Source organism: Lynx rufus, unplaced genomic scaffold (assembly GCF_022079265.1).
Source record: "Lynx rufus isolate CCGP_SWC_20201006 ecotype Redwood Valley unplaced genomic scaffold, mLynRuf1.p SCAF_4, whole genome shotgun sequence".
Lineage (NCBI taxonomy): Eukaryota > Metazoa > Chordata > Mammalia > Carnivora > Felidae > Lynx > Lynx rufus.
The window spans coordinates 39,933,101-40,005,189 of record NW_025814856.1 but is presented as its reverse complement, the minus strand read 5'-3'; the positions used below and the strand labels follow the sequence as shown (position 1 = coordinate 40,005,189).

General features: G+C 38.3%; 1 protein-coding gene across 1 annotated transcript; it reads right to left on the bottom strand.

Annotated features, from left to right (window-relative positions):
• Positions 1-19,532: 19,532 nt before the first annotated feature.
• Positions 19,533-71,708, bottom strand: PPP4R2 (protein phosphatase 4 regulatory subunit 2). The gene is made up of 9 exons (XM_047094735.1): positions 71,461-71,708; positions 70,376-70,457; positions 34,868-35,038; positions 25,779-25,872; positions 23,929-23,966; positions 22,960-23,034; positions 22,580-22,723; positions 21,580-21,869; positions 19,533-21,325 (listed from the first exon to the last, which is right to left on the bottom strand). Exons 1-9 carry the CDS (start codon positions 71,492-71,494, stop codon positions 21,006-21,008), a joined length of 1,248 nt encoding a protein of 415 aa, XP_046950691.1. The 5' UTR covers positions 71,495-71,708; the 3' UTR covers positions 19,533-21,005.
• Between the last annotated feature and the right edge of the window lie 381 nt (positions 71,709-72,089).

The window sequence follows — 72,089 nt, the reverse complement described above, 5'->3', positions numbered from 1 at the left end:
GCATGTGTGACAAGAGATCATGCTGCTGCAATGTTTGGAAAACATAATCCATCACAGCAACCCCCAGAAGTAGATTTTATTTTTCTCCATTTTAAAATTAGGAGAACTGGGGCACCTGGGTGGCTCAGTCGGTTAAACGTCCAACTTCGGCTCAGGTCATGATCTCACAGTTCGTGAGTGCGAGCCCTACGTAAGGCTCTATGCTGACAGCTCAGAGCCTGGAGCCTACTTCAGATTCTGTGTCTCCCTCTCTCTCTGCCCCACCCCCGCTCTCATTCTGTCTCTCCCTCTCAAAAATAAATAAACATTAAAAAAATGTTTTAATAATAAAATTAAAATAAAATAAAATAAAATAAAATAAAATAAGGAGAACTAAGACACAGGGAAGTGAAATAACCTGTACGGTGTCACTCAGCTCCTCAGTGGCAAGGTGAAGACTTAGTCTAAGGTCTGTCAGACCTTAGTCACATGAAAAATAGATGGATGTTCATTTATACTCAGACTTATTGTTAAAAATAATTTAAGGTAGATAGATACAAAATCACAGGGGCGCCTGGGTGGCTCAGTCGGTTGATCTTGATTTTGGTTCAGGTCATGATCTCATGGTTCATGAGATAGAGCCCCGCATTGGGCTCTGTGCTGACAGCTCGGTGCCTGCTTGGGATTCTCTCTCTCCCTCTCTATCTCTCTCAAAACAAATAAATATACTTAAAAAAAAGAAAATACAAAATCATAACATTTCATATTTAGGAAACAATTCGCATAACTCGTTCATCCGCTACTAGTATTTTAGGAAGCTGAAAAAGAGACACTCTTCAATTTCATTTCCCATGGAGGAAATGACTTCTAATGAAGTCATTAGAAAGAAATGAACTGTTAAACAGGAATCAATCAGCTTTCCAGGGTCCCTTTGGTTCCTCCCATATTGGTTTGGACTGTCGTGGGGGTGGGAGATGGAAGCTCTCCCTTCTGCTGCCGCCTGCTCAGCCCAGATTGCTGCCCTGAGGACTGCAGGCTACAACTCCCACCCAGCCTTTTGGTGTGGAAACTACCCAGAGGTCACGGACTCAGATCCCAGACAACCAGACAAGCCAGGGGCGCCTACCCTTCTGCTCTTCCCCTCCCCCAACCTGAGGAACAGAAATAACCCCCCCCCCATCCGCATGTGGTGAGAACCCCAAGCACAGGAAGTCACATCACCAAGCTCTTTCTGGAGCACAAGCACAGCTCATTTCCAAGAATCCCCTCAATTGCTGGATAGGAAAGGCAGGAGGCACCCCAGAGACACCCTGATCTAGTGGTGCTCTGGCTGTTGTGGGCATCAGAACCCCTGGCTAGGGACTGGGCATGTATATTCAGAGCTCTCTAAGTGGGCCTGAGGCCCAACCCTGGGTAAAAATTTCTGCTTTATCTAACCCCACATCATACAGCTGGGAAACAGAGACCCAGGGGGAGCAAGCGATCTGCACACAGTGACCAAGCAGGGTAGTGGCAGGGTTGGAGCTGAAACTCAAGGATGGAGCCACTCACCCAGCAGCCTCCCTAGGATATTTTGAAAGTGACTTCTGTCTGCTTGTCCTCTGACAAGTCGGTTTCTCAGGCTGAGCTGTTTGAACTAAATGAACAGCAACGACAAACTGCCGGGTTGGAATCATAAAGGCCGCCGGATCTTGGGGCAGGACGAACTGTCCCAAGAACCCATGTTCAATCCTTACAATGAGGCCAAAAAGCAAAATTACCATCGCGCCCATTTCACAGACTGGGAAAAAGAGACTGTGAGAGGACACGTGGTTTGGCTCACACAGAACGAAGGCACCACAGAGCTGCAGCCTCCAGTGAGGGCCCTGATAGCTAAGCCCACCAGCTGCTGAACCACTGGTTATAGCCCTTTACAGGGACAAAAGCATTTAAGCGTCAGATCAACCCTGGGAGGTGGGAGCTGTTGTAACTCCTGTGTAACTGGCGATTTGCTAACAAGCACATGTATTTCGGCCTATTACCCAGCAGGTGGCTTGCCAGGTGCCCAATGCCTGGTGATTTAATTCTTTCAACAGTAAGTCCTGTTTCTCTACCCATTTTAATGATCAGGAAACTGAGGCCTGGAAAACTGAAGAGCCTACTCATGTTTGCAAAGCTGCTTGATGCTCTGCATCTAGAAAATGTTAACTCCCTGAAGCCGTGGTTCTGCCGTCCAGTTTTCCTCAGAACCATGCACAGTGGAAAGCACGCAATAGGTCTTCAATTCATCCGATTCGGTGCCATTAAATCTAATGCAATGGGACAAACACTGAAATGATAAACCTCTCCTGGAAACCAATAGTACCTGCCATCCACACCTCCCTGGGGAGGCACCCAGGGCCTGGCACCTGGTGGGAATCAGGAGGTAGCCAGTGAACATGACGGTGGCTTCCAAGAGAAGATGCTCTCCTCTCCGGTGTGTCCTTAGGATCTGAAGAGACACCTATACGTTAGCTACGCGGTTAGCTACACGGCAAGCCCCAGCAGGCACGGGGCCCTTGGGGAAAGCAGAGCGAGAACAGGCACGTTATTTTGAAATGGGGGAGGTGGTGGCTTGCATCCCCCCAGGGTCACCCTCCCACGCACTACCGGCTCCCTCCCCAGAGCCAGCAACCCTGGGAGCTTCCAACCCTCCCTCCTGCCAAGCCAGAGGCAGGAAGCTGGCTTCTGGCTAGGTATTCTTCAGACTCAAAGCTCTGTACCCTGAAGGGACTTGGTCTCAACCCATGTGGTGCTTTCCACAAGCTTGTTAAGGGGCTGTTGTCTGTCACGGCAGAGTCTCAGGGTCCACAGTAAGGATTTACCTCTGTGAAGGTGCCATTTTTTTTGCCAGGCAGGGAAATCCAACAGGACTTGGTATTTTTCCTTTGCTTCGGGTAAATGCCCAGAAGTGAAATTGCTGGATGGTAGGGTCGTTCTATTTTTATTTTTTTGAGGATCTTCATAAGCTATTTTTGTTTTATGGTGATATCCTATGGTGTGTTCAGTTCACTCAGAGATGGAGTCCCCACACTGCGTGTTGCAAATGCACGGTTTGCCCAAGGGGAGAAGGAGTAGGTGAATAATGGTCCTGATAGAAACATTTGGAAAAAGAGCTTTCAGGATCCCACAGGGCCTTCGACTTAGAATTCAGCATCCTTGACTTGTCTTCTCCAAAAGCAGACAGAAGCCAGCACCCTTTGTATCGTGATTTGACAGAGAACCTAAATCTTAAATGTTCTCCATACTCCTTACACGTGCACCCCCAAATGTTCTAGCACAGGATCCCAGTGCCCACTGGTAGGAAGGAGGAAGGAAGGGAGAAAGAGAGGTAAAGGGAGACACAAGAGAAAGAAAGAGACAGACAAACAAAGGTTAGGGGAGAGGGAAGGGGAGGAGGAGAAGGAAATGGTTATCTCAAAAGCAAATACATACACATTGAGCCAGAATTCCTACTTCTAGGACTTTATCTTACAAATACAGTTACCTACTTGGGAAATGGTACGTATGCAAGGTTATTAATTGAAGGACTCTCTGCATTAGCACAGGACAAAAATATTAGGAGCCTAAAAGCCCATTGAAAGGAGATGAATTATACATATTGTGGATTAAGTTCATAATATTACAGGTAAACTCGCATGATGGAATGACTCAGCAGTTGTAAAAAGAAAAAAGATCTTTAGCACCTATTGTGGGAAAATCAAGATACACTCTTGGGTGTAATTTAAAAAAAATCACAGTCCAGAACAATTCTATCAAATACTTTCATTTGTATGTATAAGTAGAGGGCGCCGGGGTGGCTCAGTCGGTTGAGTGGTGGATTTTGGCTCGCATAGTTTGTGACTGTGACCCCCACATCAGGCTCTCTGTTGTCAGCATGGAGACTGCTTTGGATCCTCTGCCCCGCCCCCACTCTCTCTCTGTCCTTCCCCTACTTACTCTCTCTCTCTCAAAAATAAATATTTTGGGGGGCGCCTGGGTGGCTCAGTCAGTTAAGCATCCAACTTCTGCTCAGGTCATGACCTCACGGCTTGTGGGTTCAAGCCCCACATCGGGCTCTGTGCTGACAACTCAGAGCCTGGAGCCTGCTTCTGATTCTGTGTCTCCCTCTCTCTCTGCCCCTCCCATGCTCATGCCCTGTCTCCCTCTGCCTCAAAAATAAATAAACATTAAAAAATAATAATAAATAAATATTTTTTAAAAACTGTTTTAAGGGGCGCCTGGGTGGCGCAGTCGGTTAAGCGTCCGACTTCAGCCAGGTCACGATCTCGCGCTCCGTGAGTTCGAGCCCCGCGTCGGGCTCTGGGCTGATGGCTCAGAGCCTGGAGCCTGTTTCCGATTCTGTGTCTCCCTCTCTCTCTGCCCCTCCCCCGTTCATGCTCTGTCTCTCTCTGTCCCAAAAATAAATAAACGTTGAAAAAAAATTAAAAAAAAAATAATTTAAAAAAAAAAAAAAACTGTTTTAAAAGAATGAAGCAGAAAGCTCTGGGCTCTGGGTATTGGATTATATCTCCATCCAATTTATCTGGAAGGACATAGAAGCCACTGGTAGTGTTCACAGAGTGGCTCAGGAATAGGGATTGTTTTCGTGTCTTGAAAATCTTAAATCCTGTGATTGTATTAGCCTTCCAATATAAAGATTAAGATAAATTTTTTAAGTTGTCAAGGCAAAAGAAATTCAGGATTACTCTGTGGCAGGAGTTGGAAACATTCTTAAAGAACCAAGGTAGTGAATACTGTGGGTTCTACTGGCCTTGTGGCCTCTGACCCAGTCCCTTCACACTGTCTCCAAAGTGCAAAAACACCACTGGGTGATACAACAGGCATGGCTGTGTTCTAATAAAACTCTATCTGTGGACATTAACTTCATACAATTTTCACACGATATGAAACAATTTCCTCTTGATTTTTTTCAATTATTTAAAAATGCAGGGCTGCCTGGGTGGCTCAGTCAGTTGAGTGGCCAACTCTTGATTTAGGCTCACGCCATGATCCCAGAGTTGTGGGATAGAGCCCCTAGACGGGCTTTGCACTGAGCCTGGAGTCTGCTTAAGGTTTTCTTTCTCTCTCTCTCTCTCTCACTCAAAAAAAAGGGGGGGGGGAGCCTAGAAGCAAAAAAAATAAACATAAATAAAATTTAAAAACAAAACAAAAAAAAAGCCCAAAAATAAAAACACAAGCTGTAACTTGCTGATCCTGCTCCAAAGTCGGGAAGTGGTGTCTGTCTCTTGACTTCTGTGGTGATTTCACTCTGCTGGGCTGTTGCATCCAGCTGCGGGCAGCAGGTTGAGAAATATTAACCAGCTATCGGAGTGCAAGCAGGATGGTAGGCACGTTAAAGAAACGGCAGGAACTGATCCTGAGGAAACAGGTGGAGTGAAGGTGAATGTCACCATCAAATATGTGGTGGGCTGCGGGAGAGGATCCCGGTCTCCTTTGGAGAGTGACAAGGTCCAGGAAGGACAGTGACTGGAGGCTGGGACTGAAAGGAGCTCCCAGGGACAAGCAGCCCTGGAGCAGGATGGCAGCACTGGGGTGTGGCATGCCCTCGGGGCCTCCAGCCTGCCCCACCACTTCAGGGCACCCCCAGTCTCCTCTGTGACACCTGAGCTCCCCTACTCGCTCTGCCGCCCACAGGTGAGCCAGAGGCCCCGTGCCAGCCGCTCTTCACCATAGGCTGGTGGATAAACACCCCCCCTTTGTGAGGATAACTGCCATATGCACTCTGTTCCCCAGGGCCCCCAAAAGGGCTGTGGCTCTGGTGAGGCAAGAGAGGCACTCCCTCTCAGAGCCATACAAACTTGTAAATGTTAAGAATCACACAGGTTGAGGGGCGCCTGGGTGGCTCAGCCGGTTAAGCCTCTGTCTGACTTGGGCTCAGGTCATGATTTCACAGTTCATGGGTTCGAGCCCTGCATCGGGCTCTGTGCTGATGGCTGAGAATCCAGAGTCTGCTTCAGATTCTCTCTCAACCTCTCTGCCCCTCCCCGACTTGTGCACGTACACTCTCTCACTCTCAAAAATAAATAAAAGAATCACACACGTTTATGATCAAGTGTGTAAATTATTTTTCTTTCTTAACTTTTGAATGGAAATCATAACCTGAGCCTTCAACCCCTCCCGCCTGGGAGAAGACAGTTTACCCAGCGCCAGGGTGCAGGGGGTCAGCTCAGGTGGGCGCGGCGGGCGGGAGGCCCCTCGGTCAGGCCCGGGCATCCCGCATCCACTTGCTGGCTGCTCAGAGCTGCCAGCTCCTTGTCTGTAACACCCGACTGACGATGGTGGCCCCCTTGGGAGGCTCCCCATCTCAGAACCCTTGACGTCACCCTCGCTCCTTTTCCGGGCAGGGTCCGTACACGATCTGTCCACAAATCAGGTCCAACTTCAAGGTGAATCCACAGTTCAACCACTTCTTTCATCCAGACATCTCTCCCTCTCCCCCTCCCATGTCTCAGTTTCTGTCCCCGCCCCCTTTTGTGGTTTATTTCCTCCACGGGACTTTCGTGCCTTGTGCATTTCTCTCCTTGTCTGTTCTGTGCCCCCTGCCCAAAATGTCAGGTCCACGAAGACAGAGACACTGTTGTTCGTGCCTGGATGGATGAGTTAACGTGATGGAACTTCCCGCATTCTTAAAACATGGGCAGCAAAAGGAGCTTCCCGCAGCAGAGAATTGAAAATTGAAGCCCTGTTCGGCCTTTTCACGAATGCTCTGCCTCTCTCTCTTCAGCTGGTTTTCTTTTGGGTCCCCGTCCGAACTGCCACACACCTGAGTGTAACTTACCCCACTTCTCTTTCAGATCTTATTGTTTGTCCTTCAAAATGGTTTTGGCACATTTTTCAGCACGGCTCTGTCACGAGGCTCCAAAATGTGTCTACACGTCTTCTGTTGTGGTTACTTTGAAGTTTGTTGAATTGTTATGTTTTGACAGGACTGTCACATCTCAAAACTTGTTGCTGACTAAAAACATATGCAAGACCTTTTTTCCTTCTCTTTTTCTTTATTCATATTTGCAAAGAAGAACGCCACCACCGTCTTGCAACTAAACAGGCAACCACAAGAGGGCACCATGAGGCCACACTTCTGCTCCGTGCAGCGTGGACAGAAATTTAGACTTCCCGGGAGGGAAATAGTGGAAAACGTTGGATATACTTTCTTTCTTTCGAGATCTGCATCTCCTACTGCTAATACACCCGCTGCCCTTCGCCCTTCTGGAACAGGCTTGGAAAACTAAATATTGGTACAATGTTGGTAACAGTAATACTAACAAGCTGCAGAACTTCTAGTTAATAGAAAATTAAAAGTAACATATTTATTCAAATACGTTTCTTTTTCAGTTCCTTTATCAGCGTTGAAAGTGTACAGATCAACACCTATAAGCATAAACAGAAGAGATCTGAGACTTCTGTAAATTATAGCCTTCAGAAAAATTTCCTCTGAAATAGAATCTCCAGACAAGGCAGATAGAGTAGTTGAAAAGAATAAACACTTAGAGACTCTTACCATAGAATCATTCAAACTCTATTGCCATCTTAGAGAGTGGCAACCTCAGGGGAAACTTCTAACGTTGTGTAATCCTGTAAACGGGATAGTTGGATTTGGAAGAGGCAGGGGCCGAGGTGCGGGGGATAGGAAAAGGTTTTAAACACGCAGGTAAATGTTATGAGTAGCCTTTACATAGAAGTGAGACAGAGGGGGCGCCTGGGTGGCGCAGTCGGTTGAGCGTCCGACTTCAGCCAGGTCACGATCTCGCGGTCCGTGAGTTCGAGCCCCGCGTCGGGCTCTGGGCCGATGGCTCAGAGCCTGGAGCCTGTTTCCGATTCTGTGTCTCCCTCTCTCTCTGCCCCTCCCCCGTTCATGCTCTGTCTCTCTCTGTCCCAAAAATAAATAAACGTTGAAAAAAAAATTAAAAAAAAAAAGAAGTGAGACAGAGGAAAACTAAGGTTCTGACATCTCAGAGAATCCCTTTCAAAACTTAACTAGCTGTGTGTCATTGGAGAGATTAATTTACCTTTCCGAGAAACTTTTTTGTTTTTGTTTTTGTTTTTAATCTCTACAAGAAGAAGAATAACGGTACTTACTTCCAGGCTGTGAAGAACAGGAAAAGTACATTGAAATCACCTGATGCGTAACAGATGCCAAAATGACTACACTAATGACCGTTTGTTTCACGTGCCCAGGCTGGACAGGTGGCATGACTGGAGAAATGCCACTTCTGAGTATCAGTTTAAAGAGAAATGTCTCTGTTGCTATTAATAATTGGGTCCCTTTTGAAATCCCTCAAGAAATGCCAGGAAATATTTCAGTAGTTTTTAATTCAAATAAATTCATGACAATTATAACCCCTTGCCATTTGCTTCAGACATTCCTGTCACAGTGGATCAAGACGTGTTTAAGGATCTTCTTTTAGACGGTGTTGCTATCAGCAACAGGCCAATGGCTGAAATATTTTAGAAAACAATTTGAATGACACAGGTGTCACAGATCATGAGGCTGCTTAGTACCATGTCTGGGGACAGGCGGGGAGTGGGGGGTAGGAGGAGTTGCAAAAATCCCACCCTCTGACCTAAAGGAGTCTCTCTAGATAAAACAAGCCAGGATTTTTAGCCAACAGATACTCAAAACTTCACCGGAAGATCACATCTGCAAAATTTCGTTTCAGGTTTCTAGCGATCATGAGATGTTGTGGCCAAGGCTTACAAGATGCTACTTGACAAAAGTAATCATTGATACACCAAGGTGTGGATCCCAAACTTCTGGATTTTATTTCCGGTTTCTGCTCTGCCAAGCCTTACACACTGGTTTTCATTCTCATGTTGGTCTCCTCCTAGGAGGTAGGTGGCTTCAAAACTGGGGTCTGAGTCATGTGTAGACCAGGAGGTCAGGGGACGGATGAGAAAGCAAAAGGGAGAAGACAAAGGGTCCAGAGGCAAAGAACTAAGCACTCTTCTCTAGCAAGGAACACTACCTGTGGATTTCCGCCTCTCTCAGTGGCCTGAGCTGCACGACATGACTGCTTCTTGGTGGCTACGGGCCGGCAGTCACCTTCCAGCCTGTATGGTACAGGCAGGCAAGAGGAAAGTAAACAGTAATAGTTTTGGAATACTGATCCACTGCCTGCCCAGGGGCCCAGACAAGAGTTGTCAATGTTTTATTTTACCAAACACACACACACACACACCACCAAGGCTCCCCTCCGCCAGCGTTTCATAAAAGAAAGGAGATTTTTAACACTGCAAAATGAGGAAGAACGACCTCAGCACAACGATGTGTTCTATTCATTGCATCCATTTAGTTGCATGTAAAATTCTCCGCATTGTCCTTCACAGCCCAGTCCTGGGAACCACGTGAGGAGGGTTTACCCAGCACGTGTGTGGCGATACGTGTACGCCACAGCCTCGCTGTGGCTTTTGAAACCTCAACGCAGACCCTTCTTTTCTGACGGATTCATATACACGACCGTGGAACACATTCTACTGGAATTCAGTCTTGTCGCAAACTTTTACAAGCTGTCATAAATGCAGATGTATATTATTAGGCCAAATAACACATCTGTTTCTGCTCCAGATCGTGATTAACATTCTACTCATAGAAACCAGGCTGGGACCTAGATTCAACTCCTGAATGAGAAGTAGGAGCTGAGGTGGGATGAGGAGAGATGTTTCCCGGAAGGACACAGCCACCCGCCGTCAGTCATCCGAAAGCCTCCATGAGAAAAGAGGAGATTGTGTGGAGTCCTGACAGAAAGAAGACACAAGGCTGGTCCCTAGCGCTGGGGAACCCCTGACTTGAGGCTCTTGGCTAATGGCTCTGCCTCCGCGGGGGGCCACAACTGAAGGGGGGGCACGAAAAAACGAGGTCGGGTGGGGGGGTGGTTGTCATTTCTCTTTTGTGAAGCAGGTCACCTGGTTAGATGGTCTCTTTCCTGACTTTCCCCAAAGATTTTGTACCTTTCTGGGGCGCCTGGGTGGCGCAGTCGGTTAAGCGTCCGACTTCAGCCAGGTCACGATCTCGCGGTCCGTGAGTTCGAGCCCCGCGTCGGGCTCTGGGCTGATGGCTCAGAGCCTGGAGCCTGTTTCCGATTCTGTGTCTCCCTCTCTCTCTGCCCCTCCCCCGTTCATGCTCTGTCTCTCTCTGTCCCAAAAATAAATAAACGTTGAAAAACAAAATTTTTTTTAATAAAAAAAAAAAAAGATTTTGTACCTTTCAAAAGAAATAATCCCATTTGATGGAAAGAAAGCAAACATCGCCTGCAAGAGGAAACAGACTTTAAATCTTTTTTTAAAAAACATTAAAAAAAAATTTTTTTAATGTTTATTTCTTTTTGAGAGAGAGAGAGAGAGACAGCGAACAGGGGAGGGAGACACAGGATCCAAAGCAGGCTCTGGGCTCCGAGCTATCAGCATAGAGCCAGACGTGGGGCTCGAACCCATTAACCATGAGATCACGACCTGAGCCGAAGTCAGACGCTTAACCCACTGAGACACCCAGGCGCCCCCAGACTTTGAATATTTTGTCAACAGTATTATAGGCTATTTCTCCACTGGATATATCCTGGGCATTTCAGTTATTGGTAGCAACCTTTCATGGCAGTCTTCCTGCTAATGTTCCCTCAACCTCAGTCAAGCTCTCAATTGTCTTAAATGGAGGACCAGGTTAGTCATGAGTGATCACAAACCCGGAGGATGCAAGTATGCGTGAAAACAACCACCACTAAGGACAGAAGTCGGCAGACATTCGGCAATGGGTCAAAATGTAAATATTTTAGGCTTTGTGGGCCATACAGTCTTTGTTGTTACTACTGCACTCTGCCCTCATAGTGAGGAAGGAGCCGGAGACAATACATAAAATGAATGGACGTGGCTGTATTCCAATAAAACTTTATTACAGACGCTGAAACTTGCATTTTAAATAATTTTTCACATGATACGAAATATTATGTTTCTTTTTAATTTTTTTCAACCCTTTTAAAAATGTAAAAACTGTTTTTACCTCGTGGGCCGTACAGAAACAGGCAGTGGACCTGAAGTGGACCCACCCTTGAGTTAGAAAAATAAAATAGATAATGCACTCAGGAGCAAACTTACCAAGAAAAACACACAAACCTGTATGAAGAAATTTTAAAAAAAAATTTAAGTCACAAAAGTAAACGTAAACAGAAAGATAAACCATGTTCTTTATTTTATCTTTCATCATAAGTGTACTCTTTGATCCCCATCATGTTTCACTCATCCCCCCCCTACCCACCTCCCACCTCCCCTCCGGCGACCAGGAGTTTGTTCTCTATAGTTAAGAATCTGTTTCTTGTTTACCTCTCTTGCTCTTTTTTCCCCTTTGCTTGTTTTTGTTTTGTTTCTTGAATTCTACATATGAGTGAGATCATATGGTATTTGTCTTTCTCTGACTTATTTTGCTTAGCATAATACATTTTAGCTCTGTCTATGTTGTTGCAAATGGCAAGGTCTCATTCTTTTTTATGGCTGAGTAATTTTTCATTGTGTGTGTGTGTGTGTGTGTGTGTGTATACACATCTTCTTTATCCATTCATCTATCGATGGACACTTGGACTGCTTCCATAGTTTGCTCCTGTAAGGCTGCAATAAACCTAAGAGTGCATGTATCCCTTTGAAATAGTGTTTTTGTACTTATGGGGTAAATAGTGCAATATCTGGATGGCAGGGTAGTCCTATTTTTAACTTTGTGAGGAAACTCCGCACTGTTTTCCATAGTGGCTGCACCAATTGACATTCCCATCAACAGTACAAGAGGGTTCATTTTTCTCCACAGTCTTGCCAACACTTGTCTCTTGTATTTTTTGTTTTCGCCATTCTGACCAGGGTGAGGTGGTATCTCATAGTTTTTATTTGCATTTCCCAGATGAGGAGTGATATTGAGCATCTTTTCATGTGTCTGTTGGCCATCTGGATGTCTTCTTTGGAGAAATGTCTGTTCATGTCTTCTGCCCATTTTTAATTGGATTATTTGGTTTTTGTGTGTTGAGGTGTATCAGTTCTTTATAGACTTTCGATATTAACTCTTCACCTATGCCATTTGCAAGTATCTTCTCCCATTCAACAGTCTGATTTTAGTTTTGTTGTTAATTTCCTTTGCTGTGCAGAAATTTTTTATTTTGATGTAGTCCCAAAAGTTTATTTTTGCTTTTATTTCCATTGCCCCAGGAGACATATCTAGAAAAAATGTGCTCTTTTCAAAGATTTTTATGGTTTCAGGTCTCACATTTAGACCTTTAACCCATTATGAGTTTTTGTGTATGGTGAAAGAAAGTGGTCCAGTTTCATTTTTTGCATGTGGCTGGCTGTCCAGTTTTCTGGGGAAGAGACAGTCTTTTTCCCATTGTGTATTCATTCCTCCTTTGTCAGAGATTAATTGACCATGTAAGTGTGGGTTGAGTTCTGGGTTTTCTGTTCTATTCCATTGATCTATGTGTCTGTTTTTAGTGTCTGTCAGTACCATGCTGTTTTAATTACTACCACTTTGTAATATAACTTGAAATCTGGGATTATGATACCTCCAATTTTGTTTTTCTTTTTCAAGATTGTTTTGGCTATTCGAGGTCTTTTGTGGTTCCATACAAATGTTAGGATTGTTTGTTCTAGCTCTGTGAAAAATGCTGGTGGTATTTTGGTAGGGATTGCACTGAATCTGTAGATTGCTTTGGGTCATATAGACATTTTAATAATATTTGTTCTTCCAATTCATGACCATGGCATGTCTCTCCAGTTCTTTGCATCATCTTGAACTTCTTTCATCGGTGTTTTATAGTTTTCAGAGTACAGGTCTTTCACCTCTTTGGTTAAGTTTATTTCTAGATATTTTATTGCTTACAGTGCAATTGTAAAGGGACTGTTTTCTTAATGTCACTTTCCATTGTTTCATTATTAGTGTATAGGAAACCAACAGATTTCTGTACAGTGATTTTGTATCCTGTGACTTTACTGAATTGATTTATCAGCTCTACACCATGTTCTTAATTGGGAAGATTCAACATCATAAAGATGCCCTTCATTCCACACTTAATTTTAAAACGTAGTATAATCAAATTAAAGTACCGACAGATCATTTTTCTGGAATCACACAAGCTGATTTTAAAGTTCACATGATACAGCTAACAACGCTGTATTATATATGTGAAAGTGGTTAAGGAATAGGTATTAGATGTTCTCAACATAAAAAAAAATGGCACAACTGACATATTTAACACAAATGTCATTGCAGAGACACCTGATTTAAAATAGAACTACCCTCCTTTATTCCCCATACTCCTCAGCTCCACAGCCTTCATCACAGTCTTACATATATTTCCACTTACCTTGTTTCTCTGTCTTGATTGCTGTACTCCCAGGCCCAGGCTCATAAGCAGTCTCTTAATAAACACGTATGGATGACCAAAGAAGCAACAGATCGCCGTCTGGATTGATTGATGGCTGTTTCTGCGATGTTTGATGCTGGCCTGCTCTCGTCCGCTCAGAGCTCTGAGTGCATCCATCTCTCAAGAGCCCTGGGCCAGTGTGGTGGTGGCAGTGGTCACGAGACAGCATATGCAAAGTGGCCGTCACCATTTCATACCGTTGTCACTCCAACTGAGCTCTGTGCATTTCTGGTACACGACATGGGTTGAAATTAATTGCTGCTGAAAATGTCTTTAACTGACACTGTGATTCTGCATTGAGACAAAAAGTTATCATGTCCCTTCAGGGGAAAAAAAATGTGAAAGTCACAAGAAAAGAGCAAGTAATTAGTAAATGACAGCAATTAGTAAAGCGAGTATTTGTCATTGTGGGAGACTAATTCCCTACTTTGTTGCCAAGTGACAACCAAGAGCTTAAAAAATGAAAATATGCACAAAGAGGTGGAGCTATGTTTTGCTTCATTGCAGGATTGCCCATCACAAGCCAAAGCAGTACAAACAATGGAGAAATTACAAAATTCATCAAAAGAGATGAAAATGTCAAGCCAGGAGAGACCGTTGTGACTGACCCACGCCCTGTGCAGGAATATCACGAAGCATGTGTCATATTTCAGTGGGCAGCTAACATCTTACTTCACGTAACAGTGTCTCTTACTATTTTCGATGGCTGGCAATTACAGCATGTGGTTTGCCTAACAGGTAATCCCTCATCCTCTCTTCCACCACATCCCAGGGACGAGGGCATCTATTTCACACATTACTTAATGATTCTTTTAAGGAATACTTCAAGTTCAGTGGCTGGTTGGCTATTTCTTCCCAGGGTGGGGGGTAAGGAGAGAAGCTGTCTTCATACGTCCCCATGTCAAACCGCTCAAACTGGGTGAACAGTGGCCACAAGTCAAAGCTTCGTGAGGTCTCTTAAAGGGAAGCTGGTTAAACCAAGCATGGTTCATCTATATGCTGACATACTAATGCGGCTGTTAAAATGACTGGGGTGGCTTTCTAGGTACTGATGCAGACATATTACAAAACCATATTAAACAGGGCAGGAAAGTGCCCCTCACTGTGGACAGGAAGTCAGGGGAGACCACTGGAGAGTGAGGATCTCTTGTAGTGGTCACGCCCTGAGGTTGGGAACTCATTCTCATCTTAGAGATGAGATGTGCGATCACACAGACAACATATGGCAGAGCTGGGATTCAAATCCAGGCAATCTGGCTCCAGGATCTTTGCTGTCAAGCACTATGGCCCACCTAGTGAGAGCACTTACCACAGGGTTGAGGCGGGAGGATATAACTGAGGGGTATGGGAGCAAGGGTGGTAGGACTAAAACAATTCAGTATATGCTATTTTGTTTGAATTTTTGCCAGGTGTGCATTAACTTTTAAAATAGAGTGTGTACTCAAAACGTCTCATGGAAAATCATGGGTGATAGAAAAAAAATAAAATGAACAGAAAACAGTGAAGTACATGGAGTGTGAAACCAAGTGCTTTGGGTCTGTTGACTGGCAAAGCCCTTTGATGCACCTGAATGTGACAGTCTAGGTGGATCTGAGAATCCTTGGACACCTGGAACAGCTCCCTTCCTGGCCTTCCAAGACTGGAAGGGATCTGAGCATAATGGTAAACAAGCAAACAAACAACAACAACAAAAACCACTGGTTTTTTTTAGCGTCAGAGCCCCTAATTCTCATTCTGACCTTCTACTTTCAAAGGGTCCCTGGGACTCTTTGTCTATAAAATGAGGACATCATTCCACACCTCATAGGGTTGATGGGAATGTTAAAAGAGGTGACATGTGCTGAGGATAAGGAGGGGCATAAAGTGCTCAATTAGTGCTTGCGATTATTATCCTGTTATTGACCAGGATTGAAACCTCAACTTTGATTCTGGTAAAACGGTTATCATCCCCAGGAACAACACAGAGCTTCCCCTCCATGTTTCTCCTTAAAAGAAATGTCAGATCCTGAACCAGATCTAGTTTTATACCTAATTGCACTGAATGCCCAAAGAGTACTGCCAGGCAGATACTATTTCCCCATTTCAACAATGAGGACACTACGGCTCAAAGAAATACTGTTACCTACCCACAGTGCCTCAGCTGGGCTTAACGCTTATCACTGCCAACTCCTATGCCCTTCTATTCTGACCATTACATCTTGCTACCTCCCTGTCCTGTTCATTTTTCGAGGCCAAATCTGAGAAGCCTTCCCACACAGCCACAAGTGCACTCAGGTGTCTCTCCTATACATCTCAATTCTCAGACCACCTTGAATTAAAAACTTCTCCAAAAGTGACTAAATCCCTCAAAGGTCACAAAAGGGCTGAGTCTACTCTGTTGAGCCTCCCCCTTTCCCTGCAAATACACAGCTCATACAAGTTGCCACCCAACTTAATTTTAGGTACCTAGTCAAATTGAAAAGTGGAAGATTGTGTGCATTCCTAAATGCAGATGGCAGTTGTTGGGTCATCACCTAACCTGACCCTTCCATGCTGTAGCACTGCAAGCCAGGCAAAGAAAAACATCCAAAGATAGCCCAATACCACATATTTCACCCTCAAATTCTCAGCAAATATAAGCAGCATTAACACTTGCAAGCCTATCCAACTGCAAACATTTCTTGATAGAACTATTAGTTACATTTAGTATTATTACTAATACCAGTAGTAACCAAATATCAAGTCCCATTATACCACATTAAAGCAGGACTGGGCCTGTTTGACTACTCAACGTCCGGGTCAGAGGAACACTGTCCCCTATTCAGGTGAGGGTGTGTTGTTCCTTACTCTAGGCCAGGTCTTGCAGACACCAGGTCTTGTGTCATCAGCATGCTTATCTCCTGGTGATACAAACTGCTCGTGGAGCTCCAGTCAAGAGCATCCAACTGTGTGGACTGCTCCCAATACCATAAGCCTCACTGCAAAGACAGACTTCAGGGATGAACACAGAACCCTTCAAGTGGGCAGAGTGTGATCGAAAGATTAGTAAAATTGAGGAATCTCACAGTGGACTGTGTAGACAGTATCCACAAGCCCACTTGATTTCAACTGTCCGCCACTCAGCAAGCACAGGGCCGGCTTGTCCAAGTATAAAAGTGAGGAGAAGAGCAGAGTGTGCAGACTGGAAAACACAGGATTGCTGACATTTTTCTTTTTTTTTTTTTGCTAAAAAATCCATTGCCTTTGGAAGAAAAAGGCTGGAAGTTTATAAATCCCAGACCACAAACTCTACTGCTCAATTTTAAACAAGAAAAAAACGTCTGTTGCTCTTAAACTGTGACAACAGAAAATAGTATACTCTTCATTCTAGATTAGGGTAAGGGCCCACCATTGTGCTTCTTCCTAGTTAGGGCAAGAATCAGTCTTCCTTACCCAAACAAAACTCGTACTACCAATTCCGTTTACTAAATAATAAAGTTGCCTGGGGGCAAATTAGGTATCCTATAAAGAAGCTGAAACTCAAAAATTTTTTAAATCAGACACATGCTAGTTAATTAGTACTATCTTCTGAATCCAAAGCCCCAAGTGTTACTATTTACTATCACCTACTGTGCAGTACATATTAAGAAACAAGAACCCAGAAAAGAAAACAGAACCCATCCTCTTCTTTCAGGGCAATTCTACATTTCTCGCCACGGTAGTTGTCTGAAAGAGGCAGTTCTAAAAGAATTCTAACACAAATGTTATAGATCTGTGCATGCAAATTAGTGCCATATTATTCCCAAAGAGAAATTTTTATAAGGTAAATCAGGATTTTATCAGATACCAGGTTTGAACTGTCCGTTCGACACAGTTGCACCCTCCACACCATTATCACTCAAGAAACACTATTATCACTCAAGAAACAGAGCTGCAATAAAGTCACGCATTAGGCTTTTCCTATAGACCAGGAAATAAATGCTTATGGATCCTACAGCATCTGAAGTGACTAGGGGAGGAGGAGTTGGGAGAGAGGAAGTGTGAACTATTATGGCAAATAAAGGAATTCCACACAAAGATACTCTTCTAATTTATATTTTATTGCATTATGAAAATAATACATTTGGCAAAGTAATCTAGGCTCCAAATTGAAATAAAATAAAATTCCGAAGGAAGTGTACTGATTTTTTAAATGTGAACTATTTGATGTATTCTAACCAATACATACTAGCATCCTTATTAGGCCAATAATCCAATAAACCTAATTATAATAATTCCACATAAAATTACAAGGTGTTTTTGCATTCATCCATTTTATTAGCACAAATCTCGAGAGAAGTGAGCTTTGTTTGATCAAAACCAATGTAATTAAACTCCTGTTCAGAAGACAATTTGAAACACTACCCAAAATGTGTATTTCCTTTGGTTCTACAAGTTGCATTTCATTCTTATCACGTTACATTTCTCATAATCAAACATTGTAGCAGCTATAGATTCTGCCCAGTACCTTTATAAGTAATCTAGTATATTACATTTACATTATTTGAAAAATTACTGATTTTACAAATGCAAAAATGCATAAATACATGCCTATCTACACCACCAAGACAAAGTACTCTGAACCTCCATGCTTTCACAGGCTATACCTTCTGGCGCAGGATTTCTAGGACGCCTTCCCAAGCCAAAGGGTGACAGCCCCCTGATGGGGAATCCCACTGCTCTCTGTCCACGCGTGTGAAAGGTGTAGTTACAATAAACCCTAACTGGATTAAACTTATTTAATAATCAACATTTAAAATAGGACATTTTCTACTACTCATCTCTGTTCTGCTACATTTTCAGACCTGAAAAGATGTATTTTCAAAAATGTACTAGGATAATGTTTTCACTTTTTTAAAAGGGGAAAGTGCTAAAAACATCGTACATATACACTCTGTATCCTCATCAGCACTGAAAGTCCTTTTCACATGTTGGGTTCAGAGTCTAGATTCTAACAGGTAAACAATCTGCTCAAGGCCAAAAAAAGAAAATAATTATTTTTAATCACTGAGGTCTTGATGCTTCATTTAGATCTTTTAATGACTTTGCTGATGTGTTAAGAAAATGTGCCTAAAATTAGCCTTTAAAAGATTCACATCTCAATCAGTTACTATTAAAACTCGTATTTTCATTAAGCAAAGTCTGTGTAAGTGCACCTATGCATACTTGCGGAAATCTACTTCCAAATGGGCATCAATATCTTAAACCAGCTGAACAAGGTTTCCCAGTTTAACTACAGAAGTATTCCACCTATCCTAAAGAATATATCCCATGAGCATTCTACAATTATCTGTATAAACAGCAACAAGTTTGATCTATGATCAACATATGAATATCTAATAAATATTAAAACTATTAAACTATAGATTAAAATGCAGATCTCTCATAGAGTTAAATGATGGCATTTTGGTACATTCACCATTATTGTACTTTATTTAATAAAGAAATACATTTGCCCTTGCAAAAATAGCAATTGCAAGTTTACAAATAAAACCACAGACCTTAAAATCATGTTGCTAAATCTTCAACTTATAACCAACAAAAGTAAACTGATTTGTTTACAAATGGTCCATGGCACAATTAAAACAAAAAATATCAAAGGTCACAGGATCTTCAAGAATAGGTTTATTGACAATAATTTCATAAATATTCTAAAGAAAAGTTTAAAATTTCTAAACTTAAAATGTTTATAATCTGTTCTCATTGGCAAAATATCCCTCAACAAAATAATAAGTCACTACAAATGAATGTCACATTTAAAATTTGCTTCATTTTAACATTTTTGCAAAAAATTTTCTAAAAATTTACAATGTGTGATTTTTTTCTCCCCTCCTGGACGCAGTAAATCAATATGTAGTTTTTATGTCAACTATTAGACATATTCATAAATATATCTAGCTGCTGTGAACCTGACAGTCAAGTCAGTCAGTAGTATATTACCCTATAAACATAAACGGAGCCCAATTTGGTAATTATAGCAATTTAAGTAGTCAAAATGCAAAAGTTGTAATTGCCACCCACATCACCCCAAAGATTACGATACAGTGTCAGAAACTGTTTGCATCAGTTTTCTAAGTTCATTTGTGTAATTCAGATATCTGAAACTAAAAAAGGGATTCTTTTGTATTTTGATAAAAATGTACTCGAATATTTCATAACATTAATATTTATTGCTTTATATGAATACTGTATTGAAAGCCCAAGCATTCAGTTTACACACAGAAATTATACAATTATATACCGCTTCACAAAGGCAGTGAACACATTACATTCTACAAAATCTACTTTACAGAAATTTAAAAATTCTAAATATCAAAAGGTACAGCTGAAGAAACAGGTATAAATTTGGCAGCCAGTAATTTTGACAGGGAAGTTGCAGCTTGCATGACTTTAAATATGTGAATTTGAAAATATTGAGTTTAGAGTAATCATTGTGCTTTGTGTTAATCTGAAAAATATAACACTGGCTGTCGAAGAAGCATGTTCAAAAATATTTAATTCACTTCAAAATGTCATACAAATTATGGTGGTTTCTATGCACCCCTAAAGCTTCAGCCATTTAGCTCCAGTACATTACTATAGTAATATATTAATTCTTCCAGTACAGTGGGGTTTCACACCAATGACATTTGCATACTCTAGAATAATTTAGAAAGAAATGTGTAATATTCACAATGTTCAGAAAAGCAAGCAAAAGGTCAAGGAACCTGCCGGGTTCTTCTGAGATGGTCTCATGTCAGCATTCATTCTACAAAATAGTAAGCTAATGTTTGAACACAGTTTCCAAGATAAAGCATATTTTCTCATAAATAGTGAAGTCTTTTTCTCAGGCACCTCAGAAGTATACAAAAGAATTTTAGTTTGAACAGATCTCTTGGAATGTGTTTAACCTGGTATTTCAACAGACTTATTTCCAGGGTTTCACAAGGGCCAGATTTTATTTGAATTACTCAGAAGAGAAACTGAAACTGTCTTCTGAAAGAGGTGAACTCAATCATTACCAATAGAAAAAGTATCCACTGTATTCATCTCTTATAGAAACAGAAAAATATAACATTTCCCCCCTTAGAATAATATATATATATATATGTGTGTATATATATATATGTATATATATATATATATGTATATATGACTTAAAGTTCCATTGTACATAGTCAAACAATAAAATCTGGAAACCAGCATGAAACCCTATAATTCACATGTTAAAATGTTGAAACTATGACCAAAATATGAAAACTGCTAGAGCTGTCAGAAAGAGACAAGACAAAAAGACTTCTTGCATATGTATAAACTAAATGTGATCATCTCCAAAAGTTTTTCAAAATTATAATTATTACCTTCCAGTTTAAAAACTTTAATTCAAAAAAAAAAAAAAAATCTATACACAAACCACTGATTTGACCAGACTGAAAAAAAAAGTCAGCGGTAAGCAGGACCCAGAGGAGCTGATATTCACAGTTCTTACATGTACAACTCTTTCAGGATTTATCCCATAAAGTACTTTATTTTACAACCTGCTTCTCTTGTAAAAACTAGAGGTCCATTTTATTACATAAAAGTTTTATACAGTGTAAAACCAGAACTGTATGTAAAATACTGCATCTACATGTTTCTAAATAGTTAGTCTTGTTCCATTGGTTCATCTGTGACTTCTGTGGCTTCTTCGTCGTTTTCCATAGATGATTCTGAGAGAATCTCTCCAGTTTTACTGGAATTGGATCCTACTAATTCTTCTGTCTCATGGCAATCAGAACCACTACTTACAGGGCCTGTATTTTCACTACCTTCAGAATGTAAATCTTTCTCAGCTTGAGTCAGATCAGATTCCTCCATTTGATTATTTTCCTCAGAAGTCTCTTCATTCACAGTTAAGGCATCATCAGATTCTTTTTCTTGATTTTTTCTTTCTGGAATCATTTCTCTTGATGTCATAAAAGACTCTAAAAATAAGCAAATGTTGTTGTAGTTAAATTTTATTTTCAAAATACCTCCACAGTTAAGTTTCATGAATTCTGATATTCTACAGTTCAAATCCTATCCCCTGAAACTCAGCAGCAACTACATACAGGTGGCAGAAAAGCCCAACATCAGCATTATAAGGAGTTCCATTACGTTAAATTCTTTCACGCAAAAATGAAGTACAAGAATTTGAGGATCTCCTTACTCCACCCTTTTACAGATGGTCTCTAAATACCTTCTTCTTCCTCTTCATCCTCTTCTTCATCCTCTTCTGTACAGTGCTGTCTGGTACAACTACTTTCCTTGTCTTTATCCTGAGATGACGACGATGTTTCTGTTTCTTCTACCATAACCGAAGAAATTTCACTGGAAGATGTTTGGCTGGCTGTCTCTCTGACTTCACTTTCTTTGTCAAACCTGAGTCTTTTTACCTCATGCCCCTCAGCCTCCACAGAATCTTCATCTGGGTGTTTATTTTTTACAGGGCTCACTGAGGAACCTTCGGATTCAGCGGTCACAGAGTCACTGTAAATGTTTTTTTTTAAAATGCCATTAGTAAGATTTTCTTCATCTTCCACATTCTCATCTCATTTTTAAGGTCTAGTAATTTTTAAAACTGTATTTCACTGTCAAAGTTAAACTGTACCATCTGGGCAAAGAGAAACACAACACAGTAATTTCGAGGGAACCTCAACTGTTTAATGAGTATTTCCCACTAGAACCAGTCAACAAGCTGCATGACATTTCTGTTCAATTCTGCAGTAAATGGCTTCCCGTAACATAACTACAAGTCCTCCAGACAGATATACTCACTAAGATTGCTCACTTGTTTTGTCTGCTTTCCCTTAATGTGTTGCAGAAAATGTGAAATGGGATATAAACCAAAGGTTTCCTTTAATAATCTATAATGAGAAATAACTCACTAAATTTCAACATTTCAGGTTACTTGCAAAAACAGAAATAAAAAATATCATGACCACTTTACTTTCTTAAGACCCTACTATAAATAGGATCTCCCCAAATTAGCAGTTTTCAGCCTTTTCTATGATCATCTTCATCATGTACTAATACTGGAAACTTCCAGAAGCCACAGACTGCTCCTGTAAAACACACTAAAACCTTTCTGTGTTCCTCAAAACAACAGTAAATAGTAAATAATGAGTGCTGAAAACAATCAATAAACATCAACCTTTTTTGAAAACATGTTTGTTTTAAAATATAAATCACATACAAACCTGTGATTTTTGTCCTCATTTTGCTGTAAGTTTGACTCTTTGCTGTCTGCGCTCTCAGGCAAGCCATTTGTTGTCATGGGGACTGACAAAGAAACCTTTGGTCGATTAAGCGGCCTGGGTGTTCCAGGCCCATTTATATTAGACCTATGGTAAGATAAATGAACATCATTTTCTCATTTTTGTAAGAGGTCACCCTCCCAAAGTTTGCTTATATATACACATCACAGAAGTATTTAACTTTGACTTTTAGATTTTGGGTCACCAAATTAATTTATCCTGTATCTTCCACAAAATGCCCAATTTGTAACAAAGTATACTGAACCTGTTGCTCAAAATTAGGAAAATGCAATCTCTCTGGATATTAAAATCAATAACCTCACCGTTCAGTGTAACTTGGTGAATTTCCAGGAAACATAACACCATTCATTCGATTTAAACTATTGGAATTGTTTTTCCTAGGAGAAAATTAAAAAAACACCGTTACAGATCATTTAGTTCTTTAATTTTGTTAAGAGCCATGGACCTAAAACATCTTTTAAGTAAGATCTCACGGTCACGAACCAAACAAAAAGACTTCTGTGAGAAACAACCTAATTATGGGATTACCTTAATATCTCATTTCCCACAGGTTTATTCTTGTGAGAGTTCTAAAAACAAACTCACTGTTACTGCCTATGGAATCACAGACGTTTTATAAACCCAGTGTTTCTCAACAGGAGGCAACATCATTCTCGCAGCTCTCCTTCCTCCAGCCCACAGCCCCAGGAGACTTCCGACAATGTCTGAAGACATTCTTTGAGGAAGGAGAAGGACCCTACAGGCATCCAGTGGGTAGAAGCCAAGGACAGGGCTTAACTGCTGTAATTCCCAGGACATCCACTCAAAACAAAGGATCAATAGTGCCAAAGACTATGTCTTAAACTGATACATTAATCTGTTATATAAATCTTGACAACTGGAAATACTTTTCCATTATGAAGAGGAAACTCATCAAGTAGCTATCCCAAACCTAGGAGTTTTGCCCTACAAACACCATGGTAAGGTATCTAGAATGGGATCTCAGGGTTCTGAGCACCCTGACAGTAGACAAATCCACAAATGTAAAGATTACAGTAAATTATCAAATCACTTTAATCCACATCTCTTTATCAGAAAAACATAGAGGTAATGTCATTGGTAATATTCTACTTGGGTAGTAGGTAATATTCTACTGGGTAGTAGGTTCACAAATATTTATAAATGTTATCAAGCTTCATTCCATCTAAAGTAAATATAACCTATTTTAAAGACTAATAGAAATGATACAATTATTAGAATATACAGAAATGCAAAAATCTATATATACTTACTCTGAAGAAGGGTATACACAGCTAACAACCATCACATTCTGTAATAACAAAAGTTCTTGCTTTAATGTGAGGGAAAGCACTACAACATAAAGTTTAATCATTTGTTTTTAATTTCTCAGAATCCCCCTGACAGATTAAGTTCCTATCTATTCCAATTTTACTAATACAAGGAAATAAATGGTTAGAAAGGATTAATCAAACAAGAGAAACTGAAACAATAACAGACTATTTTTTTTAATATTTATTTATTGTGAGAGAGCACGTATGTGCATGTGAGCGGGAGAGGGGCAGAGAGAGATGGAGAAAATCTCAAGTAGCCTCCATGCTGCCAGCACAGAGCCTGATGCAAAGCTGGATCCCATGAATCCACAAACCATGAGATCATAACCTGAGCCAAAATCAAGAGCTGGACGCTTAATCAACTGACCCACCCAGGCATCCCCAGACTAAACCTAATATAACCTACTAAACCATTTGCTTTTTCTGCCAGTATTATTTTAACTCTACTCTAGCTACTTTGGAGTCCTGACAGTATATCTATCAATCATACAGTGGAGCCACACTCTTACATTATATTGAAATCACTCCAAGATATTTAGAGATTCAAATACTTAGGCCAAGTATAATGAATTTCCTTATAGAGCAGTACCCAATCAGAAGCCTGATGTGTAGTAGCATCATATACCAAAAAAAGAGCCTAAGAACTTTTTAAGAGTATAATCTTCCTGGTAATACGAACCTTATTAATAGTCAATATTCATTAAATGTGTATTGAGCCAGAGTAAGCACTTTACATTTGATCCCCTCCAGAACCCTGTTATTATCCATACTTCACAGATGAGAAACTGAGACTTGGGTTATATAACTAGTCTATGGTCACCCAAATCAAACACTGTAGCCCTGATTTGGTGAGAGGGCCACCCCTGGTACAACTGCTACAACTGCCTCTCCACCCAAAGATAGCCAAAATCTAACTGCTAAAAGTCCATAGGCTGAAAATAAGTACTGACGAATCATCTCAGTTTCCTGCCCTTCAGGAATCTTATTAAATTGAGGGCATGGAAGCTGCAACAAAATACATTAATCCAGTAAGGCCTTAAGATCTATTGTAAATCACTAAGAAATGTTTTGGATTCCTGCTCCAAGGGTAAAATAAATTGAATCTGAATTAACTATGAACACTGAACTATGTTTTAGGATCAATCACAGGGAATTATAAACCCACTGGTCCAATCTTGGTTCTCATAGGGTTTCTTCACTGGTTCTTTACTCCAGACAAGTCAATTTCCTACTTTTCATTTCCTCAAACACCTTGATGTCTTTGTTTATCACACTGTTTCCTTTGTCCAAAATACCCTTCTCTTATAACTAACATCCCCTACCAACAAAAAAACCCAATGCTTTCTTCATTCGTAAGTCTGATCTACATCTTTCTCAATATCTAACTTAAATTTTTGCATCAGATTTTCCAAAGTTGTGCACCTCTGAAAGCCAGAAATAAAGAAATGAATTCCATGGGTAAACAAGTGTGCAAAACACAACTGAAGTTAAAATATCAATGCTAGAATTTTGCAGAGCCTTTAATGTGAATGCATACCATGAACTCTGAAAAGACAGTAAGGTGCTTTCCCCAAACTTAAGTGATCACAAGCCCTCCCTCTATGCCCCTCCTATTAAATCTCTCTCCAAAACTTAGTTTTTCCCAAATTAGGAAAACAACTTGGAAAAACTTTAGGTAGATTTCAGGAAGCCTATCCGAAGAAAAGATGCCTATAACAGCACTTACTCAATACTCTCTTCTGAAATACATTAGGCTAAGTTTAATATAATTCCAAAAATAAAATAAATACCTTTTCTACTCCTCTGAGAAATTTGTCTGTTCCTGTATAGTTTCTCCTTGGATCTGTTAGCAACTCACATAGTCGCTGAATAGTAAAAGGGATACTGCAAAAGAATATGATTTTATAGTTTGAGATCATTAATTATCAAGAGAATCAGGAACATCACTAATCTTGCTATTTAAAGATTTACCTAGTCATCTGGTATTAAGTGACAAAAGAAAATGTTACAATAGGAAGATGAATAGATGAGTGACTTAAAAATAAGCAAGACAATAAGTACACCTGTCTTTTTAATAAGAAAATCCCTTGCCTTAAAAAGTAATTAAAAAAAGAAAGACATTTTTGAAAGTTTCAAAACTAATTGAGAAAAAAATTTTAACATTCTGAATATAATTGAATTTTAAGTTTACAAGAGAGGCAACACAAGTAATAATCAAGTTAAGGTTTATTAAATACAGAAGCTTTTCCTCAAGCATTCCTTTGCACACAAAGATTTCTGTACAGTGTCCCCCCCCCCCAAAAAATGTAAATGTTTTGTTATCGGATGGAACAAAGCAAATAATTCAATAAAAAAGTATTATAAATAAGGTCCCGCTCCATAATTACAGTTTTATATACAATGTGTGTTTCATCAGACATAAAATACAAACACCATCATTATTTTGATAACTGCCCTATTAACTTTACCAAATACTTCAACCACAATCACATTTTCACTTGATCATACCAAATACAAAACTGATATACGTTGGACTAGTATCATTATATAAATGTAAAAAAATTCATCTCACATACTATTAGCATTCCTTAGAATTACAGTGTGAACAGCAAACATAAAAGCATTAGGACAAACAGCTAAAAAGTACAAACATAAACTTCAGACTTCAGTATTTGCCATTCAAACCTACTTATTCTCCTTAAAAACAATTACAAAACCTCGAATTAAGACTTAACATTCACAAAGTTCTTTACTGAGTATAGGCATTTTGACACATTACTCTCCCCAACAAGGGAAAGCAGTGAGTGAGTAACAGTGCCAGGACTCAAAGCCAGTATCTCTAACCTGAAATCCCTTGTCTTCCCTTTCCACTATTCCAAACATACTTAAAATTTTGTTAATTGTCTAAATTGACAAACTATATTTGGTTCTCTTATTTTTAGCATCAATACTACCCTTATGTTCTTATAAAAAGTCCATATAAGACTTAGAACCTATTTTGAAAAAATATACATTTATTCATATGAAAACATTTTACATATAAGAAGCCAAGACTCAATCTTCTCTCAAGTAGCATCAAAACCTAAAACTGAGAAAGCTATCATTCTGCCAACAAAAGACTGAGCACGAACTAAAAGATGTGTGTGGCTGATGTCGCAAATACTCAGAAGGAGCTAGAAATTACAGAATTTCTCTGATGTCATCATGAATGCTAAAGGAAATGCCTTTGATTTCTGAGAAAGACCATTTCTTCCTTTTGAAAATACAGTCAGAATGGAGTATACAGTCCAAATTAAGAATCTTTAAAATGGAAAAAGGAAACAAGGCACATCAACAACGTTACTAGAAACAAGACAGTCAGCTTACACATGTGTTTTATTCATTTCTATAAAGACAACACAACTGAAAACCTACATATAGCTAATACACAAAACTGTTAACTACATTTAAACAATTAAAAAAAAAAATCTCCCAAGCTACATATATAATAAACAACATAAATTTACAATTTGTCTTTCCTCAGATTTAACTGAAAGCTTAAGGGCAGGATCTCCTCCTACATATTAGGTTCAATATGTAAGTTATTTGTACACATATATATCTGAAATGCATTACCATCAGGGATTTCTGAATATTAATAGTATCTCTGTACGTCAGCCCCTCTTCAAGTTCATTACTTCCCAAACCTTGAACACAGTCCACCTATGCTATTCTAGTGACACTATAACTGAGTGGGTAAGTTATTAAAAAGAAGCAAATAGCACCCAAAGTTAAGAACAGTCAAACAATACTTAACTGACAACTACTTAAATAGATGTTATATCTAGCTATCTTTTCCTCCAACTACATTTCTTTCAAGAACCAAAACCAGTATATTCTCTTAAATTAAAAATAGCTTTATGGGCACCTGGGTGGCTCGGTTGGTTAAGCATCCAACTCTTGATTTTGGCTCAAGTCATAATCTCGGGTTCCTGAGACTGAGCCTGCTTGGGATGCTCTCTCTCCCTCCCCCACTCACACTTCCTCTCTCATAAATAAACTTTTTTTTTTTAATGGAAAAAAAATAAATAGCTTTAAAACATAAATATCTTTAAGCTGTTTGTTAACAATGTTTACCCTAAATGTTTTGCCTATTTTCTTTAGGAAGGTAAGTAAAAGTGTAGCCAATTAACAACACTGCATATGTTGGTAAATAATACTACTTTGGGGGCGGGGGGGGGGGGGGAAGCGTATTATATCTGCATAACCATGTTTGCAATAATAGCCTGTGATAAAATGAGTTTACTTCTTAGGCACCTTCTGGAGCTTTAAGAGTTATTTTACCAAGTGTCCAACAGATGGCACTAAAATGTCATATAACACCCCTACTCCTTACCTGAACAGGCTAAAATATAAATATTACTTGTAAATAAAAGTATGCACTGGAAACATTAATATAATCTTGATAACTCCAATGAAGGTCTCTTTACACACAGTTGTACTTTTTAAGTAAATATAAGCTAGAAATATTTACTCAGTAGCAGAGCATATAAGTTATCACAGTAAATGCTAATAAGATTGTACACAATGCTATCAGGATAAGCTGTATGCCAAGGAAGCAAGCATGAACCTGGGAACACTTCATCTGAGTTAGGTCTTTAAAAAAGAGGCCTAAGAATAAACCAGACAAATCCAAAATGAATGTTTGCTACAAAAACTGTTACAAAAAGCTTGCCTTCGGTTCCTTGTTTTCTTAAGTAGGGCTCATGCCCAACACGGAGACCAGTGCGGGACTTGAATTCATGACCCTGACATCAAGACCAGCGGTGAAATCAAGAGCCAGATGCTTAACTGACTAAGCCGGCATCCCTCTTCTGTTACCCTTGAGACATAGCAAACAAAACCATTTATTCTAGCTCCTGTAAGTAAAGTTTTTTTCCAATAAAAATCACTAAACATGCTCGCTTCGGCAGCACATATACCAATAAAAATCACTAACTTAAGACCCCTGTGCTAAGAAGAAAAAAGCAAAAATGCACACAATGAAAAACCTAAACCAGAATCCCTAAATTTGGGGAAATGGGGTAAGGATATTCAATGGAACAATATACTGTAAAATATAAAATTTAGCAGAAAAATCTTTGTGAGGCAGGGAGTGCCTGCGTGGCTCAGCTGGTTAAGCATCAGACTTCAGCTCAGGTCATGATCTCACTGTTCCTGAGTTCAAGCTCCACGTAGGGCTCTGTGCTGACAGCTCAGAGCCTGGAGCCCACTTCAGATTCTGCCTCCGTCTCCCGCTCACTCTGCCTGTCTCAAAAATAAACATTAAAAAATTTTTCAAAAAAAAAAAAAATCTTTGGGGTAATTTGAAATAAAAATGTATTCAGTTTACTCTGCAACGTATTACCTTATTTGCCCACCAAAGATAAAAACAAAGAATACATAAGGAACTGGGGGGGGGGGGGGGGGGGAGGGACTTTTTAAAAGAACATGATTAGCTAGCATTTTCCACTGTAAAAAAAAAAAAAAAAAGTGTCTACAAAATCCAGCAAAACTTAAAACCACATTAAAGATCCAAAAGTGACAGGTTCTTTCAAAATGGCATTACTCAGAAACACTAGAGAACACTGTCAACCAGTCTACTTTTGATGTACAAAATTATATAGTGTAGTAAAAAAAGCATATTTGATAGCCCACTGGGAGACCATTTCCAAGTGTGTGTATATACACACACACACACACAAAATGTAACATAACATAATGTATATAAACCACTTAACAATGCCTGAAATATTTTATAAGGTGTTCATCAAATCTTAGGTTCCATCATCATCCTGATCCCTTTCAATAATTAATAGAGACTAGAAAGCACAAACACTCCAAAGACCAACTACAGAGGAACAAAATCAAAAGTTTATCTGTCTTTAAAAATATTCCTTTTAATTCCAAGGAGAGCAACTAACCCTGATTAAAGAGGATCACACATTTTATATTAGCTACAGAGTATATCTTAATTTGACTGCAATCTGTTCCCATTCACTGAATTAAAAAAAAAAAAAGTATCAAGTCCTACAGACCTGAAAGCTGTGAGAATTCAAGTATCAGGAAAGGGTCTGTACATGAGAAAAACATCTAAGCGAAAATTAGCAATTCAATGTTAGTTTTAAAAGAAAGAAATTTTACACAATAAAGCCAACACCTAAAGGAAGAATTTCCTACCTTATATTTTAACCTGAGATTATAGTTTGATTAAAACTTATCTTAGTCTGTTTAAATGTTTTTATCACTAAGATGTACAAATATTCTGAATGCATACCAAGGTATTCAGTTGGAAAGAATGCATTCAGAAAAAGAAAATGCACATTTTATTCAGGATCTAAGATAAGAATCAGATAACTTATTATATTACTCTTGTAATACAATAAACTTTCCTCATGAAGAAGATTAAGGAATATAAAATATAACACAGGCCATTCAAGTAAAAAAACTAAGCGATAACCATAAAATCAGACACCCTATTATGAAAAATGCTAAAAGAGCCAGCTCGCTTTTATTTTATGCATAAAGATGTGGTTTTTACTGTCTTTTATTTTCTATTAATTGCTACATTCAGTTAACAGAATTACTTAAATCTGACCTGAACTATTTAGATAAAAACTAACTTAAATATATCTTAATTTATCAAAGGCTAAACGGGTTGTTTGGTTTACTCTTAGGTCCTACAAAAGTCAGAAATACCACGTGACATTACCTTTTTACAGAAAGCAAGATGCTCTACCTGTACTCAGGCTTTAATATTTGTATAAATATACACATAAACATTCTTAGGTATATATTTTCTATCTCAAATCCAACGTTAGAAATCCTGATACTGAAAACATCAATGTAAAATTATAAGTACAAACAATTAAGAAAACGAAGAATTAGCCTCTTAAAATAATGCTGAGTAATCCTAAACTAGTATCTGCACCATTCCCCATCCCAAACTAAGTCCGTAGCAACTGTCAACACTTTTAATCAAGTTAAATCATCTTTTACAGTGCCTACAGCAGGCTGATTTGTCACTGTACTTTTATCAAATAGAAAATGTCAAGAAAAAATGAAGAGTTCTGCTATATCCTACCTTTCGATTTAAAACATTGTATTAGACATCAAATCAAACGTTATTACCAAAGGACAAGACAAAGTGGTGGTAGAGCAAGGAGGGTAGGTTACTAATTTCAATTCTCAACTAGTTATGCTAAGTGAAAGAGAGCAAAGAAAATAAACACAGCTACAAGATTTAATATGCTCAACACAAAAAAAAAAAAAAACGCAAAAACTTTTTTTTTCCCTAACTAGAGAAGAAAATTCAGCAACCAACAGGTCAAAGTAAGAGAACAAAGTAAGAAAAGACTAGAACCCATCTTCTCATCCCTGAGTAATCTCAAGCTAACTGTAAAGCAACAATACAAAATCAAAACAGGAGTGTGTTTTACATCTATGATGCGGATAGAAGAGTATAAAAATCTCATATACGACCTTTAAAAAAGGTATGAAGAGGCACACACTCAAGTGCAGAAACTTACAAGAGATATCTGTATATACGTATGCAACCCACACGTAAAAGAATTAGTGTGAAGTTTTTAGGACTAAGAAAAATCTGGTCAGTCATGTATGTTAAAGTAACTTTAGAGAACAAATTCAATATTCAGAAAGACTATCATGTCAAAAGTTGAAAAGCACTCCTCTGTTGTAACTGACTGTACCTGCCTTACAGATGATAGAACAATTGAAAGTTTTTAGGCATCAAATGGTTATGTATTTCTTCCAGACATGCTCATAAATACATAGCCATACTATATTAGTCAACTACCCACAATTAGAACTGAAACTCACTGCTTATTTTAGAAAGGCCTTAGATCTTCTAACACCATTGACAAAGGAGAAGCAAACACACACAGTTAATTTGTATTCATTATTCTTCCACTTCAGTCATTTAAAGGACATATAACTATCTTTTTTAAAACTACCAGAAATGTAAATTACATTCTTTCTACCCCTTGAAGTCCCTGTGTACTATTATAGGAATGAACTACCAGAAACAAAATATAAATATAGAAGCATGCTTTTGTTCTTTTCATCCATTTATTCAGTACTTGTTTGAAAACCTACTATGTTCAGGCACTGACTGTTCTAGGCCTTGTTTGGAAGACACTTAACCCTGTGTCTGTAACCCCTTACAGTTCAAGAAATCAAGCCAACAAGTCAATCGACAATTACTACTTCAAAGAGGGAAAATTTAAGTGCTGACAATATAGTGAAATAATTTTGGAAAACGGATACTCTATTTTATAGCTAAATACTATGAAGCATTTACAACAGAGCTTTTACTAATTAAAAGCAAAACCAAAACAATAAACTTACCAGTGAGAAAATAGCCTCAAAGTAAGAAAAACAAGGGTATGAAACAACAATTTATAAGAGCCAATAAACACTTAATGAGATGTTCAATTTCACTTGCAGTCAAAGACACACAAACCTATGCATATACACACACAAACTAGTGAATAATTACAGTATCTGCACTTTCTCACACATGGAATGACAAATTAACACATTTTGTGAGGTTAATTGGCAGGATCAGTAAAAATTTAGGTATGCATACACTCTGACCTATCAATTCCATTTCTATAAATCAAAAGAAAAAGCAACAATCTACATATACATTCAATGTGTGACATTCATCAACACAAGAAGGTATGTATACAGATGCTCACTACAAGCACTACCTGTAGAAGTCAAAAACACCCACCACCAATGGAAATAAGGCAAATGAATTTTAACTCGCTTGTATAATAAAAAATAATGCAGTTATTTCAAATACATAGACAACTATAAATGCAATGAGACAGTGATATCAAAGCTCTTAGAAAGGAAAATACAAATAGCATGACATGATCCTACTTTTTTTTTTTTTTATGGACTACTCCTATGACACCTGAGGATCTTTTTGAAACCATGACCAAGTATCATTTTTGTTACTTAAAAGATGACCTATTATAATAGCAAAAAGATATACTAGAAAGGACAAATCCTCAATCTGGCTGAAAAAGACCAAAGTGCAATTTTAGCCACCATTCATAGCAAAATTTTTAAAACAGCATTTGTATGTATTCAAAGCATGAAAATAAAATTGAGAAAAACCATAAACACATTTCAATATGCCAATATATGATAATATAGACAAAAAAGCTTAAGTAAAAACTGAAAATTATTTACCACTGATTAATAAGACTTGGATCCTGCCTGATTAGGGAAAAGGATTCATAACTACTATTCTGAAACATCAAATTAAAAACAATGTAAGCTCAAAATACTTACAGTTCAAGGATGAAAAATGTTTTAAAAGCAATTACGTCTTAAGTATACTTAGGTATTTAAATGATTGCTCAAATCATTTTCAGAAGTAAGTCAATTACCTATTTTATAGACTAAGAGATTATAAATATTTACATTTATTTAATAACCTACCTATCCAGTCCATTTTAATTTGAAAGAAATAAAAATGGTATTACTAATTGAGAATCAAAAGTAAATTAGCTTAACATTAACAATGCAGTAGTATATGTGGTATCACTTGTTTTACCTTAACTCTTATTTTTAAATGGTAGCCATAACTTACTAAAATAAAAGTTACCATAACATGTAAATACTATCTACCTATACACTATTTATAAATATCCCCAAAAAGCATTCTTACCGTGAACTCAGATCAAGAATAAATCTTATGCAACATACTTCTAATATATAGCGTGTGACTTTCTTTGGTATGAGCATTTAAAATATACTATTATTAAAAAAGAAATTAATGAATACAGATCAGTAATTTTCAGTACAGTACAAAAGTACAACAGGGTACAAAGTCAAAATATGTCTCCCTCCCACCCCAAACCCACAAAGGCAGTTCAAACATACAGCCGTAAATTCTACCCCCAAGGAAGTATTTTAGTGACTTATCTCAAACCAAAGCCGAAGGATGTGTTATTTTAAGCAAAACTCAAAGGCACAAAAACATAACATATAAAGAATTAACTGAATTACACTATCTTGGTGCAAATCCATGTGTTTAAATATCTGAAGGGAAAAAATGAGACTGTTTATGCTACCTAAAAATACTTACAAATGAAACTCCCTACCCCAAATATGAATTCAGTTAACATATCCACAGTTCATTAAATTTGGTATTGCCAACCCACACTCCAAGCTGCTATTGCCAATGTAAATACTGAACAATTCAACTTCACAAATACTTCTTCCCTTCAAAAGGAACCCCAATACAAAGTCCTAAAAAGAAAAATATTAAAATGACACAGAATATGACATGCAGCAACATTTTTTAAAATAGTAGTTTTATTTTAGTGCAGTGTATCTTTTCAATGCAATGTTTTACAAAGGGCTAAGAACAGTTACTTGTTACTTGGGAGTAAAAGGGGAACTCCAAAAAAAAATTTTTAAGTAAAAAGTTCCAAGGGGAATATGTACATAAATTGTTATTTTTCATTTTCAAAAAGGTGTCATTTATCTCAATGATATACAGGTTCTAGATAAAGTATAATGACTTATAGTATCACATATAAAATGGAAAGCAAAAACTAACATATTTCCTCAATGTTTTCACTGTCATACCCATTTAAAGTTCAAATGCCAATGATACCCATAAAGGTAGTTCAAGTTAAACAAATTAAATACATTAAAATGCTGTAATTATCTTAAATACTTGTAAGCTAAAAATCAGTAACTACTAAATGTCACCAAAGACACAGAACTTATTTAATGGATAATCAATGAACAAAGCGTAAATAAAAATCCATAATGTTCTGCTAAAAAGTAAACCTTTAAAATAGTATTAAGTGCATACCCATTAAATCCAGTGACAATTTTCAGTATTCTTTCCTTCATTTCATCAAAGGGAATATACTCGACATTAGGGTTGGGAGGACCTCTTGGTTCAGGAGCTGAAGTTCGAAAATCATCCATCACTTTCTCCAGTTTGAAAATAAAATAGCCTTTAAATTGGGACCACTGAATCCTATAAGCAAAAAAAAACAAAAAACAAACAAAAAAAACAGTATCATGTAGCTTTATAACTCTTCAACACAAACCACAAACACAGAATTTATCATGACACGAATGGTAACAAAATGAAGATCTGAATAGGTAGCAGTGAGAGTATCTTTTTCAGTAACATATACCAGGACTGCATCTGATGAATTTGACTCAGAAGCTCCAAACTAGTTATGTCCAATTCTCCCCACTCCTGACCCAAACGACACCCAAATCTCTAATAAAAAGCTTTAAAAAGAACTACCTCAGGCTGAAAGGCTACTGTATGCTATGTCTCATTACTAGCATTTTAAAACAGTTTTGTTTTGACTCTATTGCTCATAACAAACCTAACCAGGGAGGTGTTACTGTCCCATCTTAAATAGGTTATTAGAAATCAGAGCAAGTTCACATTTGTAATTTTAAATAAAGAAGTCAAAATGACTCTATACTCTAAGCTTGTCTTTTATCTATGTTAAACAGCAAAATAAACTTCAATTTCTCCTTTAACTTTCAGCTAGTATTTTCAGAATCTTACGTCTTTTAACAAAGTATATATATCACAGGTTCTATAAAATATGTATCTACAAAGTAAAAATACACAATTTCTTTATGTGCTTTTAGTATCTATTCATTTACTAATATAAATATATTTTTATTCCTGTCCTCTCACATTTTCCCACTAATATAAAAAAAAAAAAAAATTGAGGGGCGCCTGGGTGGCGCAGTCGGTTAAGCGTCCGACTTCAGCCAGGTCACGATCTCGCGGTCCGTGAGTTCGAGCCCCGCGTCAGGCTCTGGGCGGATGGCTCGGAGCCTGGAGCCTGTTTCCGATTCTGTGTCTCCCTCTCTCTCTGCCCCTCCCCCGTTCATGCTCTGTCTCTCTCTGTCCCAAAAATAAATAAACGTTGAAAAAAAAAAAAATTAAAAAAAAAAAAAATGGGATGCTACCTGCCTAAATAGTCTAAATTCAAGGAGATCAAAAAATCAGGAATGTGAACCAATTCCCCACACAGAAAGTAAAACCATTAGTGGCAGCAGATCAATCTTAAGCAAAATAAGGGGGATGCTAATCTGCGATCACCTTTCCCTTCCATCCACAATCCTAAAAACCAGGACAGCTATTCTCAAAGTATAGTTGAAGAGGCCAAACTTTTTTTTTTGTTTTTACTGTGTTAACATTTGTCTTGGTGGTGCAAAAAGAGCAGTGGGAAAATGAAGATACTTTAGCACAAATCAAGGTAACAGTACAAAACTTGTATCTACTAGTAGTCATCATCTTCTTCACCACCAAATTCACAGTAAAACAAAAACCCTTTCACTTAATGTTTAATAAAACAAAAAAAATACTCATTTTATTAATTCTCAACCTTTGAAGACACATCTTTCTAATATTCTGAGTAACAAAATGAAAAGTATACATAAAAAAACTTCTGCTGCATAGGAAAATACTACAGACACGTCAAGGAACAACAGCTGAATATTGTTGCCAGTGGAACTAACTGCTATCATAGAAGGCCACTTTTGCTTCAAAGGACTGTCAAATAAGGCTATTTCAGAACAAGAGAATGTGGTGGACATTTTCTCAAAAATGAATGACTTGAAGAGAAAGAACTAAAATATTTGTGGTCAACAATAAAATGTGAACTTCAAAACAAAAAATGAAAATTCTAGAAAATGCCTTTCAGTGTGAGCTGAGGTTTTGTATACGTTCCCAAGACATTTCAAAATCAGTCACTGTTGACGTCAACAATATTATGTGACAGCAAAAAAAAAAAAAAATTACACTACATCAAAATCAAAACCTTTTTGTGTCTCAAAGGACACTATCAACAAAAGTGAAAATGCAACCCACAACATGGAAGAAAATACTTGCAAATAATCTCCCCCATGAGGTATTATTACTATCCAGGAGGTAAAAACAACTCCTACAACTCAGCAGGGAATGGGCCACAATCCAGTGAAAAAAATGGGTGAAGTATTTGAGTAGATATTTCTTCAAAGATATACCAATGACCCATAAGCACATGGAAAGATGCTCAACATCACTAATCATTACGATAACATACATCAAAACCATGAGACAGAACTTCACATCCATTAGGGTGACTGCATTCCAAAAAAACAAAAACAGAAACAGAAAATAACAAGTATCTCTGCTGAAGATGTAGAGAAACTGGAAACCTTGTGCACTGGCTGGTGGGCATGCAAAATGATGCAGCCACTGTGGCACAGGACGGTGATTTCTCAAAAAAAAAAAAAAAAAATCAAAGAATTATTGGATGATCAGTTATTCCATTTCTGAGTAGATACCCAAAAGATGTTTGTACACCAACTCACAAAGCAGTAATACTCACAATAGCCAAAAGGTAGAAACTACCATCAGTCAACAGAAGAATGGATAAACAAAATGTGGTATATATACAAACAATGGCATATTATTAGGACTTAAAACTAGAAGGAAATTCTGGCACACGCTACAACTTTGATTAATCTTGAACATAATATGCTACATGAAATAAGACAGACACAAAACAACAAATTTTATGGTTTCACTTATATGAGGGATCTAAAATGAATTCAAAGAGGCAAGGAGCAGAAAGACATTAGCCAAGAGCTGGCGGAAGGGAAGGGTGAGGTGTTACTGTTACATGGGAACAGGGTGTCAGTTTGGCAAGACAAAAAGGTTTGGACATGGATAATGAAGATGGTGGCACAAGCTCTGAATGTATTTAAAGTCACCAAATTATACACTTAAAATACTAAAATTTTTATGTATATTTTACACCAAAAGTGTTAGAAAATGAAAAAAAGACCCAAATAGGCATTTCTCCAAAGAAGATAAATGGCCAAAAAAACATGTTAAAAGATGCTTAACATTATTATCCATTAGGGAAACACAAATCAAAACCACAAGACACTATTTCACATCCACTAAGGGGTGTATAATGAAAACAGATGGACAATAACAAGTGTTGGGGAGGATGTAAGGAAATTGGAAATCTATACATTGTTGGAGGGAATGCAAAATGCTATAGCCACTGTGGGAAAATAGTTTGGCAGTACCTCAAAAAGTTAAACACAGAGTTAACACGTGACCTGACAATTCCATTCTATTAAATGAGTTAAATTACATGGTATATAAATGGCATTGATACTAAAAAATTTTGTTGAGGATGATTAACAAAAGCTATTTGCACAATCACCTTTCTTCCATTCCCTGGTCTATTTTGGGAAGGGGAATTCAAGGTTTAACGAGCAGAGGCAGCATATTATAATCTTTGACATGCCTTATATTAATTTCTGATTAACATACAATTGCCAGTGGTTACTACAATTTATCTCTAAATTTCACTAGGCTCCCCAGAGGCATTCAACTAAAACACACCAAGGAAGATTACTGAAAGAGAACACTTATGCTTTTTATTTCTTAAATTAAAATTTTTTATAGTTTTAATAAAGCCACTAAGTAATAATCCACTTTATGAATTAGGATTTCTATACACACAGGAGTTTTTCCCATCTTTCCATTAACCACTTGTCAATCCACCCAAGATTTAAAAAACAAAAACAAAAAAACCCAAAAAACCCACAAACACAAACCCCAAAAAACAGCCACACACATTAACGGAAAAGATACAGCCCACACAAGCAAACTATGGGGATCTTCAAAAAGTATCATATTAACTTACCAGCCAAGAATAAGTCCCATAATCTAAATTTTGTAAATACTGTATTTTAAGAATTAGATCCAAGAGATGCAATTCAGAAGTTACTACACCATATAAAGATGAAAAACCACTTCTGCAGAATGTTGAAAGGTGCAACTTTTTGTTTCACTACAACTACATGATTAAAAACAAAAACACGGGGCGCCTGGGTGGCTAAGTCAGTTAAGCGTCCGACTTCGGCTCAGGTCACGATCTCGCGGTATGTGGGTTCGAGCCCCGTGTCGGGCTCTGTGCCGACTGCTCAGAGCCTGGAGCCTGTTTCCGATTCTGTGTCTCCCTCTCTCTCTGACCCTCCCCCGTTCATGCTCTGTCTCTCTCTGTCTCAAAAATAAATAAACGTTAAAAAAAAATTAAAAAAACAAAAACAAAAACAGAAAATGCTTCCCTGAATATTATATAATTTGACCACAAAAAACAGGCCATGATCAAATCAATTAAGAATCTGGCAACAAAAAAAACTTTTTTATTCAGAATGTACTCACTGGTTGAGTAGAAACTAGAAATGAACAACAAAAACACCTTATTTTTCAAATGAAAATAAAATTGTTCTAAACAGATGCTCACGAAACAAACACATTTTCAACTTTAGAATCAATTCCTCCACATAAAAAATTTCCAAAGAATAAAATACAATTTAATCTACTTTGCTAAGATTAACTCAAGAATTTACTGAAATTACTCTTTTTAAAGTAACCTCATCTCCCTTCATTTTCTTATCTTTCCATTTTTCTCTTTATGCAGTTTCTCTTCTAGAAAGGCACAACTCATATCACTAATGAAGATATCCCTCAATAAAACATCACACACTTTTTTCCACTAGAGGAACTTACAAGTCTATTCCAAAACAAACATGTTTCCCTCACAATTCTCGAGTTAAAGGTATTTTTTAGAGGCTCAAGGGCAGAAAAGCCATCTCTTATTTGCTCAGCTGGTTCTAAAACATTTTAGTGACCAGTGACCACCAACTTTTAATTTGCTGCCTCTTACAGTTCCAAATTCTATTAAGATCACTCCTACTCAGCCTCACTGGTTGCCACACAATGTGTGGGAAGCTAACACAAGACAGCACAGGAGAGGCCTATTACCTCCAAGGGATACCAAATATTACACCATTTGGAAATATCAAAAGGGAATATGGCAAGAATGAATAAAAACAAAAAAATTAAGGAGGCTGATCAATCACACAAGGTGACAGGCTTATAAAACAATCTTCAAAAGGCAGCTATTTAAGTCAGGTGACAAAGTGTCAGAATTTTTGCATGACAGGAGAGAGCAAAACTAAGTAAATTTAATCTGAATATTCAATCACATGAGCAAAAACACATGGCAAAAATAAGAGTACATTGTGAACTGCTTACACAAAATGACAAGATTTTTAAGAACTTTAAAATACAAATTACTAGTTCAAGAGAACCTTCCCTTTTCATCATGATTATGCCATATATTATACTTCATCAATTAACTGAGCGAATAAAATACAGAAGAGAGACCAGACATAGAAGCAACACAAAAGGAAACTAGGTATATGGGAAAGGACAGATTAATCAGGAAATACCCTAAGAAATTATAGGACTAGTATAAGATTTTACTAGAGTGTAAAAACATTTTTTTCTGATTAATGGTACAGTCATAAAAAATTAGAAAACAGAAAATAAAATGAAAACTGCCCATAAACTGCTCATTAATCATTATTAAAGTACATTTTAGTGTATTTTTCACTAAACTTTGTTCTACTCATTTATTAAAATTTGGCATCCTTAGTTTGATATCCTTCTTTCCCTCCTTATTCACTATGTAGGTATTGTCACATGATCAACAGTCTTTGAAAGAAGGATTTTTAATCTGTATCATATATAGTTGCACTATTATTTATTTAATCGCCACCATTTTAAGAAGAGTTAGGTTTGTTTCCAGCTCATTACAATGAGAAGTAACTGTGATTAACATCCTAATGGAGGGATCTGTTTTATTACTTTAGGATAGATTACCATCAGTGGAATTACGGAGTCAAAACTTTAAAATATAAATAGCAACTTTTGATACATACTTTCAAGAGCCTCTCAGAAATGCTGTACTAGTGTATAGGGCCAACAGTATATTAACACCTATTTCACTCAAATATTAAAATCTTTCAAAACTCCTGTTAATTTAATAGTAGAAAAACACTTTAATATGCACTTCATTCACTGCTAGTAAACCTGAGTATTTTAACCTACGTTCACTGTTCACAAGAACATTCTTTTGTGTTTGAACAGGTTCTCTGCAATCCTCTCATCCTGGGGTTCTCAACTTTGGCTTCACTGACACTGTGAGCCTGATCATTCTTGGTCACAGGGGAATGTCCTGTGTACTATAGGATGTTGAGCAGCATCCGTGGCCTCTACCGCTAGAAGTCAGTCGTACCCAATCCCCTCTCAGAAGTTGTGACAACCATAAACGTCTAAAAATATTACCAAATGTTACCTAGAAGACAAAAATTGTTCCCAATCAAGAACCACTGTCCCTCCCTATCCCTTTAAAATATCTTTTTCTTACTCACAGAAAAAGGAAATTACTATGTGACATTAAGTGTGAACATAACTTTCAGATTCCCATTCTGTACTGACTGCTTAAAATAATGAAAACTGTTTTTATATAAATTTTGAAGTGACACTAAAATATTTATCTAATTGTTCCTATTTTGAAATTACCCTTCAAATGTTACACATTTTCTTGCACAAACACTTATCTGAAGGTGGCATGGTACGTACCTGTTCCAAAGCAATACATTTCTTTCTAACACAAACACTGAAAAGTGAATCTTTCAAATTAAGAGTACTAAATACCTCAGGTCGCCTGGGTGGCTCAGCTGAGATGTTTAAGCTTCTGACTTGACTCTCGTTTTCAGCTCTGATCATGATCTCACCATGGTGAGATCAAGCCCTATGCTGAACCTGCTTGGGATTCTCTCTCTCTCTCTCTCTCTCTCTCTCTCTCTCTCTGCCCCTCCCCTACATGCACGTGCTCTTTCTCTCAAAATAAACATTAAGAAAAAAGAGTACTAAAAATCTCATGACAATTGTACACATCAAGGATCCAATCGGATGGAAAAGAAAGCTTCAAGAGATAACACAAACGTTCAGGTAATACCTCAGCATGAACTTGGGTTTCTTCTTTGGCAACTTTTACATTCAATGATAAGGATTCTAACATGTCTAAAGAGTCAAGTTACTTTCCTCCACTCACCCATCTCTCCCTACCAATTAAAACAAAAAGCTGAAGAAACAGTGTATTCTGATTAACTTGATTTATACTTAACTCTGAGCTAACCCCTTTAACCCCTTACTGAAAATCTTTCTAAAATTTATTACTATACAAACATGAACCCTTCACTATCCCATAAAAACAGCTAAATCAAACAAAAATACATCTCTAACAGCACAGCTCAGGCTGAAGAAAGCCAATTCAGAATTCAGAGGGTACTGAGGTTTTCTAATAGCCCTAGCTTAATGGCTGAGGTGGATCTACTCTGCCCCTTCTAGGAGGGGGTGGTCACTCTCCTCTCCACTTTCACCACTACTGCTATCACTTTCACCACAATTCATAAATTAACAACTCCCAAATTCCCATCCACAGGAAATGGTCCTTTTCTCCACTGCTACATTTGCCAGAGCCTAGGTAGGCCCTGGGCCCTTTTTTCATTCTACCAACTCGTACTATACATCTAAGTCAACAACAGCCCAGAAAAAATACAACCTGATCTCCCACTAATACGACTTTAGAAAACAAGATACAATGACAGTAAACAAATAAGACATCAGAAACTACTGGTTGTAGAGATTTAGTGATGGTACAACAGAATCTAAAGAAAGGAAACATGAAATGCAGGCTTAGAGCTATCTAGGAAAAGCTTCACGACAAAGTGGGACTGTAAGCTAGACCTTAGAAGGATGAGTGGCGTATGGAAAAACAAAGTGGAAAGATACAGGACCTAAAAGTAGAAGACACTTTAATGAGATCAAATTTCTCAAACTTACCATTAGTGACATTTTGGGCTAGACAGTTCCAAGTTATAAGAGAACTTCCTGTAGCACTCCCACCCTGAGTGATCACAACCAAAAAGGTCCCCAGACAATGCCAAATGAACCGGGGGGGGGGGGGGGGGAGGACACACTGCCCCCTCAACAAACACACTTAGTACTAATGAAATACACAATTCCTGGGGCGCCTGGGTGGCGCAGTCGGTTAAGCGTCCGACTTCAGCCAGGTCACGATCTCGCAGTCTGTGAGTTCGAGCCCCGCGTCGGGCTCTGGGCTGATGGCTCAGAGCCTGGAGCCTGTTTCCGATTCTGTGTCTCCCTCTCTCTCTGCCCCTCCCCCGTTCATGCTCTGTCTCTCTCTGTCCCAAAAATAAATAAACGTTGAAAAAAAAAGAAATACACAATTCCTTTTTTTGAGGACTACATTGGTTCCTGAAATTTAGTAAGGCTGGAAAATGGTAACTGCAAGATCAAAGACTCACAAAATTTGAAGAATAAAATAATATGCATATATACTTTTCAATGGCAGAGACAATTTCTAAAATGCAGAGGATTCATTTAAGAAATGAATAAAATGTTCTTTAACATTAAAATCTACCTCATGAGTCACTTCCAACTGTACAGGAAAATGTGCTGTGAAGATCTGACCTTAATTTTTTTTCTCAGGTGTAGTCTTCTGCATATTGAGAAAGGTAGAGGTAAAAAACCAACAACAAATCTTTCTAACCCGACTAAGAGACAAACTCATGTGCTGCAAAACAAAGAATCAGTAATTGTTTGGGTTTTTTCTAAGAAGACTGCAATATATTCTATACAGTAAATGATTAAGGCTTTACAATTTATTGAAATATAAAAATGAGGTTACACATCCACAGGTGGCAGGAGATTACTGTACATTTTAGTACACAGGTTTCATCTTGGAGAATCTTTAAAAAAATTTTTTTAATGTTTATATATTTTTGAAAGAGAGAGACAGCACGTGAACAGGGGAGGGCAGAGAGAGAGGGAGACACAGAATCCCTAAACAGGCTCCAGGCTCTGAGGTGTCAGCACAGAGCCCGACACCAGGCTTAAACTCACAAATGGCGAGATCATGAACTGAGCTGAAGTCAGACACTTAACCGACTGAGCCACCCAGGCGCCCCTCATCTTGCAGAATCTTGAGTTTGAAGATGAGGCTCAAACAGTCTTAAACAGTATTTGCAATAGTGGCTTTTAATTGTCTGATATGTGTCTATTTTGTGCTGTATCACATACAGATTATTTTTACTCATGTTCTGAAATATGCCCCAGAGTTATGTGCTACTCTAAAATTACTAATTAAATAAAAATCTAATTACTTAGCATTTTTCTATTTTCTACATACTCCCCAAAAGAAGAAAAAACATCATTAAAAGCACAGCATCTAGTGCAAGAACAATTTATACTCTGGTCCAAGAACTGTCTCAACGTGTGGAAAACAAACACATGACACTGAAATAGACAACCCTTCTTGAGAATGTCAACCTATATATAATGAAACCAAGAAAATAAACTGGAAGCTAGGCTGAGTTCAAATTTCAGCTCAGACTTTTCACTTCATCTAAGACAGATAATCCCTCCTTTGTTTCCCCATCTGTAAAATGGAAATAACTGTACCTACTTCACAGAACTGCTGTAAGGATTAACATTACTGTAAGTAGAGTGCTTGTTAGCAAAGTAACGCACACCTAGGAAACACTCAATGATTGTTTTTCCTCAAGAAACTTGAACAGGGAGAGCACCTGCAAATTACAGCAGAGCCGTGCAGAGAGCTTTCCAGGTGGCATTTACTAAGAAAGAATCGGAACAGTGAGCAAGATCTCAGTTAGACTATAACAAAATGGCTGGGCTAAATCTTATGTACTACCACATAATAGATTATAACAATTTCAGGCAATCTCTCTGGCCTAAGAATATGTCTTTATTCCCTTCATCAGAGACAGGAAAAATTTTTTAACCAATATTCCTCCTTCCACCATTAACAAAACTATTTCCTTAAAGAAACTAAATAAATGAAGTGTTGCAGCTAACAGATAAGAATAGAGAATAGGAAAAAATAATCTATATGTCACTTAGCATTGTCAAACCTTAGCTAGTTATATTTTTTACAGTTCTTGATGAACTAGAAAATATTTCATATATTACATTTGCTCCAAAAATTCTGATTCCACCATGATCTCCAATCCACCAATCCTACCACTTTGATATCCTCCCCTGGATATCCTCCCCTTTGATATTCTCTTCATTACCCAGATTAAATTATAATACTCATTATAATCACCCCCTTACATACAGCTGACTCTCTAGTTTCTCTTTGCCTTCATTGTACTCACAAAATCAACTCCACTGATTAAAGGTAATCCCCACCACATGTGTGCCCGTTCATTGGTGCACAGAAAGAGGAAGACAAAAGTTATAGAAAAATGCACCACCATGCTGGTTAGACTCAAGTACACTATTAACGCTGACAGGTAATATATTTCCCTAGTTTATTCACTCTCAGACCCTTATAGGTAACTATTTTATATCTTCTCTCCTCAAATCCCCATCGAGTTCTTCACCATCACAGACTCTTCCTGTTTTACTTACAAAACTGAAGCAGTTAACAAAATTTCCAAAGTTCTACCACATTTAACCACCTACTATCAGGATCATATACACACACCTTGAATTCCCTCCTGTAATCACAGATGAACTATACATTCTCTCATCTATTAACTTACCAGATTCTCCATTTGTGCACCTAAAAGCATCACTCATGTAATTCCATCTTTCTCCTACTAACTACATTTATATCTACTTTTTAATATCTAATAATTTCCACTATACCATGGAAATATATCAGTATTTCTCCCATCTCAAAAATATCCTCTTTCCTCCACTGACCCACCTATCCCCCACATCATTCATTTGTTTTCCTTGGCAGGAAAATTCCTTAAGAGTTGTCTCCCTCTCTCTCTCAAATTCACTCCAATCAAGCTTTCAGCCGCACCACTAAAATTAATCTGATCTTAACAAAGTCCTCAATGACTTCCATATTGCTAAATCCAAAGTTCAATTCTCACACTTCATCCTTAGTTGCCCTAAAAGAGTATTTCACACAGCTGATCACTGTTTCCTAATTATTTTCTTGGGTTTTCTTTTAACTCACTGGTCTTTGCTGCTCATTTTCCTTTGCAAGTTTCCCAAACTGCTTAATTCTAGAGTGATCCAAAGCTCAGACTATCTCTTCTATCTACATTTGGTGATCTGATCCAGTCTGGAGATTTTAAATACCATCTATATGCCAAAACTATACCTCCTGATCTCCAGTCATCCATCCAAGCACCTGCTCCACATTAACGTAACATTCATCATGTCCAAAACTGAACATGCTTATCTTTCCCAAATATTGCCCCTGCCACAGCCTTTTCCATTTCAGGTGTAACGAAATTCCATCTTCTATGCTTAGGGGAAACCCTTGAGTCATTCTTGACTCCATTCTTTCTCTCATACACCACAGCCTATCTACAAGGAATCTTGTCAGTTAAACCTTCCAGATATATATATAATGAAGGTGACTAATCCTCACCACCTCCTGCTACCCAAGCTACTATCAATCTTCAATAACCTGTGCTTCTAGCTTATTTTACATAAAGTGCATTTTCAGCACAGCCGTTTGTAAAACAATCCTAACACTTAAGTCTGATAATGTCACTTCTCTGTTCAAAACTACACAATGTCTTCCAATTTCAGTCACAGTAATGGCCGAAGTCCTTACAATGGTCCACACTGCCTTACATAAGCTAACTCCAATCCCCTTTATGTCTCTGACCTCCTCTCTCTGGTCAGTCTACTCCAGTAGCCTCCTTATTAGCCTGTGAAAAGGCAAGACACACTCTTACTCAAGGACTTGTATACTGGAAGATTCCTCTCCCTGGAATGCTCTTCTTCTATAGGAGGCTTATTTTGACCACTGCATTTAAAATTACAAGTACCTCTTGGGGCGCTTGGGTGGCTCAGTCGGTTGAGTGTCCGACTTCAGCTCAGGTCATGATCTCACCGTTTCGTGAGTTCAAGCCCCACATCAGGCTCTGTGCTGACAGCTCAAGAGCCTGGAGCCTGCTTCCAATTCTGTGTCTCCCTCTCTCCGTGTCTCTCTCCCCCTCACACTGCCTCTTACTCTCAAAAATAAATAAACGTTAAAAAAAATAATAAAATTATAAGTACCTCTTGACCCTTAACTCTCATTTCCCTTACTCTTCTTATTCTTCCATTGCCTTTACAATCACATAACATGCAATTTATTACATTTACTATGTGCCCACATATTTCTTCACCTAAATATATACCACAACTACCACAAATATGTTTGACAAATAGTTAAGTGCTCAGTAATTATTTGGTGAATATCCTGAAGCATGCTTTGGTGGGAATAATGCAACCCAACTACAGTATGGAAAAAATCAGGAAAATACCACTTTCCAAACAGATTTGGAAGCACTATATGTGCAACTGTTTTTGCAAAAGGAGTACAGATTCATATGTGAACTGCAATATATAGTGAAAACACACAACCACCAATGTCAGACACTGGGCTAAGCACTTTGGACATATTAATTCAATCCTTACAACCACCCTATGAGTTAGGCAGTATTATTTCATCAATCTTACCATCAGCAGGCAACTAAGAAACAAAGACGTTTAATAACCGGCCCATGGTTGCACAACTAGTAAGTGGCAGAGCCAGGATTTTACCCTAGGTATTTGGCTTCAAAATCCATACTCCTAAAAAGTCAGGACATCTAGTTACAGGCAAAGAAGAAAAAAAGAAAAAAGAAAAGAAAGAACGTAAGAAAGGCAATGCAAATATGCATCTGTATGCTACTGTGCAGTAGGAAAAGATACAAAAAAAAATGTCTAGATGCCTCATAGAATTCACATCTAAGCAAAAAAGACAGCAAAACATCATTTCTCAGCCTTTTGGCTAAGATCAAGTGTAAAAAAGACAGCAAAACAAAATCTACATGCAATAATGATGGAAGCAATCACAAAGTACTGGAAGTGGGCTAAAGACTTATCTACCTGGAGTAAAGTTTTCCAGACTTAGTACAGATCTTAAAAAGATGAGCACAAAGGAAAAGAGACTGTTCCAGGGAGAGGCAATAGTAAGCAAAGTCACTGAGATGAGAGAGCATGATCCACCAGAGAACTATAAGTAGTTTAGCAAAGCAGAAAAAAACAAAGGGAGCAAATTGAGGAATATCACACTAAGCAGAGACACAATCATATGCATCTTAAAACATAATAAAGATCTTAAATTTTAACTTAAGCAAGAACGAGGGTGCATAAAAATTTTAAGCAGGGAAATAACATGTTATTTACATTGTAGCACGTCCATGGCTAGTAGCATAGATTAGACACTAAACAGGGCAAGCAAAACTGCATTTTAAGAAACCATTTAGAAAAGCCTATACAGAAACTCAGGCAAGATGAGAATGATGGATAATGTCTACAGAACCATAACCCAATGTCTGAGAATCTCCCATGTCCATTCCTACTAATACTGCCCTATTTCAAGCTCTCATTTCCTCTATCTTAAAGTCCAGTAACTCACCTGAATTAGACACTAGTTTCCCCAAGGCAAAGCTCTGCTTTCTCTCTCTTCTGCTAAAAAAAAACCTTCAATAATTTCTAAGGTCTCTCTAAATGCAAAATTCTTTGTATCGGCAAGATACTCTGATTTGTCCCAAATACACCTTCATAACCATTCACTTTTTCCTGACTATCCCTTTGTTTATTGTTCCCTCTAGCGGAATTGAGCTTAACTGCCTCTGGTATCAAAGTTTTCCCTAATCCTCAGAAATCAACTTGTTACTCTACTTCTCTCAAAGCATTTTTATTACTCCCTTAAAGCAACTATTACGTTCTGCCCCAGACCATTTTTCCCCCTTAAGAGGTACTAAGAAGCTAAGCATCACGCAAGAGAATTTATCTTTGGGGAGGGAACTGTCTTTTGTTATGAGAACATTCTGATAAGAACTTAAGCAAAAGCTATCCTTCAAATTGTAAGCATTTCAACAATTCAGAGATCCTGGTAAGGACAATGAATTTCTCATAATAAAAGAACAGGAGTTGTTTCCCCCAAGTCACAGGTATAATCTCCTACCAGTTTTAAGGTAATAATTTTAATACTTTACCTGTATAATGAACTGGGGATACTGTATATGCACATATGCTGATTATAGCATACACCGATTGAGTTGGTTCCCCAGCCACTTTCTAGGAAAGGGATGTAATACACAAAGATGGGCCTCCAAGAACCAACTGTTTCCCTGTCCATGTTACCTGCCTCCTCCTCTAAAAAAGAAATGGATTAATCCTGGGTTAGGCCAATTGGACATTTTCCTCCAGAAATGTGAAATATGGAGAGAACACACAATGGAAGTTATTGGACTAAATCACCCGTTTGGCAGGAATCCGAAGGAGAGATCCAGCAACTTCTATGGCGGAGGCCCCCAAGGTACCCCATCGTCCTATCCTTGGCTTGGTAGTTTAACTCTACCTGTGATTCTAAATTCTATCTACCTCAGTATCTTTCCAAAAAATCTTTCTCTTTCTTTCTCACTTTCTTTTGGGCTTAAGAGAACCAAAATCAGTTTGTCCTGCTTGCAAGCAAGATAGTTTTAAATGAATCTGATGCTTTCAAACAGCTATTTTTCTTTTGAGGACTACATCCTTAATGCTCTATCTTTAAGTAGAAATCTGAGCTGAGAAAAAAGTCTCTTCGGTATTTTCAAACTACAACTTAAAAGTTTACTTCTTATGGTGTAATATTTAAAATGCTATGACACTAGGGGCGCCTGGGTGGCGCAGTCGGTTAAGCGTCCGACTTCAGCCAGGTCACGATCTCGCGGTCCGTGAGTTCGAGCCCCGCGTCAGGCTCTGGGCGGATGGCTCGGAGCCTGGAGCCTGTTTCCGATTCTGTGTCTCCCTCTCTCTCTGCCCCTCCCCCGTTCATGCTCTGTCTCTCTCTGTCCCAAAAATAAATAAAAACGTTAAAAAAAAAAATTTTAAATGCTATGACACTAAAAAATTAATTCAAGTCTAAGGGGACGTCCCCAAATGAACCATTTGATCATTCAATCTAGCAGCCTACCCACGCACGGTATTCAGGCAATTTGGGTTTTAGTTTTGTTCTCTGCATGAAACCCTCCAGAATGTCAAAGATCCTATATGTTGTTATATACACTGACCACCTCTGTATGACAGATTACTGCCAATAAAGTAACTTTATTGCTATTTGCTTCTTTATTTGCACCTTATCCCTTGATTATGGTTTGAATTTTATCTTTTCCAATATAAATATCCAGTGTTCAAAATACATAAGGTTCCTGCATCAGCCCTAAAAACATGATTCTCCTAGATCAGAAATTATAGCTGAATTCATAAATGAATTCATATTTATGAATTTATTAAGTATGAAGAAGGTTGTACATTTCAGCCAATCATATCTATGTTTTTTCTTTTGAAGGGAAGTATAAAAAGGTTAATTGCTTAAAGTCAACAAAATTATAAACTGAATTAAGCTGAAACTTTCTGAGAAATAAAAATATTCAAACTGAGTATTAGAAAGCAAAGTTGATCCTAGCAGTATTTTTAAAGGGCTATTCATGAATAATATGAATTTAATTCCTTAGAAAACAAAGGTTTACGCTCAAGTATGCTTCAGTTTTTCCTGGTGACTTTTTTCTTTTAAAGCTATTACTAAATTCTCACTTCCGTTTTGCATTTTACTGAAATGAATATAAAAATTCAACACATCTTGGGGCACAGAAATGGAAGGAACTGTCACTTCTTTCTTTTATGAATAACTGCACTGTTCAAATTGCTTTACAAGGGTATCCTACTTTTATAATAAAAACAATACATTTTAAATACCCAGCCACATTTCTTAACACTCCATGCCTAACATCAGTAAGAAAATCAGTTATTTTAAAAATTAGTCCATTTAGAAAACTTCATCCCATCAACATGATTCTGTAAAGTTTTGTACTGTTCAACTATAAATTTTTAGAAAGTAAAATCTCTTCACATTTACAAATAAGGATATGATTTTATTCACAAATCCTCATAACTTGAAGAACTTTTGAAAACTACCAACTAAATATAAAAGCAATATAAACTTACGTTTCTTATAACTTTTTATAACTTGAAATATGCCAATAATTAAATCAATCTTATACTGAATACTCAGACTGAACTTTGCTTTTCAAGAATGAATGATTCTTCCAAACTGTACGAGCTATCCAATACACTTAAATATGTGCTTTTCCTAAAATTTCAAAGAGGTAATAACAGCACTACATTCACCAAATCTAAGTCAGGATCAACTGTAAGATTCCCCATTATTTTAAGAATTCAACACGACTACTGGTGTTTGAAAGACATTCAATTTCAGAGATATTAAAATATGGAAAAAAACATATCAATGAAGAAAATTCATTGAAATTTTATTCTTAAAATGTTTATTTGGGTAGCAAAGAAAATCTAAGGTTAAACCTTTATTTTAATAAAATTTGTAATTATGGCAAAATTTTGAGAAATATATGGAAGTGATATATACATAAAAGAAAAAAGCAGAAATTTAAAGCAATTTCAATTTTACTCCCATGTAATCTAACAAAGTTCTACTGCACCTCATACATTATGAGGCTATTATCTCTGGAAACTAAAACCTTTCCCTCCCTACCCAAAATTTAAATACAGAAATGTACGACAAAAATTATTATGGATTAACCTCTTCAATACCTAATTAGTCTTAGGCTCATAGCATAGGTTAATTCAGGAATCAAATGACAAAAATTACTAATTTAAGTAACTACATTTAAAGTTTCCACCTGTCCTAACTTTAAAAATGAAGTTAACGTACTTGATACACGGGAATGCTGATAAAAGCAACAAAGTATCATATAAATATAATACTTTACTGCCAAAATAATAAACATAAGCAACTGTGGTTTGTTTGCTCACTAATGCATTCCCAGCAACTAGCACAGTACCTAGCACAGATTATATGTTGAGTATTTGCTGACTTAAGTAACATCTCACAGAGATGTTAAGGAATGAAGGAACACTAAACAAAAAATGCACAATCAGAAATTACACAAAAACTAAGTGGTGAAAAAATAACAAAAGGAACTTTTGCATTCAGTGAATTTCACACCAGCATATCTTATACAGAATGTCACACAGTATGGATTATCACATAGTATGTTTTCAATAAATCCCAGTCCCTTCTCTTTCCCATTTTCCTTTAAAGAGAATGTACCTAAAACATTTACTTCACAAAACTGAAAGAAATTCAAAAACTTCAAGAATGCATCTCTATAAAACAATCCACACCTGAATTCAATCAGTAGATATAAAAACAGAGAAAGAGGGGCGCCTGGGTGGCGCAGTCGGTTAAACGTCCGACTTCAGCCAGGTCACGATCTTGCGGTCCGTGAGTTCGAGCCCTGCGTCAGGCTCTGGGCTGATGGCTCAGAGCCTGGAGCCTGTTTCAGATTCTGTGTCTCCCTCTCTCTCTGCCCCTCCCCCGTTCATGCTCTGTCTCTCTCTGTCCCAAAAATAAATAAACGTTAAAAAACTTTAAAAAAAAAAAGAAAAAAAAAACAGAGAAAGATGCACTAATTGCACAAATCAGTTGCAAATGTTATGGGCTGAATGTGTTTGCCCAAAATTTTTATGTTGAAACCCTAACATATAAACTTACAGTATTTAGAGATAAGGTCTTTGGGAGGCAATTAGGTATAGACGAAACCGTGAGGATGCGACCCTAATGATGGGGAAGGGGACGGGAGGGGGGAACAGCAAGCTATTACACCTCCTTTATCCTCTCTTCCCACAGTGCATCTGAGGACAAAGCAAGAAGGTGGCCTTCTGCAAGCCAGAAGACAGCCCTCAACCGAAGCCCAAATATGCTGGCACCTTGATCTCAGATATCCAGACTCCATAACTATGAGCAAATAATTTGTTATTGAAGCCATGTGATCTATGATATTTTGTCCTCGTAACCCAAAATAAGACAGCAAGTCTATTACTGAAGAAACAGTGACATATGACACAGAAGGATATAGAGATCAAAAACCAAATTATGATCTCTAAAGAGCCTACCTAGCTAGCCAGGAGAAATAATATCTGTATTAATATATCCATAATACACAGCAGAAAATGGTAAATGGAGAATTTATAACAGCAAAGTTACTATCTTTTTTGAAAACCTGGGAAGGCTTAGACACAAGCAAAGGTGACAAAGGATAAATAGAATCTAGACATAGGGAAAATTAAAAGGGAAAAGAAAGCAAGCTTCTCTCTCTTACATACACAAACCTTATGATTTGGAAACAATAGTTTCTATTTTCTCAAGTTAAAATATTTCTTTAACAGAAGACAACATTTTGATTTTTCTTCCATTTACATATTTAATCCAGCTCCTATTTCGTGCCACATTCTCAGTAAGGGAATTTCAGCCCCCTCAACACTTGGGTAACCACAAGTATAAACAGATTAGTAAGCAAACAGCTACGACAGAAACGTGATCAATGCATGTCAGAAATACGGTAGTTTCTATTAAGAAAAAGGAATCTGAGAAAAGCTTTTCAGCAGATTGCTATGTATTTGAATTGAGCTATCTGAACAATGTTAAAAGACAAGTGGAGGTCATGCCACGAGGAAGAACAGAGGCAACCAACAGAAAGATGCTATTAGAATTAAATACTACTAGCAAAAGAGAGCACTGCATATTCACTGAAATGCAAATAATTTGGAGAAGTTACAAATGGTGGCAAAAGAGAAGACTGAAAAGGTAAGACGAACCCAAATCAATAAAGAATTTTAAAGAATAATCTCAATGAAAGAATGATAAAGAAGGAATGATATTAACTAGTAATGCTAAGAAGGGTGACTTCAAAGGGAACAATGGAAAATGACCATACATCCTAGTTAGAAGAGTCCTGGTCTACATCTGTTCATCCGGTGTTCCATCCAGTTTACCATTTGTACTGTATTTAATGAAGTATTAGTAATTACATTAAAATATGCAGGTTTAGTAGGCCTCTTCACTTTGTACTTCCAGCTGCTGCTATGATCTTGTCAACTTGTTTATGAAATGCATGTATAACGAACATAGGCCTCACTTTAATGTGCAGTTAAATTTGAAAGATGACAAATAATTTACCTTTCACTTACCCCTTTCTGATTCAATGTACCTAACCCTACCCTCTCAAGGTATATGCAGAGTAGCTAAAGTTAACACACAAAGCCAGTACAGTACCCTTTTAATGAAGTGAGGAATTAAAGCTTCTCTCTCCCCTATGTATATGAGTCCCATGAAGCTAATGGATGTATTTGTGAAATTTATATAGGTCTCCACCCCTAATTCCTAACAGAGCTCCTAAAACCCTTGAAAATAGGGGTATTAGGACAATCTTTTGTGCTACTATTTAGTCTTTTGCCCCAGTTCCCAATATAGAGCTCCTAAAACCTTCAAAATTTCCTGAATAACAGAAACCATTTTTGTTCTGTTAAAAATTTTTAACATTTATTTATTCTTGAGGGAGAGAGAACATGAGCAGGGGAAGGGCAGAGAGAGAGAGGGACACACAGGATCTGAAGCAGGATCCAGGCTCTGAACTGTAAGTAAGCATAAAGCTGAGTGTGGGGCTTGAACTCACCAACTAACTAACGATCATGGTCTGAGCCAAAATTGGACACTTAACCAACTGAGCCACCCAGGCGCCTGAAACAGCTAAGGTAACTCTTGGTGGGCACCTGGTTGGGGTGTGTCATCACAAAGACCAAGTTGGGATTAGAAGTTGGGAACTTTTTGGGGCGCCTGGGTGGCGCAGTCGGTTAAGCGTCCGACTTCAGCCAGGTCACGATCTCGCGGTCCGTGAGTTCGAGCCCCGCATCGGGCTCTGGGCTGATGGCTCAGAGCCTGGAGCCTGTTTCTGATGCTGTGTCTCCCTCTCTCTCTGCCCCTCCCCCGTTCATGCTGTCTCTCTCTGTCCCAAAAATAAAAAAAAAAAAAAACAAAAAACAAAAAAAAAAAAACAAACGTTGAAGAAGTTGGGAACTTTCAAAAAAAAAAAAAAAAAAGAAGTTGGGAACTTTCAGCACCGCCCCCTCCCTATTATCCAGAGAGGGGAAAGGGGCTAGAAGTAGAGTGAATAATCAATCAGGTCTACATTATGGAGCCTCCATAAAAACCTACAAACTATGGATTCAAAGAGCTTCCAGAATCATGAACAAGAATGCATCCACATGCTGGGAGGGTGATGCACCCCACACTCCATGGGGACAGAAGCTTCTATGTTCAGGACCCTGCTGGACTTCGCCCACTGTATCTCTTCATCTGGCTGTTCATTTGTATCCTTCAATACCCAGTGTGATAAACTGGTCATCTAGTTAAGTAAACAGTTTTTTTGAATTCTGTGAGCAGCCACTCTAGTGAATTAATGGAACCCAAGGAGCAAGCCATGAAAACCTCTGTTTAGCCTGCTACTCAGAAGCATGGGTAACAAGCTGAATGCTGATTGGCATCTGAAACGGGAGAGAGAGTCTGAACTGAATTGAATTGTAGGACACTCCGTGGTGTCACAGAATTGCTCAGTGTGGAGAAGAAAGCCCACACACGTAGTGTCAGAAGTGTTTTGAGGCTGAGAGTAAAGGAGAAACAGAATTTTCTGGGCAACATTTGATTAAAGACATAACTTTTAAGATTTCCATCTACTGAACATCAAAAAAGATAACACTTTAATAATTAGACTATAACTCTTTCTCAAGTAGTATCTACTTCTCAAACTGAAGTTTATGAAGTTTCTCAAACAGAATTCTGAAAGGTAAAGCTAGAAGGTTTGGTTAAACATCTTGATCCTACCCACCACTGTTTTTATTTTACAGGTGAAAGAACTATAAAACACATTAAAAACAATTTTTTTTTAATATTTATTTAGTTTTGAGAGAGAGACAGACAGACAGCAGAGTATGAGCAGGGTAAGGGCAGAGAGAGAAGGAAACACAGATCCAAAACAGACTCCAGGCTCTGAGCTGTCAGCACAGGGCCCGAAGCGAGGCTCGAACTCATGAACCACCAGATCATGACCTGTGTTGAAGTCAGACGCTCAAACGACTGAGCCACCCAGGTGCCCCTAAGACACATTTTCAAGTTTGATGTATGCTATTTCCTATGAAGCAGAATCTTTCAATCTCAGCATCATTGACATTTTGGATCTGATAATACTTTGTTGTTGGGAGTTATCTTCAGCAGCAACCTTGGCCACTACTCATTCCGTGCCCGTAGCATTCCCCCACTAGTAACAACCAAAAATGTCTCCAGTCATTATCATCGTAGGCTAAGAACCACTGATGTATATTTTTAAAAAAGTAAGTGAAGGGGCGCCTGGGTGGCACAGTCGGTTAAGCGTCCGACTTCAGCCAGGTCACGATCTCGCGGTCCGGGAGTTCGAGCCCCGCGTCGGGCTCCAGGCTGATGGCTCAGAGCCTGGAGCCTGTTTCCGATTCTGTGTCTCCCTCTCTCTCTGCCCCTCCCCCATTCATGCTCTGTCTCTCTCTGTCCCAAAAATAAATAAACGTTGAAAAAAAAAAATTTAAAAAAGTGAAGACATATATTATAGAATTAAATGCAAATTCAAAGAAAAAGCCCACATCTCAAAATCTCAAACATCTGCAATTACTTTTACTTCTAATTATTGCAAAGTCCTATAAGCTTACATAAACACCACAGGCAAGATTAAATATTTTACTTACATTTTAAAAAAGTATGTATTTATTCAAAACTAAAGTTAAGACAGTAGGAACAATCTTCAATGTCCATTTTTGTGAGAAATAATTTCATTCTTTCTGCTTGAGTATGACTGACATTTGAGATCTCAGAATGCCCTCAGTATTCAGTCAACCTAAGAGCAGAATATAGGTTTTTTTCCCTTAAGCTAAGTGGTTTGTTTTGGCCAATTCACAAAGAAACAGGCGAGAACCATAGTGCGAAAAAAAATTTCTTTTATAAGGACAAAATTTCAAACACAGTCATTAAAATTGAAGACACTGCTCAGACTATATATTTGAAGTCACTGTTACTGATAAATATGACTACTTGTCTAGAGAGTGTAACTAATAAGACAAACACCAGAAATAACAATTCAATCCACCAACCATAACAAAGACTATTCTTTGCTATACAGTCATGACCATCTTTTTAAAACAACTTGCTGCTTGAGACTCGTAAACTCAAATTATTCCTAACACAATAAAATGTATAATTATTTAGGGGCACCTGGGTGGCTCAGTCGGTTAAGCATCTGACTCTTGATTTCAGCTCAGGTCATGAACTCGTGGTTCCAGTGTGTGAGTTCTAGCCCCATGTTGGGCGTCACACTGACAGCAGACAGCCTGCTTGGGACTCTCTCTGCTCCACCCCAACCAGCATGTGTACTTTCTCTCTCTCTCAGAATACATAAACTTAAAAAGTATAATTATTTAGAATCAACTTTATCAGGATACTTAACATTTTTATCAATAAAAATCTGAAAACCAAATCATAACTTCATAAATGAGGACGACAGAAACTATAAATAACAGACAAATGGAAAGATGCAGACACAAAATAAAACACGTTAGAGTTAGATACTATTTTTTATCTATCAGATTTTGATATTTAAAAGCCTAATAATGCTCAGTGCTGTCTGCGGTAGAGAGATAATTTGCACACCCTGATGGTATAAGCATAGGTTGAAAAAATTTTTGGGAAGGCCAAATACCAAATACCTGGCAATACCTGTCAAAATAATAATATAGACTTCAACCTATAGATCCCATTCTTGCATCTGTGCCAGCATAAATATGCTCACTTAAACACTGTTTGAATTGTCTGTAAATATAAACAACCTAAAGAATCATCAAAGAAGGGCAGGTTAAATTAATTACAGTATACCCCAAACAAAGGACTAGTATGCAACCCATAAACACAATAAGGTAAACTTAAGTGTTTTGATAAGAAAAGACAGCCAATACAGCAAGTATTCTGCAAACTGCAGATGTTTGATATTAGGTGGTTTTTTTTAAAGAATCAACACATACATTTATATAACATAGAAAAATTCTGTTAATATAGAAGAAGCGGGTTAAAGGTACAGTTTGATTTTTTTCTTATTGTTAGTGCTTTGAATAAAAAAATTTTTAATGAGACAGGCTTATCAAAAGCAGTACTGATTTCCATAATCTGTGTACCTAACTTTTTTTTTTACATTATGGAGACAATAAGTATTTAATTCATGTGATCCATTCAACTCAATATGCGGTTATTCTAACTTTCTCCTTAACTAAAATGGGAACAGGAACAGAACAGTATGATGATAGTCTCCATATTAAGATACTTAAAATATGAAAGACTGAAAGTTTTAAGTATTTAAAATTTACCACCTATTCACTCATCTAAATTTTGTCAGAAAATAATTTTTAAAGTGGCCACATCCTGACTGTGGCATTGATTTCTGTCATATCCTCTAACAACTAAGAAAGCAAAATCAAATACCACAGACAGTATTTACAAAAAAACCAGATACAGTGACAGGTGTCCTCATGAACCCTCTAATATAAACAGGGCAAGTGGGGCGCCTGGGTGGCGCAGTCGGTTAAACGTCCGACTTCAGCCAGGTCATGATCTCGCGGTCCGTGAGTTCGAGCCCCGCGTCGGGCTCTGGGCTGATGGCTCAGAGCCTGGAGCCTGTTTCCGATTCTGTGTCTCCCTCTCTCTCTGCCCCTCCCCCGTTCATGCTCTGTCTCTCTCTGTCCCAAAAATAAATAAACGTTGAAAAAAAAATTTTTTTTAATAAAAAAATAAATAAATAAACAGGGCAAGACAAGAGTTATCAGTATCTATATAGGAGGAAGAGAAAGACTACTTGTCTTACAACAGCTCATGCCCAGGAAAACCCTGAATTCACTAACAATACTTAACTGGGGAAAAAAGAAAACCGGGCCACATTCTACCCCCATTTAAGATTACTCCTTGCAGAAATATCCTATTGTTCAAAATCCCTAGAAAAGTTGGACCTGTCTCCAGAAAAAGAACCACTTTGATGGGGCGCCTGGGTGACTCAGTCAGGTAAGCGTTGGACTTCAGCTCAGGTCATGACTTTGCAGTCTGTGAGTTCAATCCCCATGTCAGGCTCTGTGCTAACAGCTCAGAGCCTGCAGCCTGCTTCAGATTCTCTGTCTCCTTCTCTCTCTGCCCCTCCCTAAATTATGCTCCATGTCTCAAAAAATGAATAAATGTTTAAAAAATAATTTTTTTTAAAGAACCACTTTGAGACAAAACAGCCATAATCTCAAAACTCACCCTGCAGTCACCATGGACAATATCCCTAAAATAAGACCAAAATAAGACAACTTCCAAAATATAAAATTTACTTTACAACATACAATTCTGAATAGAAATATTTCATCAGTTAAAAAAAAAAAGCTCTCACCCTCCTTCTATGAGATACGCAATAGCGCACACTACAAATGCACTTGTAACAGCTCTTATACCTCTCAAATTTCAGATTCTTCTACAGCATATTTTTTTCCAGTTTCATCACCAGTAAATGGAAATATTACCACCTAACCCGCAAGGTTAATATTTTTGGTTGACTAAGAATAACAAATCCAAAATGCATACATTAAAAAGAAAATTAGGCTCATACTTTCAATTTAAATATACATCAATCACATTACCTATATGCTTCAAATTTACACCTCTGCAAAATTATAATTACTACAAGCTTTCAACTTTTGAAGTTACTGGAAATAGTCTAACTTACACATGTTAAGGGTATATCAAATATATACTTCTTTACCTTACTGACGCTCTTGACAAAGATTTTCTTAATTTTCTTAAGTCCTAAACTACCACACCCAACCTCCCCATTCTTGCCACAATTCCCAGGCAACTATCCATGGTCTCAGGGCTTAGAAGATCACACTATAGTATGCTACAATGCAGGGAAAGCAGGACAGGTGCCTCAGATCAGGATTAGATAGATAAGCAGCAAGAAAATCTCAGAAATAATTAGTAACAGATTCTTATCAAAAGCATAGTTTCAAATTCTAAGGATTTTAAAAAGATTCTCAGATTTCTTCAGTAAAGAGGAAAGATGCGAAGACAACAATGAAGATTTAGACGCTCAACCAACTGAGCCATCCAGGCACAAGGGACAAGGGGTATAAAAAAGTAAGTGTTATGAGAGAACCTAAAGTCGGTATGGTATGCCTGAGTTTAAATTCCAATTCTGTCACTCACCAGATGCACAACCTTAAAACTTTCAAGTTCTCTAAGCCTCAGAATCCTCTTTTATTTTTTAATTTATATGAGGCAGAGATAGAGCAAGCTAGCCTCTCGAGACCAGGGAGGGACGGGGAGGGAGATAAAATATGCTAAGCAGGCTCTATGCTCAACTTGATCCCCGGGATAGTGACCTAAGCTGAAATATTTAGATGCTCAACCAAATGAGCCATCCAGGCACCCTCAGTACCCTCTTTTTAAAAAAAGGTTTGTTTATTTATTTAGAAACAGCCAAAGACAGAGAGGACAGAAAGCAGGGGAGGGGCAGAGAGAATCTCAAGCAGGCTCCACACCCAGCCCTTGGATCTCAGGGCCTCAAAATCATGACCTGAGCTGAAATCAAGAGTTGGATGCTCAACTGAGCACCCCACTATCATCTTTTAAAAAGCAGAGATACCTACTTCAGACAGTAGTTGTAAAGATCAAATTAAGATAGACATATGAAATATTTGACAGTGTCTGGCACAAAATAAATGTTTACTACAAGTTTGCCTTTTAATTAGATAAAAGAACTTTAACCCAAAACAGAAGTGAAAATTCTAGTCCCTTATAAATCCCAGTTTCAGGTTCACGATTTTAAAATCAATCAAAGATTCTATGTAGGAGTACTGAGAAGTACCACATGCAAGTAACAAAAGGAGAATAACACTTTAGAAGGATCAAAAATAGGGGCGCCTGGGTAGCTCAGTCAGTTAAGCATCCAACTTCGGCTCATTGGAGCCCCACATCGGGCTCTGTGCTGACAGCTCAGAGCCTGGAGCCTGCTTAGGATTCTGTCTCCCTTTCTCTCTCTCTCTGCTCCACCCTCCCCCACTCACATTCTTTCTCTCTCCCTCAAAAATGAATATTAAAAAAATTTTTTTAATTTTTTTTAATGTTTATTTTTGAGGGAGAGAGAGACAGAGCATGAGCAGGGGAGGGGCAGAGAGAGAGGGAGACACAGAATTTGAAGCAGGCTCCAGGCTCTGAGCTGTCAGCACAGAGCCCCACGCAGGGCCCGAACCCACAGACTGCGAGATCATGACCTGAGCCAAAGTCGGACGCTCAACCGACTGAGCCACCCAGGCGCCCCTTAAGTGTATTTTTAAGAAAATATTTTTATTTACTGATTTTGAGATAGAGAGGGAGCAAGTGGGGAATGGGCAGAGAGAGAGAGGGAGAGAGAATCCCAACCAGGCTCTGAACTCTAAGCGCAGAGCCCCAGTGTGGGGCTTGAACTCACAAACCGTGAGATCATGACCTGAACCGAAATTGAACGCTTTAACAGACTGAGGCACCCAGGTGCCCCTCATTGGTTATTTTTAAAGTAAAATTCTTTCACACACATATGTATTAAATGAAATAACAGCCAACGTTCTCCTCCTCAACTGTCTATACTGTTTCAGTCACTGAATACATGTATGGGTTGGTTTTTTGTCTGTTTTTGCTACTGATACTGAAACTTGATTTTGGTATAGAAAGAAAAGATAAAGACAGCAGAGGGAGGCAGACAGACACATTCATTCACCTCAATGACAAACTCCTGTATCATTAAGGTAAAAGATCTACAGTCCACAAAACAGAGGGAAAGCACAGTAAATTCTAGATCATAAATTCCTTAATTTCTTATTAATAAGATGTTCTGAAGCAGCATGAAGTTTTTCACAAACTTCCAGTAATAGACCATCAGCATTTTGAACTGATGCATTAATTGGCAGGCACAGAGAGGATCTCTGGATATAGATAAAAACCACACATGTATACAGGGTACACTATGAATGGCATTCTGTGAACGAACCTCTTTGTGGCTCTAATAAATTAAGTGGTAACAATGACTGATCTTTCTCATCTAAGTATACAAAACCAATTCTCCATTTTTTTTTGTCTGCAAACGATTCACCTCTGCAACATACTCCCAACAGTTAACATCTTTCACCATCAGCAGATATTTTTAACTTCAACGACTATCACTGTGCCCCATTTCCACCCTTAATCATTATTGCTGCAATACCACCCCCAGATAACTACATAACTACTGCCTCAACAGGCTCCTATAAGCTCTTCAAGCTGGGAGGAAACTTGGAGGTCATCTATTACAAACCCCTCAGTCTGTATCATAGCAAATTGTGTCCCTTAGTAACTTAGATGATTTAAATAATGGTAAGTAAAATAGTTACAGCAGCTTCCATTTAAAGGATGGCGGTGGGAGGGGGCTGTCATTGTGTGCCAGTCATTGTATCAAAAACTTTAGATGTATAAATCCACTGAATCCCCACAACACACCTTGAGATAGATTTTATTACTCATATTTTACAGATGAGGAAATTAGGGCACAGAGAAGTCAGCCTGAGGCAGGAATTCAAACCCAGGTGTTGGGTGTTCTCCTGACTCAAACCAGAGCTCCTTCCACAGGATAAAGTACTGCAGGCTTGTTTCTTAAGCCCAAATCATTGAATTTATGCCCAACATACAGACAATTCTAATTTTTACTCCCAAATGTTAGTATTTATATCTACTTTCATTTATTTGAGTCCTCACAAGAGCTGAGACAACTATAGAGTATAAGCTCCATTCTTCAAATGAGGAACAAGCTCACAAATAATGTGCCCAAATTCACACAGAAATCGCCAAGCTGAATTCAGAACTCAAGCCATGTTTCTTCCAAGAATGATATTACCACATGCTAACTCTCATGAAATTATGGGACTGGCCAACTACTAATAAAAATCTTAACATGGAAAATATGAGCTCACTTGCACACCAAAGAGATTGAAGATTTGAAGTTAACTTTACTCAAAAAACAAAGGTGACAGGTCTATCTTCCAATGCACCAATCAATTTTGTGCAGTGTAGAAGACACATCCAGATTACAGCATGATGTGATGAAAGAAATGAAAACGACTATAATTTTATTCATGTTCATACCTTAATTACTGCAGTTATTGTAATATTTGAAACAAAAAGAGCATTCACTTAACTAATATTTATTGAAAATCTATTGTGCTTCCTGTGTACCACTGTGACGGTGGTACATGAGGACTTTAGGTGGCACATGGAAAACTCATATTAGGTATGTATTTTAGTACTTACAGATTTTAAAGAAACTTTAAAAGATAGAACTAATGCAACAAACCAGTCGTTTCAGATCTTGTTTCTTGCAAGGGGAATAAAATTAACATAGTGATATATTTATGGGGAAGGGCAAAATGAGCGCTTAACTTCTGTAATATTTTTCTATTTTGAAAAAAATCTGAAAAGAGGCGCCTGGCTGGGTCATTTGGAAGAACATGCAACTCTTGATCTTGGGGTCATGATTACTTAATAAAACTTAAAAACAAATCTGAAAAAAAGCAAGCCAACCTAGAGAAGAGTGTTAATTATACAGAAGTTAGAAAGATGTGACAAAAATCAGGAAGGCAGTATAGGAGAATGACATTTTAGAAACTATGTTGACAAAACAAAATCTCCTCCTTTAAGAAACTCACAGAAGAAGGATCTAACAGCCTCATTCATAAGGAGATTTTCAATAATGCAGATTTTATTTTCAATGTAAGGAGATTTTATAATTCAATTGTTTTCAATAATTAGTTGTTAACTACTTTTAAGCAACTTAACTTTTATTTTCCTAATCATATGTCAAAATCGCTCAACACAGAGAACTTGAAATTTCAGGGAGCGGGTGGGGGGATAAAGCAGACTCAACATAAGCAGTGTCAACACAGGAATGACGACTATTTATCGAGCATTTACTCAAACAGTGTGCTAAGTTTTCCCTGTATTAACTACTTATACTAGGAGAGGCTACTATTATTCCCATTTTATACTTGAGAATACTGGTAACAGTTTTCAGAAGAAGTCTAATTATGAGAGGGTAACAGTGCTGCTACAGTTTTCCATGTCTCCAAAACTCTATCAGACTTAACTAGACACAAAGCGAAAAGCCAATTAACAAAAATAAAGTTACAAAAATGAACTTATAATAAAACTAGCTGGAAAACAAAAAAACCCTAGCTGACCAAGTAGTCAATTTCTCAAACCCCAAAGAGTAAAACAGGTGAGAAAGATGACAGTCACACGACCTGTACCATATCAGGTTCCGAGGAAGAGAAAGCAGAAACAAGTCATGGTGTACCTGAAGGGCCTAGGAATAGAACCACAAAACAGCCAACAAGCATTCACTAGAAATCATGATACGCCAATCTGAGAACAGCAGCTGAAACTGAAAAGGGTTTTGCCCACTCCACCGAAGAGAAAACGGAAGGGACCCACAATGAGAGCTGAAGGACAGCAGCAGTCTTGCTCCCATGTGCTCTTAAAAAAGACCAACCAGGGGCACCTGGGTGGCGCAGTCGGTTAAGCGTCCGACTTCAGCCAGGTCACGATCTCGCGGTCCGGGAGTTCGAGCCCCGCGTCAGGCTCTGGGCTGATGGCTCAGAGCCTGGAGCCTGTTTCCGATTCTGTGTCTCCCTCTCTCTCTGCCCCTCGCCCGTTCATGCTCTGTCTCTCTCTGTCCCAAAAATAAATAAACATTGAAAAAAAAAAAGACCAACCAGAGCTCCCATTCAGAGATGACCCCAGTATAAGACGACAATAAAGATGAAGGAAAGACAGGATCCAAATAAAGCAGAAATTGGAAAAGGGAAGCTGGAAATTTCAGAAAGCAAGCTCCATGTTCTTAAACACTACAAACAACAAGAGAGCTCCAAGTTAGGAATGCTACTGAGCCCTATCTTGTTCTCAAGGGTCAGGAAAACTTATTTCACGTAAAAGAGTACAAGAGAAAAATATCAAGGTTAAATCCTGTACAAGGTGATTATAAGGAAAAAAAGAGAGAGTAAGGAGAACAAACGTCCCTACAGACAATGAGAGGAATCCACAAACACTCGTCCAAAAACAAACAAAATCTGTATAATATTTATAAATGAGCTAAAGACACTTACAAAATGATATAAGTCAGAATTAGAGAAACTCAGAAAACGAAGCAATAGAATTCGGCAACCAATTAGGTAGAAACTTAAAAAATTACTTCAGGAAATAAACTAGAAAGTACATGAGAACAAAAGAACCTAAGAGGTAATGCAGTAAGAGTTCTTCAAAGGAAGGTATTTTTAAAAATCGAAATAGAATTAAATTAGAAATTTCAGGAGCACTTGGGTGGCTCATTCAGTTAAGCATCCGACTCTTGATTTCAGCTCAGGTCATGATCTCACGTTTGTGGGATCAAGCCTCACATCAGGCTTCATGCTGAACCTGCAGTCTGCTTGTCAGTCTGTCTGTCTGTCTGTCTGTCTGTCTCTCTCTCTCTCCCTCCCTTCCCCTCCCTGTTATCTGCTCCTCCCTTGACCCTCCCCTACACACTCTGGCTCTCTCAAAATAATAATAAAAATAAAGTTCATTCTTTAAAACAAAAAAAAATTAGAAACTTCACTTTGAAAAACACTATCAAGAGAATGAAAAGCCACACTGTTATAGCAAGTATTTGCATATCATATCAGATAAAGGTCTTTTATCTGTAACATATGTAAGAACTCTCAAAAACCAGTAAGAAAACAACTCAATTTTTAAATGGGCAAGATTTGAAGAACCAATTTACCAAAGATGATATACATACAGCAAACACATGAAAAGATATGCAACATCATTAGTCATTAGGGAAGTACAAATTAAAACCACTATGCAATATGTGCCTATTAGAATGACTAACACAAAAAAGAATGGCCATACTAAATGTTGGAAAGGACGTGGAGAACTGGAACTCAACTCCCAAAGTACTCCTGGGAATACAAACTGGTGCAATCACTCTGGAAAACAGTTTGGCAATTTCTCAAGAAGTTAAACATCCATCCACCACATGATCCAGCCATTCCACACCTAGGTTTTTATCCAAAAGAACACATATGTCCACATACAGATTTGTACACAAATGTTCATAGCAGCTTTTGTAACAGAAAAAACTGAAAATAATCCAAATGTCCATCACAAATGATTGTATTAAAAAAACTGTAGGGCATCAATATAATGAATACTACTCAAAAAGGAATGAGCTGCTAATACCCGAACCTGGATCTCGGTTGAGTAAAGGAAGGCAAAGGATACAAACTGTATGATTCCATTTAGATACAATTTAGAACAAGCAAACTAATCTAAAGTGATGGAAAGTAAATCATTACTTGCCTGAGGGCAGGGGAGGCATACACAGGGAAGAAAGATTACAATGGGGCATGAGGCAACTTCTAGGAGTCATGAATGGATATTTTCACAATGTTGAGTGTGGTCAATGTTTGAATGTGGGTATCAAAATTTAGCAAACTACATATTTTCAACAAATGAAGTTTACTGCATATAAATTATACCTTAATAAAACTGTTTTTTTTTAAAAAACAGGAATAAGGAAAAAGAATTCAACAAAATGACAAAATACTGAAGACATGCAAGATGATCTGACAAATAAGAATACAAGGGGGGGGCGGGGAGGACAACAAAAATCAAAGGACATAATTTGATTTCCTGAAATTAAAAAAAAAAAAGATATGAAAAATCTGAAAATACAGATTGAAGGAGCACACCACATACCTGAGTTTACTGACCCAAAATGCCCAATACTAAAACAAAGTCCAAAAAAATTACTGCACCTAACAGAAAAAAAAATTCTTTGGGAATCTAGGCAAAAAGTGTAGATGACTTACAAGGTAAAGAAAATTAGATTATCATCAGATTTTTGATAGTAACTTTGAGTTGCAGGAAAACGATGGAATTAACACATTTACGCTACCAATGATTTTATTTCCAACCCAACTGACCTTCAAGAACAAAGGGCACAAACTCTTAAAAATATACAAGAACTCAGGAATGCTCCCATGAGCTCTGCCTAAAGAATCTAGTACAGGACCAACTCCAGACAACCAAACTGACTAAAGATATTGACCTAAGGACTAGGGTGAGCATCTGAAATAGAGCCACTATAAAAGATTAAGTGATGGTTAAGAGAGACTTCTATAATTGTTACATGTTCAGATAATGTAGATACAACTACTTTTCTTAAATGGGGGCTACAAACTGGAAGAGATATGAAATATTTTTAATGTCCTCAATAATTACATTGGTGATATTATTATTAGACTTTTCCCCTGTGTCCCTGGAACCAAAATTGTGGAAGAAATAAAACACTGTAGTCCTGATTTTGAATTGGAACCATCAGTATGAATCATTAAGTATTTCATTAGCTTCTATCCACTGAAGAGGCTTGAAACAATGACCAACTCAGTAATAATAAGCAGCTCTCCTCTCCAGTTTGTACTCTTTAAAGACCATTTCCCACTAAGAGAAGGCACGGCTTCTTGAGAAATGGCTGATTCCAGGTCTGGGCAGGAATGAGCTCAGATCATACCAGGGAGTTACTGATACTATTAAGTCAAAGGACTCTGGAATCAAATTAAAGAAGCTCCCATAGGACGAACATGGGACAATATGCCCACCAAAAAGAGTAACTGCAACTAGGTTTATCAAATAAGTTTAAATCTACAACTGAAACCCATCAAATGTTTAAATTCATGATTGAAACCCACCACATGTTTGTTTATCCAACACATAATATATACTTGGCATTAAGTTACAAACTGTTACCTTCAGAAAAGTTTTGTTCAAGGTAATGTCCCATTTTCAACATAAAGACAATTTTTTCAAGTAGCCAAAACCAACAAATTTGGTGATTGTTTTAGATAATCTCTGTATTCATAACAGTTTAGTACACCATGTCTTGGCATCTTTCCCAACTTCGTATATTAGATGTTTATAGATAATTTTTAATAGACCAGAAAGCAAAATTGTTCCAGGACTCTTTAATTTTCCTACAACCTCCTGCTCAGTAAAAACCTGTACTTCGAACTCTAAATTGTTTAGAAATCAAACTGTTTAGAAAACAAATCAATTGTTTTCTTTTTGTATGAAAAATAAATAGCCTAAGTTGTCACTAATTTTCATCCATAAACAAAGTTCAAATTTTTTTTTGTTAATAATTTGTTACTATAACGTATCACTGAAGATAAAAACAGAACTATGGAATTTTTATCTTAAGCAACCTATCTATCCTAAAACACTAAAGAGACCTGATCTGCTGTTCTTTACGTTTTCTTGTTAAAATCTTAGAAGTTACATAAAGCTCAATTTAACAATAAATGAATGACAGAAACTTTGCAAATTTCAGAATCAAAAGTTAAGAGGCACCTGAGTGGCTCAGTGGGTTAAGTGTCATCGGACTTCAGCTCAGGTCACGATCTTGCCGTTGCCGAGCCTGTTAGAACCCAGTACCTGGCTCTGTGCTGACAGCTCAGAGCCTGGAGCCTGCTTCAGATTCCGTGTCCCTCTCTCTCTCTCTGCCCTTCCCCCACTCACAATGTCTGTCCCTCTCTCAAAAATAAACATTAAAAAAAAAAATTAAGGCATGCTCATGTTAAGCAACAAAGGCTAAAACTTTGTAAACACCAGCTGCTTTAGTAACTCTAAAAATATTTTCCAAACGCTATAAAAAATCTAACACCACCATTTTAATACAAAATACTATTAGTAAATGTAAAAAGGTTGGAGGGGGGAGAGGGAGTAAGGTGGTGGACCTTAAGACCTCTATCAAGACAAAATAATTATCCACAAAAATCAGGTTAAATTTTCCTACCCACCTGGTGATCCAAACAGGATATTAAAAAACATTTCTTTCAGAAGTTTTCAACTATTTACACATTTACAGCCAATGAAAGTTATCAAAAGGGAAGACAGTTTGTACAGACCTGATAAGGAGGAGGTTTTAAGTATTTATCTCCCAATAGTTTGATATAATCTTGTGTATCAAAACTCTGAAAGTAAAAAGCTTTTCCTCCCGATACTGTACGGAGATAAGTTTGGACCAACTAACAATTCAAAAGAAACAGTGGCAATCAGAGTATTTACCATTTAGGGATTAATTTCTTTTTGAAACCTGGCATCTAGTCATTTTTAAGCTTATCTACATAAATACCAGTGAGTTATGTTCCATCAATTTTTAAAAGATGCTCTAAGAGTAATTCGGAGGCAAAAATGATTTTTCCCCTAAAGGATTCCATTTTTTAAGTGGAATAAATAAAAATGTAAGATTGAATACATCAGATTCTTAAGCTGATGATAATTTTAATAAAGCACTGCAGAGATTCAGTTTGTCTACATGACCACTCAATCAGAGTATCTTTTTCCTTTCTAAATTAGGCTAGTTATTAGAAGGCTACACACACTAGAGCCACAAGCCAATCTTGTGAGAAATGAACATTGGCTAATAAAGCCAAAGAAAGCAGTTATCACTTGCTAAACCTTACAACTCTTATAGTAGGCCTCAAAAGAAACTGTACAAAAAGGACATAAGGGAGCCAAAAGAACGCTCACTTATTAACACTGCACCCAAAGAAATCTTTCTCCTTCCTGCTCCCCACCCCCTACCCAAAGAGAAGAGTACAAGGAAGTCACAAATCTGCACTACTTTCTACAAATTAACTTGGTGATGGTGAAAACAACTCCTGCAACATAAACTACACACACAATGAGATGGAAGGATCCTTTTGAAAATAAACTTCATAGTTTAAGTTTCAGATTCACAACATTTGGAAACAAGCCTAATAAAATGCTGAGCATATGTAACAAGTTAGCTATCCTAGAAAGTTTACAGGACAGTCAAAACTGTAGCATCTGGAAATTGTCAGATAATCACCAGAAGTCCTCAAGAGAATAAATAGAAATGACACTTCAAACACTCAAATATATAAATATGACAACAAAAGGTTGGATACAGGACAATATTGGAAAATACCACCACCAAAAAAAAAAATTTGAGACAGAATCAAAGCCACAAAATTTTGGAAATAAGTCTGTTTGTTATAGCCAAAAGGGTCATAACAGACGGGATAGGCATTCTTTTCTCTAGCTCTTCAGACTAATAAATTCTAAATGTACAAAAGCATAGATACAAAGAAAATTTTAACAAATTTTTAAAACTCATTACAGAGTATACATAAAGCAACTAAAGTATATGCATTTAGTAAATGCTTTAATAACTGCAGCTTGTACAGTTTGGACACACGTATTATTCACTTCTTCTGAAACAGTTTTTTTCCCTTTCCTAAGCGATTCTGAATGATACACAGGACCGTAACAACTAATACATGTTTTCAACTCACATGGTTTCTCCAGTCTTGGCTACATGACAAAGAAACTGATCCAGGACAGGACAAACTTCCTTTTTTCCCCTCTTCTCAAAATCTAGATAAGGGAAAAAAGAAAAGTTATCAGTGTTTCTCAAAGGCCATCAACCATCTCCAAAGCACTACAAAAACAAACTTTCCTCCCAGTCCTTCGTCAAATATTAAGAAGCAATTATTAAAAAAAAAAAAAAATCAGCCTCTCAACCAACTAGCTACCTCTGACTCCCAAAGTTCTAGTTCCAACATTTTGTCTCTTCACACGTAACAAGAATCCCCCTAAAGGGGGCACTCAACCTCTCCACAAAGCCTTAATGTGGTGTTTCTCAAAGTGTGGTCCGGAGGAACACCAACATCACATTTATCTGGGAAACCAGTTAAAATACAAATCCCAGGCCCCAACTTCCACACGCTGTTTATCTACGTTAAGTTCATAAACCTGCGTCTTAAGAAACTGCAGCTACCTAACGTAGCCGTTCCCAAATGATTTTGGATGTCAATTCATAATTCCGAAAATGCTGAAATCACACGGTATTCGAAGTTTGAGAACCACGGTTCTCAAGCCTGTTGCGTGGAAAGAGACCACCTTAGAATCAGGGCGCGTGGAGGAATGACTTCAGAAGCTCTGAAAAAGACTTCCTGAGACTCTTTAAAGTTGCTCTACCGCCCTCTCCCCGCCACCCCCCCACCAAACCTTCTACTTTTTCTCTTAGCCCGACGCCTGGCGAACGGGGGCCTGACAGAGAACGGAGCCTGCCTGGAACGGGGCTGCGGGCCCACGACCTCACCCCAGAGGGGTCGGCGAGAGGCTGGGGCCCCTACCAGAGCTTCCCCGGCTCCCCTCCCCCAGCCCAGACGCCGGCGGCCGACACAAAGCCCAGAGCGGGGTGGGAGGGAGCTGCCCACAGGGCTCCCCGCCCCTGGGGAAGTGGGAGGGGGATGGGAGCCGGGGAAGCGCAACCCCCTCCTCCCCCGGCCCGGCCCCTCGGAGCCCCCAGCCCAGAAAAACAGCAGAAGGAGCTGTGGAGGGTAAAGAAGAAGGGAGAGGGGGCAGCTACCCCCACCTTTCAGCGCCTCCTGCAGCCTCTCGACGTCCATGGCTTCCCGGAGTCCCTCGCAGCCTCCGCCTCCCTCCGCGGGTCTCCCGGGGACCGGAACGCCTCCCCCCACCCCCCCGACGCCCTCCCCCTCCCTCGCACACACTCCGGCACGCAGGCGACCGGGGGGGGCACCGAAGGGAGCCGGGGGAAGCGAGCGAGAGAGCGAGACCGAGAGAGCGAACACCTCCCCGAGCCGCTACCACCAGCCCTCCAACATGGCGCCCGGCACGTCACCGCGCGCACGCTCCCTGCCGCCGTCCTCGCGCCCGCCGCGCGCCCCGAGCCGAGCCCGAGAGCGCGTGCGCGGCGGAGGCGGGCGGCCAGGGCTGTCCCATAGACCCGGCAGGCGCCGGACGCCCCGCCTCTCCCCTGGCGACGGCTCGCCGCGCCCCCGTTCCAGCTAGAGTGGTCGCGGCGGGGTGCTCCTGGCCAATTCCCAGGATTTGAGTCCTTATCTTTTGCTAGCTGTGTGATGTTGAGCAATTTACAGAGCCTCTCTGAGCCTTACTTTCCCCGCCCGTGTGAGGATGGCACTAGTACCGACCACCTTGTACAGGTGCTGGAAGAATTGAGTGTATACACACAGCGGTCAG

Coding starts and splice junctions, on each gene's coding strand:
- PPP4R2 (XM_047094735.1), bottom strand. CDS start 71,494: ATGGACGTCGAGAGGCTGCAGGAGGCGCTGAAAG. Junction 25,873..34,867: donor ATTGTCACTGGATTTAATGG/GTATGCACTTAA, acceptor ATTCTTTTGCAG/TATCCCTTTTACTATTCAGC. Junction 23,967..25,778: donor TTCTCAGAGGAGTAGAAAAG/GTATTTATTTTA, acceptor TTGTTATTACAG/AATGTGATGGTTGTTAGCTG.